Source organism: Camellia sinensis, chromosome 11 (assembly GCF_055761805.1).
Source record: "Camellia sinensis isolate YWXY chromosome 11, ASM5576180v1, whole genome shotgun sequence".
NCBI lineage: Eukaryota > Viridiplantae > Streptophyta > Magnoliopsida > Ericales > Theaceae > Camellia > Camellia sinensis.
Window position 1 is genome coordinate 139,980,385 of NC_138971.1, and position 70,766 is coordinate 140,051,150.

General features: G+C 38.8%; 5 protein-coding genes and 1 long non-coding RNA gene across 9 annotated transcripts; 2 read left to right on the top strand and 4 right to left on the bottom strand.

The window, feature by feature from the left end:
* Positions 1-8,950: 8,950 nt before the first annotated feature.
* On the bottom strand, positions 8,951-12,329 carry LOC114323826 (uncharacterized). Its single transcript, XM_028271503.2, has 3 exons — positions 12,210-12,329; positions 10,103-10,466; positions 8,951-9,360 (listed from the first exon to the last, which is right to left on the bottom strand). The coding sequence occupies exons 2-3, from the start codon at positions 10,425-10,427 to the stop codon at positions 9,140-9,142; spliced, it is 546 nt and encodes a 181-aa protein (XP_028127304.2). The 5' UTR covers positions 10,428-10,466; positions 12,210-12,329; the 3' UTR covers positions 8,951-9,139.
* A 3,103-nt stretch (positions 12,330-15,432) lies between these two features.
* LOC114323828 (F-box protein SKIP31) lies at positions 15,433-24,979 on the bottom strand. Of its 2 annotated transcripts, none has more exons than XM_028271504.2 (9): positions 24,637-24,979; positions 24,412-24,546; positions 24,196-24,269; positions 23,125-23,200; positions 22,554-22,664; positions 21,880-22,054; positions 21,654-21,772; positions 15,869-15,929; positions 15,433-15,779 (listed from the first exon to the last, which is right to left on the bottom strand). In XM_028271504.2, the coding sequence occupies exons 1-9, from the start codon at positions 24,895-24,897 to the stop codon at positions 15,709-15,711; spliced, it is 1,083 nt and encodes a 360-aa protein (XP_028127305.2). In that variant the 5' UTR covers positions 24,898-24,979; the 3' UTR covers positions 15,433-15,708. The 2 variants fall into 2 exon arrangements, with proteins under 2 accessions (XP_028127305.2, XP_028127306.2); XM_028271505.2 differs by having other exon boundaries at positions 24,649-24,875.
* LOC145802910 (uncharacterized) lies at positions 15,926-21,055 on the top strand. Its single transcript, XR_014344685.1, has 2 exons — positions 15,926-16,167; positions 20,796-21,055. It is a non-coding gene; the product is annotated as an uncharacterized LOC145802910 (long non-coding RNA).
* LOC145802909 (uncharacterized) lies at positions 16,164-20,582 on the top strand. Of its 2 annotated transcripts, XM_082895742.1 has the most exons (5): positions 16,164-16,658; positions 17,708-18,691; positions 18,802-19,614; positions 19,712-19,830; positions 19,923-20,582. In XM_082895742.1, exons 2-5 carry the CDS (start codon positions 17,725-17,727, stop codon positions 20,385-20,387), a joined length of 2,364 nt encoding a protein of 787 aa, XP_082751868.1. In that variant the 5' UTR covers positions 16,164-16,658; positions 17,708-17,724; the 3' UTR covers positions 20,388-20,582. The 2 variants fall into 2 exon arrangements, with proteins under 2 accessions (XP_082751868.1, XP_082751867.1); XM_082895741.1 differs by having other exon boundaries at positions 16,170-18,691.
* Positions 24,980-26,117: 1,138 nt separating the features above from the next.
* LOC145802911 (uncharacterized) lies at positions 26,118-30,606 on the bottom strand. The gene is made up of 9 exons (XM_082895743.1): positions 29,886-30,606; positions 29,759-29,788; positions 29,419-29,669; positions 29,136-29,342; positions 28,967-29,056; positions 28,783-28,869; positions 28,346-28,687; positions 28,162-28,245; positions 26,118-26,582 (listed from the first exon to the last, which is right to left on the bottom strand). Exons 1-9 carry the CDS (start codon positions 30,187-30,189, stop codon positions 26,568-26,570), a joined length of 1,410 nt encoding a protein of 469 aa, XP_082751869.1. The 5' UTR covers positions 30,190-30,606; the 3' UTR covers positions 26,118-26,567.
* Positions 30,607-50,177: 19,571 nt separating this feature from the next.
* On the bottom strand, positions 50,178-56,090 carry LOC145802912 (uncharacterized). Of its 2 annotated transcripts, XR_014344686.1 has the most exons (7): positions 55,927-56,090; positions 55,696-55,813; positions 53,432-54,248; positions 52,710-52,843; positions 51,996-52,091; positions 50,447-50,538; positions 50,178-50,367 (listed from the first exon to the last, which is right to left on the bottom strand). XR_014344686.1 is itself a non-coding variant. In XM_082895744.1 (3 exons), exons 1-3 carry the CDS (start codon positions 52,770-52,772, stop codon positions 51,087-51,089), a joined length of 351 nt encoding a protein of 116 aa, XP_082751870.1. In that variant the 5' UTR covers positions 52,773-52,810; the 3' UTR covers positions 51,048-51,086. The 2 variants fall into 2 exon arrangements, 1 of the variants encoding a protein (XP_082751870.1); XM_082895744.1 differs by lacking the exons at positions 50,178-50,367; positions 50,447-50,538; positions 53,432-54,248; positions 55,696-55,813; positions 55,927-56,090 and adding an exon at positions 51,048-51,278 and having other exon boundaries at positions 52,710-52,810.
* Positions 56,091-70,766: the final 14,676 nt, after the last annotated feature.

Below are 70,766 nucleotides of genomic sequence, written 5' to 3' on the forward strand. Positions count from 1 at the left end.
AAGCAAATGGCCGAGCTACAAACTGAGAATGGCCGACTGGCCGGACTGGTTAGCTCGGCCGAAGCAGAAAAGCAGAAGGCAGTTATTGTTTTAAAGGATAAGTATCTGCGGGAGCTGGTGAAGCTCGAAAGGAAGAAAGATGCTGAAATATCCCAACTGAAGGAGAGCGCGAAAGGAGCCGAAAAGCAAGGCTACAAGAAGGCAGAGGATGCTTATGTCAAGCAGTGCGAAGCTGCCAAGGAGCTATTCTTCAAGTGCGGCTGGAGGGCAACTGTTGAGAAGCTCGGTCACGATCCACAGACCGAGGTTTTCAACCCTCCAGCCTACTTCATACCAAGCTCCCTTGTGGAGTATGCTAATGCCATGCAACAGCAGTTTCTTGAAGGCTCAGACTCTGATGAAGACTTAGCCTCTGAGGATACTCCGGTTGTCAATGTGGATCAGACAGTTCGGTTGGAGCCCATGGTGGAAGACCTGACTATTGAACGTCCAGGGGAAACCGTGGTTCCGACCGAAACCACCCTTGCGACCGTGAGCGAGCTCCCAGCTGAAATCGGTCTTCGTGATGATGCCGATGCAGCTTTTGATGCCGAAATTAAAGACCTTTTCTCTTGATTTTGTACTTTTTCTCTTTTTTGTTACCTTTTATCTTTGTAACCGGGCTATGCCCCTCTGTAATTGTTTTTCAATGAATGAAAATTTTGCTTGAACTCTTATTCCGGTTTTGATGTGTATGCTTGCACTTGTAATGTCTTCTATTATTCCAACTGCTATTTCGGTTTGATGGTTAAACTAACTATGCTTACCAGCCAACCACTTCTTAGCCGAAATAATTACTTCGGCTGAGGAGTACTCAGAGTTGGTTTAATCCAGCCAACCACTCTTCGGCCATACCCTTACTTCGGCTGAAGAGTACAAAGAGTTGGTTTAATCCGGCCAACCACTCTTCAGCCATACCCATACTTCGGCTGAAGAGTACAAAGAGTTGGTTTAATCCAGCCAACCACTCTTCAGCCATACCCATACTTCGGCTGAAGAGTACAAAGAGTTAGTTTAATCCAGCCAACCACTCTTCAGCCATACCCATATTTCGGCTGAAGAGTTCAAAGAGTTGGTTTAATCCAGCCAACCACTCTTCAGCCATACCCATACTTCGGCTGAAAAGTACAAAGAGTTGGTTTAATCCAGCCAACCACTCTTCAGCCATGCCCATACTTCGGCTGAAGAGTCCAAAGAGTTGGTTTAATCCAGCCAACCTCTAAGTTAGTTTTTCCAGTCAACTTAGAATAATGTTTGGTTATTCCGACCAAACGTCCTGCAGCCTGGATCCTTATCCTAGGCTTAGGAAGGGTGTTGGTTTAATCCAGCCAACCTCTAAGTTAGTTTTTCCAGCCAACTTAGAATAATGTTTGGTTTTTCCGACCAAACGTCCTGCAGCCTGGATCCTTATCCTGGGCTTAGGAAGGGTGTTGGTTTAATCCAGCCAACCTCTAAGTTAGTTTTTCCAGCCAACTTAGAATAATGTTTGGTTATTCCGACCAAACGTCCTACAGCCGGGATCCTTATCCTGGGCTTAGGAAGGGTGTTGGTTTATTCTAGCCAACCTCTAAGTTAGTTTTTCCAGCCAACTTAGAATAATGTTTGGTTATTCCGACCAAACGTCCTACAGCCGGGATCCTTATCCTGGGCTTAGGAAGGGTGTTGGTTTATTCCAGCCAACCTCTAAGTTAGTTTTTTCAGCCAACTTAGAATAATAATGTTTGCAATATTCCTAACTTCACTAAAGCTAACTTTTACAAAGAACAACTCATGCTGAAAAGAATTGATTGTTTTATTGACGAAAAAGAAATTACACATGTTTGAAAGGAAAAAAGCTAAAAATAAAATAACTTGAGATTGGCCGTGTTCCATGGCCTAGGGATTGCTTTGTCGTCCTTGTCTTCTAGGTGGTATGCCCCTTTGCCTGCTGACCCAACCACTTTGTAAGGACCTTCCCAGTTCGGCCCTAACTTGCCATTTCTTGGTATCAAGGTGTTTCCCATTACTTTACGCAGTACCCAATCGCCGATCTTGAATTGTCTTGGATGCACTTTTTTGTTGTATTTTCTAATTAACTCTCATTGGTATGAAGCAATGTGAACCAGTACTCTTTCTCTTCTTTCTTCTGCAAGGTCGAGTTCCAATGTTATGGCTTCTCCATTTAAGTCTGGATCAAAGTTTTCGCTTCGAATTGTGGGGAGGCCAACTTCCAGTGGGATTACTGCTTCCATTCCGTAAGCTAAGGAGAATGGTGTCTCTCCTGTTGATCGTCAAGGTGTGGTGCGATAAGCCCATAAAACATGAGGAAGTTCGTCTGCCCACTTGCCTTTTGCCTTCTCTAACCTTTTCTTTAGTCCATCCAAGACGACTTTATTTGATGCTTCCGCTTGGCCATTTGCTTGAGGATATGCCGGTGTAGAATTGTACAACTCTATCTTGTACTCTTCACAAAAGCTTCTGAAGATTCTGCCGTCGAACTGAGTGCCATTGTCTGAGATTAGGGCTTTTGGTATGCCAAACCGAGTGATGATATTCTGCCAAACGAACTTCTTCACATCTTTTTCTTTGATTGATGCCAATGCTTCTGCTTCCACCCACTTTGTGAAGTAGTCAGTTGCTGCAAGAAAGAACTTCCTGTTGCCGGGTGCTGTTGGAAGTGGTCCTACTATGTCCAAGCCCCACATTGCGAAAGGCCATGGGCTAGTTAATGGTAAAAGTTCTCTTGCTGGTTGATGTATTTGGTGTGCGAATTTTTGGCATTTCTCACACTTCTTCACATATTTTTCTGAGTCTGCCTGCATGTATGGCCACCAGTATCCTTGTGAAATGGCCCTGTAAGCTAGCGATCTTCCTTGATGGCTTCCGCACACCCCTTCGTGTATTTCGAACAAGAATGCTTCCACTTTGCTGGGGTGAACACATTTTAGGTAAGGTCCTGAGAATGACTTCTTGTATAATGCCAAGGATGGGGAGAGCCAAAATCGCTGTGACTTTGCTCTTATTCTGTTGGCTTCTTTTTTCTCTTCTGGTAGGATGCTGTCTTTTAAGAACAGGATGATGGGATCCATCCAAGAGGGGCCTAGTTCTACGCAACATACCTCTTCTGCTTCTGGTTCTTCAATACTTGGTCTAGATAGGTAGTCGATTAGTAGTGGATGAGGTATGGAGGAATCTGCCATTGAGGCGAAGCCTGCTAGTTCGTCTGCTCTGCTGTTTTCCTCTCTGCCAATTTGTTCTATCCTTACTACTTTAAATTTCTTGATCTCTGTTCTGACCAACTCTTGGTACTTGGCCATCCTATCATCCTTCGCTTCATAGTCGTCAGAAATTTGATTTACCACCAGTTGTGAGTCGCTGTAGACCATTAGTTCGGTGGCCTTCATGTAATATGCTGATTTGAGTCCTGCGAGAAGCGCTTCGTACTCCGCTTCATTGTTTGATGCTGGGAAGCCTAGGTTGATTGCTTGCTCTACAACTAGGCCGTCTGGTGAGATGAGGACTATGCCGAGTCCTGCACCATGCCGGTTGGATGCTCCATCCACAAAGGGCTTCCACATCTCACCAACGAATAACTTCCAGCAAGTGGAGGGGTCAGATGATGTCGTGGGGTCAAGAATGGTGTTTTATTCAAGGTCCATGCTTGCTGTCTGCCCCTCGCCGTCTGATTGTACTGTTGGTGAACCTTGGTTTGTTTCTTTCTTGTTATCTTTAGTCTGGTCTGCCTTGGGGTCTGACTGAGTACCTTCTACTAGGGGTTGTGCTATTCCGGCGTCAACTTCCGTCCCTAGTTCGGTTGTGTCAGTTAGGTCGACTGGGCAGATATGATGACTTCCAGGAGTAAATTCTGCGACAAAGTCTGCCAAAGATTGGGCTTTTATTGCGGTCCTGGGTTGGAACTTGATGTTGAATTGTCCCAACTCTACTGCCCACTTCAAGATTCGCCCAGAAAAGTTCGCCCTCTCAAACAAAGCTTGTAGTGGAAAAGCTGTGAGGACAATTATGGTGTGGGCGTGAAAATAGTGTGCCAATTTCCTGGAGGCCATCATCAAGGCTAATGCCAGTTTTTCCAGTGGCAAATACCTTGTTTCGGCTCCCAGCAATGTCTTGTTGACATAATAGATGGGCAAGTGTTGGATTCCTTCTGTACAAACCAATACTGCGCTAACTGCGTGCTGAGAGACTGCCAGGTACAAGAAGAGTTCTTCACCAGGTACTGGGGTAACAAGTAGTGATGGGGAAGACATATATATCTTCAGGCTTTCCAGAGCTTGGTCGCATTCTATATCCCACTCAAACTTAGCTTTTAGAGCTTGAAAGAATGGTCGTAGTCTATCTGACGACCTGCTTATGAACCGGTTGAGTGCAGCTGCCATGCTGGTGAGATGCTGTACTTCTTTTATAAAGTTGGGTCTCTCCAAATCTTGGATTGCTTTGATTTGGGAGGGGTCTGCTTCTATACCACGGTTGGTCACGAGGAAGCCCAGGAATTTGCCTGATCCTACTCCGAATGCACACTTGGACGGATTGAGGCGCAACTTGTGCTTCTTCAGGATCTCAAACACCTCGCCTAGGTCCTTAAGATGGTCATTCTCATCCTTGCTCTTGACCACCATGTCGTCAATGTAAGCTTCCATTGTTCTGCCTAACAATGGTTCAAACATCTTGGTGACCATCCGTTGGAATGTTGCCCCTGCGTTCTTCAGGCCAAAGGGCATGACCTTGTAACAGTATAGTCCTCTTGGAGTTGTAAAAGATGTGACCTCCTGGTCTGGTTCATGCATGGCGATTTGGTGATAGCCTCTGTATGCGTCCAGAAAGCTAGGTCGGTTGTGCCCCGCCGTTAGGTCCACCAGTTGATCTATCCGTGGTAAAGGAAAGCTGTCTTTTGGGCACGCCTTGTTGACTGTTTTGTAGTCGACGTAGACGCGCCACTTGTCATTCTTCTTCGGTACCACAACAGTGTTGGAGATCCATCTTGGGTAGTGCACTTCTCTAATTGTTCCTGCCTCCAGCAGGTTACCTACTTCTTCGGCCACTATTTCGGCATGGTGAAGTGCCGATCTGCGAGTGCACTGAATAACCGGCCTGGCGGATGGGTGGACATTGAGTTGGTGACTGATGAAGTTTGGATCAATGCCTGGCATGTCGTAGGGTGGCTAGGCAAACACTTCGATGTTAGAGGTCAAGAATTCCAAGACCTTTAATCTCTTAGTGCTGGACAACGACGAGCCAAGCAAGAAGAACTTATCCGGGTTCTTCTCATCTATTTTTACCCCCACCAAGTCCTCTACCGCTTTTTGATCAGCCTCTTTGCCGACGTCCGCGAATAGTTCATTGCTTTTAGGTTCCTCCACCGAATGAACGTATCCTTTGGCAGCGCGGCTGCCATTTACCGTGGCGAAACATTGTTTTGACATGATCTGATCTCCATAGACTTCTTCAATTATACCGGTGTCGTTGGGGAACCGCATTACCTGGTGGTAGGATGACGCCACCGAACGCATGGCGTGCAGCCATGTTCGGCCCAAGATGATGTTGTAAGTGGAGGGGACCTTCAATACTCAGAACTCCACTTGTTTTGTTACGCTTCCTGCTCTGACTGGAAGAATTATTTTGCCGACGGGCCATTCTAGCATGGAGTTGAATCCAATTAGGGGAGATACTGCAGGTGCCAAGTCTTTGTCTTGTAGCTTCAGTTGTTTAAATGTTTCGTAGTACATGATCTCATATGAACTACCCTGGTCAATCAGAATCCACTTGACGTCAAAATCCTTGACTCGGAGAGTGATGACCAGAGCATCATTGTGAGGACAGCATATTCGATCCAAGTCCTTATCTGAAAAAGACATGATATTTGTTACCTCTGTCTTTCCCTTCTTGATGGCAGGTTGGGCACTTAACACCTCTCTAAAGTGCTCGGCCTTTTTGATTGATCCCCTGAGCTCGCATACACGCTCAGGTTCAAAGACTCCATGTATTACATTGATAATGCCTTGAGGTGGGGTGTCGATTGGCATTCCGTTGGGGTTATTGTGATCCTGGGGGCTGGCTGCGTCCCTCCTTCAATGTATTTGTCCAAGTGGCCTGCTGCCACCAATTCTTCCAGGTGTTGTCTCAATGGTGTGCAATTCTCCGTGTGGTGTCCCTTTTCTTTGTGGAAGGTGCACCGTGATCTTTCGTCATAGTCCTTCTGAGCTTCTCCTAGTTTGGCTGGCCACTTGACGAAGGGCTCATCTCTTATTTCGCTTAGAATTCGATATATCGGTTTCTTGAACACCGTGGTTATGGCAATGCGGATTCTCAACCATCTTTTATCCGGGTCTTCTCCGTTATCTCGTCTACCACGTCTGTTTCTATTCTGTCGATCTACTGCATTGACCTTCGCTGAGGTTTTCTTTCCTGGTACTGTGGTCGCACTAGATTTTGCTTTGGCACGTGCACCATCCTCTTCTACCCTGATGTGCTGATGCACTCTTTCCATCAGGGCTTGCATAGTGAGGGGTGGCGTCATGGTGATCGAGTCCCTTAGACTGTTTCCAACTGGAAGGCCTCTTTTATACTAGGCAATGGCGAGATTGGTGGGGCAGTCCCCAATCTGATTGAATGTCTCCCAGTAGCGACTGTTGTAGGATCTTAGGGTCTCTTTATCGCCCATGTCGATGGAGAGTAGCTGGTCGATCTCCACCGGGGTTTTAGTGTTCGTTCGGAACCTTGTCACGAAGGCTTCTGCCAATTGTGCCCAAGAGGCTATGCTGTCTTCTGGGAGTTTCTCGAACCAAGTCAAGCCTAGGTCGCCAAGACTTGATGGGAAGAGTATGCACATTAAGGCCTCGTTTCACCTGTATACAGCCATGACTTGGCGAAAGTGGCTCAAGTGTGAGTAGAGATCTGTTTTCCCTTCATATGTGGTGAATTTGGGTTGAAGGAAGCCTGATGGTAGGGGCGCGTTTTCAATTGCCGGAACAAACGGTGAAGTCTGTAGCCTTGCTAATGTCTTGTCCGTTGGTTCGTAGGCAGGGCGCGGTACTAGTATTCCAACCTCGACGCTTCCATGCGTCCGAGGAGCCAACCGCTGTAAGGCAGAAACTCTGTGCGGATCCCGCGCCCTGGCATCCTCCTTGCATCGTGCTTTCTCTTCGAGCACGGTTCGTAAGTCGGATGATCTGGGTAATTCCGTCTGTCTAGATCTGGTTTGGTGCGAATGCGAGGGCCAATACGTGCTTCCTTCAGTGTATGATCTTTCAGATCCCGTCCTCTCAGACCTGGAGTGACGAGTTCTGGAAGACCAGGATTGAGTGTCGCCTGTCCTGAGGCTTCTGCTCTCTCCATGCGAGGGTGTAGTATTCCTACTACGATTTTCGGAGTGGCGAGGGGGCGTCTTGTTTTTGCGCCCCTCTCCTGTCGCCACTTCTTTTTTCTTCATCTGGCATTTCAAGGCCTCCATGTCCGCCGCCATCTTTCTTATCAATTCATCTTGCTCTTTCACGCGATCTTCCAGAGCTTAAGGGTCAATCCTCCGCCTTTGCCTGTCAGGACTTTGAGAACGAGAGTGACGGGGGCTGTTAGTTCGTCTCCCCCTAGTATCCCTCCTGGTGTTATGTCGTTGGGGCTCCAAGTCCGCCATGGGAGGGACAGAGGGTAATCCTTCACGCCTTGCGCCCCCATCTGGAGTTAGCCCGTCGATGGCAGACTGCGGCAATTCTTCAATGTGTGCCATTGATCGTAAAGGGGAGAAGCTTTAATCAAGAGGTTTTGTTCTGTCTGTTATTCCCACAGACGGCGCCAATTGTACGGGAAAGAAATAATTCTCCTCGTATAATCCTGTTGACTAAGTCCACGCTCCTCCATACGACGTCGCTTTGTCACCTGAAAGCACAAACTTGAGCTAGCCGGCGGGTGTGTGCTGGAAACCTCTCCGATGCCTAAGTCAGCAAACTTGACAAATAGACAAAGCTCAATGTATTCAGAAAGCAAAATTGTGTGTTGTGTTACCTCCTCCAAGGTGATGTTTGTGAGCTTTTATAGGTTTCGAATGGCACAATCCTAGTAGGACTTTTATTTCTCCATGCAGAGTCCTCCTAGGATTCGTACTCCTAAAGGATAATGCTTATCCTTTTACACTCCCCCCCACTGCTTAAACCAAGTGGGATGGTTTTTACCATGGCCGGACTACAATTTGACCGAAGTACCCATGGCTATGTATAGTCGCAGAATAAGCCGAACTAGTTCTTCCTTTCATTTCTCTTACATCGGCTTCTCACATACAGCACATGGCATGGTTGGACCGAACTAACAAAACGCGACCGGTATAACCCCAAGACCGGTCTAACTCAAAGGTACCGCTAGATCGACCTATTCAAAATACATCATGACCGGACTGACTCTGAGACCGGCCTAGCTCCAAATTGCCCGGACCGAAATAGCTTTACAATTCTTCAGCCGAAGTAACTTCATCTCTTTCGGCCGGAGTAACTTTATCTCTCTTGGGTCGAAGTAACTTCTCGGCCCTTTCTACCCAGTCCGTACTTTGGGCCATAAAGTCCACTTCATAGCTCGGCCCAATTTTTATCAAAATTACCCTCTCACCCTCTCATCATATATGTATTTTTGAAGCAGCAATGCTAGGTATCATAAAAAACCTTTCATGAAAATAATCATGAAAACTTCGGGACCCTTGAATTGCACTTAGCCCTTGAATTGCACTTAGAATAAAACACCACACACTAATCAGGTAATCAAATAATCATAAATCTTTCATGATTATTTTCATGAAATTTTTTTTATGATTCCTAACTTTTCTCTTTTCGAAGGCAAGACAAATCTTTTTTTTCTTTCCAATTTCATTTTCTCATGTACATGCAATCAAACCTCTAATAATAGAGGCACCAATAATTTATGCAACAACACATCGGAGCCAAGAAAGCGTATACATATATCATTCATTAAGCAAAAATATCCGAACACATCAAGGCAACAACGCCAAAGTAGAAACAGAAAGTGCAAAGGCCTACCAGACATCAAAAGTGTGCATTTTATTCATTAAAAAAAAGGCATCTACAGAACCGAAATTCATCCAAAATTCAGTCCAAGGAACATGGAATCATTTCCACTTCTTGAACTTTCCACGCCCAAACATCCCGTGCTTTCCGCGCTTGCCAAATTTCCCATGCTTGAACTTCCCGTGCTTGAATTTCCCATGACCATGGCCGTGTGGAAAGTAACCACCATGCCCAAGATGGTGACCACCGTGTGTCATATTGTGTGCACCATAAGCAGCTGCAGCCCCAGCAATGAGCCCACCAATGCCAGCAGGTCCAGGAACTGAAAATAGGATGTCCAACAACTTAGTAACATCAGCATCAGTAAAAATTTCTTATTGTGTATGAAAAATATCTGATAAATCACTCCTCACTTAACCTTTGAATTGTAGAACATATTTAGACAAATGAACATATATATATATATATATAGGAATGAGCACACCTACATTTTGATCAGAGTTACTTGTAATGAGAGTTGATGTTTTATAGTTGTTTGGCACCCATGCCTTGCCAACACCACTGATTCCCGTGCTATGTTACCTGGAACGTTGATCATTCTGGTACATAGAACGGGAATAAAAACGTAGTACATACATGTTCTAGAATACTGTATGATAGGAGTTGACTTGTGTAGATTACAATATAAAAATTTAAATTATATGATTTGTCTTATCAAAACTTCACTCATATGAGGTTTTAGTTCAGAATATTTGATTTTCTTGTTCTTCTTAAGAAATCTTTAGGAAATATCTTGAAAAATACTTTTGGAATCATTTTAGATTGTTTAATTTATCATTTTCGATCGAAAGTGTACTATATTTCGGAATGTGTATACTAAAAACATAATCCCTAGGTATTTATGTTTTTTGGTAACATTGTTCCCGTGCAACATGAAATTTTGAGATTAAGTTCTCAATTTTGTTTAAAATTTCCAACAGAAAACAGTGATGACATGTTTGTGGAGGGCTAGAGAGCTTGCTAATCATGAAATGGTTTGTATAACACAATTTGGAAAACCATACCTCCATGATGATGAGGAGCAGATGGACCGGGATAACCAGCTGGAGGGTATCCTCCAGGGGGATATCCAGACGGTGGGTAGCCTTGTTGTGGCGGATATCCTGCTGGTGGGTAGCCTTGAGGCGGATATCCCCCTGGCGGGTGGCCATGTGGTGGATATCCTTGTGTTGGATAGCCTTGTGGAGGGTATCCCCCGGGTGGAGGGTATCCCCCAGGTGAAGGGTAGTGCCCTGGAGGAGGATGATGTCCTGCTGCACCACCAACAGCATGAGCAAGATGTGAGAAAATCCCTTTTTCATCATGGTGTCTCTCGTCCTCCTTCCCCATTGTTTTGAAGACACAAAAAATCACTACTTCCTAAGAGACCTGGAATAACACATTAGATTCAATCCAACAAAGTAAGTACATTAGATTTATTGAATCACAAGTAGCATACAGACCCAAATCACTACTTATTCAACCTAAGAGTAACCATTTTAATCAACAAGTTACTATAAATTGTCACATCACTCTCTCTATTTTTTTGCATATTTTTTCATGAAAAGTTAAAAAATTATTAAAATAATTTATTCTCAAACGAAACCTAAGTCTTAGAATAGACCCTTTGTCAATCAACCCAAAAAATCAAATGCCACTATTTCTGCCCTATTTAAACATTAGAACTTTAAGAAAATGAGCCAAAAAGAAACCTAAATGATTGACAACATTACCCCATAATTCAATGTCAAAAAGAAAAGATGTTCTTCCGCTATAAATGGATTTTTTCTTTTATTTTCTTTCAACCCCAAAAGAGATATGGATAGACTTGAATCTAACCAGTGGACGAAGAACCTCAAAGAAAATAAACAGAATGAAAAAACTACAAAGAACCAAGAAAAATGACAACACCAAGCAGGATGACTCAAAAAAGAAAAAATAATAAAACATCGGTAGTTATTTCCCCAAAGCAGAAAACAAAATTTAACCATATCCAAATAAAAGATTTCTCAATCTGTGCCCAAACATATAGCAATACAGTTGAGGGCAGAGCTATAATTCTTGAATTGGGTTGGGGGCAGAGTGAGTGAATTAAAATAACAAATAAAAAATTAGGGCTTTTTCAATATTTTTTTATTCATTTAAAGGGAGGGCCTCATCCCCCTGCCCATGTATACACTACTACAAACTCAATTTCATCTTTATTTATCCATTTATTTATGTAGTCTAATTCCAATAAATTCATGTGCTTCAATTGAGGGAAGTGGTAGAAGCCACAAAACACACATTACAAAACCAATTCCAAAGAAATGAACATACAATTTGTAGGGTTGAGAGACTTGAGAGACAAGATTTCAAAGGAACAAAAAAATAATAAAAACTACTAGTAAGAACATAATTCAGAAGACAAATCCATTTTTCTACCGATATATATATATATACTAACTAATGGTGGGTGCAAACGTAATATATTTGCAATTTTACATCTAAATTTTTTAACAAATTGATAAGTTCAATAAATAATGAAGATGGTTTGAATTTGTTATTGTTAGTAGTTAATGATTCATCTACACAAATTTTGTTCTTACTTTTACCGATACGAATCTCATTCAGGGGATTCAAGGTGAAAAAATTGTGAATGAATTATTAGTCTTCTATTATAAACATGTGGCATTTATTTGATGGGTATCATTAAATTATTAAAAAAAAAAAAAGCGGTGACAGTTTATGTGCTTCATATTAAAAATTAAAAAACAAATTAAAAGACATTAAATGCTCAGAAATCCGTTTGGGTAGAGAGAAAATGGTAAGATGAGAAAGAAATGGAAGTTGTAGATCTTGAAATTGTAGCAAAGCCAAAACCCAAGACATAACAAACCTATTTGGGAGAGTTGAGTCGAGTTTTTTCGATTGAGAGCATTACATTCAATTTTCTTTTCTTTCCCTCCAAATTCTCGACAACCAAACACAGGTTAATTTTGTTACCACAAAACCCAAAGAAAGACACAAAAGTATTGATCTTTGCTATCCCAAACAAACATACAAAATCGCCATAAAAATCAGACATTCTTATTACAATTCGACGAACAAACAAGAGAGAGAGAGAGAGAGAGAGAGAGAGAGAGGGCTTACGAGGTTTCCTTGGAGGCTATTATTACATGCATGAAGGAAAACGTGTGTGTCTATATATATACTTTCTTCTCTCTCTCTCTCTCTCTCTCTCTCTCTCTGTGCGTTTGTGTTTTCCATTCTAGTCATCAATTTAGACCCGAACACGTATCTAGCGCCTCTGCCGACACGTGTCCATTGATTTTGGATTTTGGAGACTCTTCCATTTTAAGCACCGTTTAACTTTATTCGCTTGTTACTTTTCAAGGAGGAGGCTTCTTTTCTTTTCATTGGGTGTCCGAGAGAGGTTTATATTCAACACGGTTAACTAGCATCTATGTTAATCAATATTATATGGAGTTCGTTACATAATTTTATCAATATTCTGTATTTTTATAATAAATATTATATAATTTTTGTTAAGAGTTATAATAATTTGTGATTCAAAAATAAAATTATTCATAATATGATAGCGTTACGTATTTTTCTAGTAATCTTACATATCTTTTTATTTAAATATTTTTTAACTAAAAAATGTGTAATAATATCATAAAATACATAATATTATCACAAAATATATAATTTTATTTTTAAATCACAAATTATCACAATTTGTTCCAATAAAAGATACAACATTTACTATAAAAATACGTAAATATACTATAAAAATACATAATAAAGGTGAATTTCCCGAGATTGTAATCTATTGTCATACTTTATTATGTATTCTATTGACATTTACGGTAATGCAACCATTAAAAGACAATGCTATAAGCTCGAAGTGCATTATCGCATTATCGGATTTGAAAAGAAAGGGACTTCTACCAATCCATTATCGGATTGGAGGGTCTTGTTTCAATATTATAAGCTCACTATGTTGCTCATAAGAAAATGGGATCAAATTATATGATTATCAATGTTTAATTAATTTAAAAATGAAGATTATCTTTATAACAATTTGAATTATCAAATTAGACTCAGGATAAAATCACATTCCCCCAATTAAACCCTTCATCCAATAATCAAATAATGACCTTGATTTATTGTAAATATGTTGGGATCATACGAAGAAAGAACGAAATCAAAAAACAAACATGCTCGACAAATATTTAAATATGTACTTGTTATTATGGGCATAACAAGCCATCCTTTGAAAATAAATTTTGCGTGCGTAAAAGCTTAGGTGGTGTTTGGCAAGTTTTTTACTTGGGTTTTTTTTTTTTTTCTCACTAAAAGACAAAATTTTTGTAAAATTAAAAAAAAATAAATCCAAACAAAATATCACATTTAACTCCATAATCATTTTAATTTTTCTCTCATAAATATCACATCCAATAACAAAAAAAATCCAACTATCTTATCAAATATCAAAATTTTTTTCTCTAATAATATCTTATAATTAAAAATACTTACATAAAAACCTATTTCCCAAATACCCACGTAGTGAAATCAGTAAAGTCTCATAATGCACAAAAGTCAAATAAGCACGCTTACAGTAAATATTTGAATATTTGCATGTTATTATAGGTCTAACCATTTATTTTTTCAAATACAATTATTGCATGCGTAAAAAAATTAATGAAAACAATAAATTTGCACCATACTGGTTCATCAAAAGTTGATAATGTCCATAAATACCCTTTTATGGGTTTTTAATTTCAAAAATGCTAGAGACTCCAAATATTCTACCAAAAGTTTTACCAAATGTCTCATATGGGTGTGGGACATTTGGTAAAACTTTTGATAGAATATTTAGGGTCTTTAGCATTACTCTTTTAATTTAGGGCTGATTTGGCAACCTTAAAAAAAATTAAAAAGTTAAAAAATTACAAAAAAAATTAAAAAGTTATCACTATTCACAAAAAAATATTAAAAAATTAATATATACAAATCAAAAGGTTGGCCCAAATGATGGTACTGACGTGATGAGTTCAGTTAGTGATAGAGAAAAAAAAATTACAGTAGAATATTCACTAAATCTTAATAGTAAAGTTGGGCCCGTGGGAGCCCACAATGGGTCCTGTTTTGATAATCTGAACCGTTTAATATGTAGAACTCGTCTAGTACTATATGCGTGTAAAAAATTACGTCTATTGAATATCGCTAACTACATTATCAAATCAGTTTTGTATAAAAATGGATGGTGTTATAGTTAACACTTAACAAAAAAAAACTAACACGATCAGATAGCTATCGATATCCAATCAACGTGATTTTTTACAAACATATAGTACTCGACGAGTTTTACATATTGAATAGTTTCGATTAGAAAAACGGGACCCGTGGTGGGCCCCCACAGGCCAAACAACACCATCCAATCAAGACTCGAGGAGGAGACAATATTTCCTCATCTACTCACCCAACCGGCTCCTCTGCCAATCCGTACAGCCTCCCACATCTTCTCCTACACACTTATTTATACAATTTTTTAATACAAAATTTTTCATAAAAAGTCAAAAAGTTAACCCAAACATCAATATTTTTTTCTCAACTTTTTAGTTCAAAAAGACAAAAAGTACACTTATTTAGGACACCCCAAACATTTCAGTAATGATTCAGATCCCCACAAAATATCACCCCTACAACCCACGCTCACTTGTAATTGGTCTAAGTAAGAAAGAGAAAAAAATAATAATAATAAAAACACATCATTAATCTACATCACTGTAAGAGTGGTAAAAACTCCCCAAAAAGAAGTCCCAAACATCTTCTATTAATTTTATCTCCATCATATATATACATAGTTGTTCTTTCAACTAAGCGCACTCTAATTACTATCTAAAAAAAAGAAAAAACTAAGCGCACTCTGACAATATATCAAGTTTGTAGCTCTTTTTTTTTTCTTTTTTTTTCTATGAAATGAAAAGTCTTTTGTGTCTTTTATTTTTATTTTCTTCTTTCATCCAATCTATTGTCTTCCTATTTCCCTTTTTTGTCTCTGTATAATCCATTTGTTCAAAAATTTTGCAACTTCTTACATGTACAACTTCTTACCTCTTCATTTTTGCACTTGTTCCTTTTTTAATGTAGATCTGGACATGTTAGAGTGGGAGAAACATATGTCCAAAATATATTTTGGCTACAATGGGATATGAAAGGTAGTTCCCCATCTGCTTCAATATTTTTTTTTTTATCAAAACTAATTATCAGCTTGGTTGCCGAAAAATCAGCATAAAACATTTATATTATAAGGATCATGAAGTATGCGTGAAAACCTTACAATGGCATACTTTAAAAGCTTTTCATATGTGTCAATCTAAATATTTGTCGCATAGAACAATATAATGCTCCAGCATCATCTTACGTCATACATTTGCGTACCTTTTATCTTACATTACTAGACAAAACTAGACATAAGCAGCGGCTTAAGAGGAATACTTGCAACAAAAAGCAACCTAAAGACTTTTTCATACATACTATTTAGATTAAACGATCTTAAAAACTTTCAAATAGTAAAACAGAAAAGATTAAATGCCATTTCTCAGCATGCCAGAGCAGCCACTCATGAAGAGAGGGGTTTAAATCAGCAAAACTTCAAAGCAGCTTGTAGCTCCTTCTCATCAGCACAATTATATCCCAACAGATAAGCCCGTGCTGCAACACACACACACACACACATACAAGATGAATAAAAAGTTTTGGGAATCAATAAACATGATGCAGCGGCGAAGTAGGAGATTTACCAAAACGGCCAGACCCCATGAATGGTTCTGCTTCATCTGAAACACCACCTTGCTGCTGTTCCTGGATTTTCAGAAAAGAGAGAAGATTTTTGAGTATCAAATCCAAAAACGATACACGAAGCCACCTATCTCCTGCTTAACAAAAAAGCAATCAAATGGGCAGACTTGGTGACATGCTAATACCCCGTTTGTTTTGGCGGAAAATATTTTTTTACGAAAATCTTTGTTTCAGAAGATCTTTTCCAAATATGTTTGGTTGCATCCTGTTGAAACTAATGTACTAATGGTTGTATAAGTCAGTGTTGTCAAAGGCGCGCCTAGGCGCACGCCTAGGCGCAAGGCGAGTCGAGGCTCAGTATCTGCGCCTGTACAGGTACCAGGCGAGGCGGATTGAACCAGGCACTCGCCTTAGACGCGACTTGATCAAGGCGAGAGAGGCGCAAGTCGATCGCCTAGGCGCGACTCAGTGTTCAAGTCGTAGATCTGATCTAACGACTCAGATAACCTTTCGAATGGCTCGTAATCACAGAGGATTACGACCCATGTAGCATATGAGACAAATAGAACCCTAATCGATCGATTACGAACCTGTGTTCCAAAAAAGAAGTCTGCGACTCGACTTCTCGCGACTCGACTTCGATCGACTCGACTTCGATCGACTTCTCGCAGGTTCGACTTCGCAGGTTCGAGACGACTTCGCAGGCTCGAGTTCAACTTCGATCGACAACGTCTGGGCTTCGCAGATCGACTCTCTCCCCTTCTCCTTCTTCTTCGATCGTCTTCTTCGCAGGTCTCTGTTTTTTTTTTTTTTTTTTTTTCTTTTCTTTTCTTTTACCTTCGTTGAAGAAGGTGATCTGTTTTTATTTTTTATTTTTTTTTCTTTTCTTTTCTTTTGATTATGATAAATAAATAAATAAATAAATAAATCCATAAATAACTTAATTAATTGATAAATAAATTCATAAATAACTTAATTAATTGATTATGATAAATTAATTAATTCATAAATAAATTGATTATGATAAATAAATAAATAAATTTTTTTTTTCAATTATTTGACTTTCATAACCCTGATTATTACATAAACAAATAAATAAATTAATTAATTCATACATACATACATAAATAAAAAAATAGATATTTTACATTTATTATGATTATATTATACTGAAATTGATTCATCATTATACTGAAATTAATTAATTCACCATTAATTAAAAAAATTGAAAATTGATTCATAACATTAATTAATTCATACATTACATACATTAAATTACATACATTATACATTAATAGAAAATTGAATGTAACATAATTCACCATTAATTAAAAAAATTGAAAATTGATTCATAACATTAATTAATTCATACATTACATACATTAAATTACATACATTATATTATACATTAATAGAAAATTGAATGTAACATAATTCACCATTAATTAAAAAAATTGAAAATTGATTCATAACATTAATTAATTCATATACATTACATACATTAAATTACATACATTATATTATACATTAATTATTAATAGAAAATTGAATGTAACATAATTCACCATTAATTAAAAAAATTGAAAATTGATTCATAACATTAATTAATTCATACATTACATACATTAAATTACATACATTATACATTAATAGAAAATTGAATGTAACATAGGAATAAATGTAATGGAATGTAATGTACATTAATTAATTAATTCATCATTAATTAAAAAAATAGAAAATTGATTCATACATTACATTCATTAATTAATTCATCACATAACATGCATTACATTCATTATACTGAAATTATTTTTTTGTTATTTATTTTTTGTGTTGTGTAGTAAGTACTAAGTAGAAAATGACATCGGAAAGTAATAGAAAAGATCCGGCGTGGCAATATGCCCATTTGGTGGAGAAGAATAATTTAAACAAGTTTGAGTGTAATTTTTGTGGTAAAGTATCAAATGGAGGTGTTTATCGGGTGAAACAACACCTTGCGGGAGGTTATAGGAATGTCACTGCTTGCCCGAAGTGTCCTTCTCATGTAAGAGAAGAGATTAGAGAGTTCATGTCCAAAAAAAAGACACAAAAAGAAGAAATGAACATGTTGCCTGATTTCGATGACATGGACATGGAAGATGAAGATGAAGATGATGATGTCGTTGAGATCAATGTCAATCAACACCGCAACTTGACAAGTAGTAGCCAAGGTTCATCCAAATCCAAATCCAAATCAAAAACGCCAAAGAGAAAAGGGCCTATGGATGTTTACTTCACACCCAATCCTGAATCAGTGGTGAAAAATCGAAAAGACCAAGCAAAAGGGAAACAAATCAAAATTGATGCAAATGACCCTTACAAAAAAGAAATGAGAGCTCGAGCACTACAAAGATTTGCAAGGTGGATGTATGATGCTGGCATCCCTTTTAATGCAGTAAATTATGAGAGTTTTGGACCAATGATTGAAGCCATTGGCCAATATGGTCCTGGTATGAAGCCACCGACATACCATGAAGTGCGGGTTACCCAACTCAAAAAAGAAGTGAAACATACTGAAGATTTGATGAAGTATCATAAAGAGGATTGTGCAAAATACGGGTGTTCCATAATGGCAGATGGTTGGACTGATAAGAGAGGAAGGACATTGATTAACTTTTTAGTTAATTGTCCAAGAGGAACCATGTTTGTTGAGTCGGTTGATGCTTCTAGCTATTCAAAGGATGGGCAAAAACTATTTGAATTACTAGACAAGTTTGTGGAGAAAGTTGGAAAAGAGAATGTGGTGCAAGTTATCACTGATAGTGCTGCAGCTAATGTGTTGGCGGGTAAGAATATTTCCTCATTCCTTACATCAAAATTGTTTACTCATAGTTTGTTTTGTATTTAAAATTTAAAAACTTGAAAATAATAATTCTTCATTATTGTTACATTATAGGGAGGTTTTTGGAAGCTAAGTATGAACACTTGTATTGGACACCATGTGCTGCTCATTGTTTGGACTTGATGTTAGAAGACATTTTCAAGATACCTAGACTGAAAAAGACATTTGAAAGAGGTATTGCAGTACATGGCTACATTTACAATCGGCCTACGTTGCTAAACATGATGAGGCGCTTTACAAATTTGAAGAATTTGATCAAGCCTGCAAAAACTAGATTTGCAACCGCCTTTTTGACTTTGTCTAGGATGCATCAACAAAAAAACAATTTGAGAAAGATGGTCACCTCCGAAGACTGGACCTCAAGCAAATGGGCAAAGGAGCCACAAGGTAAAAGAATGGCACAAACTTTGTTGATGCCTTCATTTTGGAATACTGTTGTGTTTGCCCTTAAGGTCTCGGGTCCTCTTGTCAAAGTGCTTAGATTGGTTGATACCGAGAAGAAACCTCCCATGGGATACATTTATGAGGCAATGGATAGGGCAAAAGAATGCATTGCAAGTTCATTTGATCATAAAGAAGAGAAGTATAATGAAATTTTCGAAATCATTGACAAAAGATGGGATGTTCAATTGCATCGACCTTTACATGCAGCTGCACATTTTCTTAACCCAGAATTCTTTTACCCAAAAGCGTTAGAGGTGCAAAGAGATCATGAAGTGATGAATGGGTTTTATGAATGCATGCAAAGGTTGGTCCCGGATGTCACTGTTCAAGATTTGATCACTAATGAGATGAGTATTTATATGAAGGCTGAGAGTCTTTTTGGCAAGTCTGTTGCGATTAGGCAAAGAAATACAAGAGCACCAGGTAATATATTATAGACTCATAGAGTTTATTTTTAGTAATACTTTTAGTAAAACTTAATATTTGGTAACAATTATTTCTAACTAGTGGATTATCACAGCTGATTGGTGGGCATCATATGGTTCTTATACTCCAAACTTGCAAACTTTTGCCATAAAAGTCCTTAGCCTAACATGTAGTTCATCGGGTTGTGAACGAAATTGGAGTGTATTCGAACATGTGAGTATTTAACATTCTAACTAATTTTTTGTTCAATTCAAATATTTTTTATTCTAATTATATAGAATTTAATATCTTTTTAATAATTGCAGCTTCATAGCAAGAAAAGAAATAGATTGGAACAACAACGTCTCAATGATTTAGTGTATGTCAAATACAATAGAACATTGAGATTTAGGTATGACATGCGCAACACTCTTGATCCCATATCTTTGCAAAATATTGATGAAAGCAATGAGTGGTTGCTTGGGAGGATGGATGGAGAATCAGATGAAGATAATGAGCTTGTGTTTGATGATGATGATGGCTTGACGTGGGCCACTGTTGCTAGAGCTTCTGGAGTAGAAGAAAGTAGCCATGCAAGTAGAGCAACAAGTTCACGCTCAAAGGCACAACCGAGGATATCTAAATCATCAACATTGACTCCACTTCAATTAATAGATGAAGAGGAAGCGGGCTCAGATGACACAGAGGAGGAAGATGTTGAGGGATACAAATCAACTGATGGAGAAGAAGATGATAGTTTGCTTGCCATTGATGTTGAGAATGATGATTGACTGACACCGACCTAACCTACTCTTTCTTTTGATATTGATGTTTTTAAGTGTTAAGACATATATTAGTATTTGTTGGATATTTATGTTTTAGATGTTTAGTGTTTATGTTTTTATTTTATTGAATGTGGATTATTTGATCTTTAAAAATTGAAATGTTATGTAATATGCACTTTCATGGCTTTGAGAATTATTCTATATTTTGTCTTGAATCTTGATTACTTTTTATTTTTTAAAAAATTGTCTTAGTACTATGAATGATTAGTCTATATTAATTTTTCTATTTTTTACGAATACTGTGCGCCTTACTTCAATAAAGCCCGCGCCTCGCCTTGCGCCTTGCGCCTAGGCTCCAAGAGACCTTCGGCGCCTTAGTGCGCCTTGAGCCTTTAAAAACACTGGTATAAGTAGTGGCGGTGGCGGTGGCAGTGGTGAAGGTGATGGTAGTATTAGTAAGACTTTAATCCGGAAAATATTTTTCACATTTTAGAAGTGGACAACATTTTCCACCCAAACAAACGGAGCATAAATAAGAAAGTACAGTCCCCGCTATGATGATGAACAATAATAACAGCCAGCTAAAATGCTCGATAGAGTAACTAGCAGTCAATTTATCATTTTATCAAACAAAATACCCCAAAGAAGCATAAAATTACAGCAACAGAAGAGCTTCTTATCCTCTTTCTGAACATGTCTCCAGAACTTCGTTCACAGAACATTCAGATAGTATCTACTCACAAGTCTTCCAACGTTCTCCTAAATTCAGATCTATGTCAAATGAAAGCTTCAAAAAATATGGAATACTCCCAGGAGACGCAACAAAACATGGGTAGGCATGGAATATGCACATGATGTATCTATGTCGAGACATATTCACTATTTCAGAGATTAACTTTAAATTTTACATCTCAAGTAACAATGAGTAAGTCACTAGAATATGGCACTAGTTTCAATATTAACATATTTTTGGCTACTCTAAATATACATTCGTCAGATATATAACATGCACTTAATACATATATCAGTTTGAAACACATGCATATATGATTAACCAAATGAAAAGGATTACACTATGAAGAGATGATGGTCCAACAATCATAAGTTAATATATGTATTGTGAAGTATACGAGCCAACAGCATCACATGATAGCCATAGACATGCACAGTGAAGGTCTAGCTCTTCTTTTTTCATTTTTCATATTTTTAACAGGTCTAAGTGTGTTTTATGACAAAAAGCCAAAAGTGTAAGCTAGAGGAGATCTCTCTTACAGTGTCTGGTTCCATTTCAGCTGGTGACAGCAATCTATCAAAACAATGTCCAGATATTGTACAAACCAAAAGCTCATTTGTAGGGTCCAAAACAGCTTCTCTACATGTATCATCACAAACTGCATGAACAAAGAACATAAACCATTAATAAAAATCTATGTAATTGTACCTATTAAACAAACAAACAAGGTTGCCACATTCAATAACCACAACTAGTGTTTCATACCATGAACCTGGCCAGTCTTCTCACAAACAAATACATCTCCAATTTGATAGTAAGTACATGTTTCTCCAGAGCAATCATGGTCCAAGACCACCTTATCAGTCAGGCCTCTGCTGCTTTTCCATATAGACACTTGATCAGTAAGAGTCTTGTCAAGAATAATCCGGTCATCATTCACCTTCAGATATATAAAGAGAGAGGGGGAAAAAAAGGAATAAATAGTAATTAAGGAAATGCATTTGCTAATTTTCATTGAGACTCATTTGAAGAAGTCAATCCCTATGCATGGTTCATCCACTATGGCAAGTACAAAGAAAAAATAATGTAAGCAAACCTCCAATAAGCTTTCAACATAATTCATCTGAGAGAGAGAGAGAGAATTGGAGAGTTGTTTGGGGAGGTGGGGGATAAGAAAGAATGCGACATGTCTGCGGTTATCAAACTATCATTAATAAATATTTTCAAGGAGTCCAATATCCAAAATCCTATACGCCCACCCTCCCACCACCAAACAGGGGAAAAAGGGGGATTCATGCATTAGCAAGTTATGGATTAGATTCCATGGCCTATTGATTTGTACAAAGTTTACAAGAAAGAATGAAAGACAGTGATTCCCCAAATACCCTATTTAAATCTTAGAAGGCAAAAGTTTCAGCCCAATGGCTACCCCTGTTTACCTGAGAAGGAAGAGGTGTTTGGCTTCTCTTTGCTGCCTGCATTTGGACATAATACTCTTTGAACTCAGAGGGGCAATTCCTAACAAATTCAGCCATGTCCTCTTCATCACGCTGCAAGAAGAAAGTAATTCTTCTAAACCAAATTTTAAACTTAATCTAGCTTTATCAATAGGGGCAATTGCAATAAAATGATATAAACTCAAAATAATAGCAAAGAGGTGGAAACACAAGATTTAGTTGCATAATCTAACGCATGAATTGTTTGTACTTATGTGACATTGCAATTATTTTGAGTTGATACCATTTTCTTGCAATTCCCCCTCATCAATAAGCATCCAATGTGTCAATTACAAGAGGATAAAATCATCCAAGGAATATCATAGAAGAGATGCAATACAGGAGCTCTGAGTAAGCTCAAAGAGACAAGTTTCTTTAAAGTCAATAACTAATCTTCCTCTCACTTGATAAATTAGAAGAAAAAGAATGAAGAAGGGCCTGGGTATAAAAAATCAATGTCTTATATGGATTTTGATATGCTCACCAAAAAGTTGTAAGTCGAACCTAAATATACCTGGATGTAAAGCTTTTTCCAAGCACATTCCCGCAATTTTTTTGTAGGGGGTAGCAGACCCCAACGCATACAGTACCTACAAAAAATTTACGAACGCATTATAGATACGAATGCAAGTCTCTGTTAAATTAATTAGCAACAATAGCTCTATCACCAATTTCAACATTGTTTAATACCCTCAAATGTGGAAATTTACTAAAGGCAACATTTTCTCCTCCAACCTCAAAAAAGGATGGTACTAAGCATTGACAATAGCACAGCTAAGCTAATATGAAAGAATAGATCACCTACTGCAATATGAAACAATATTTACTTTACAAACTAGGTGATATCAACTAGATAACCATGTAAAAAACACATGCAACTTCTTTTTACGGCAAGTCAAATACAAATGCAACTCCACTAGGAACAAAACTAACATTGAGATTCCAATTGGTTCAACTAAGTCATTCAAGATGACCCCGCAGGAAGTTTCCCCAAAGAAATTAATAAAATAAGAAAGAAAGAAAAATATTCCTGCAGAAAATTCAGCCGTGTCCCACCTATAGCAATATACCAACCACAAGGGGATCAACCCAAACCACATACATGGAGCTCTTAAACCTAATTTTTTTTTTTTTTTTTATTTTCTAAATCCAACATTAAACAACTGGTGTACAAATAAACTTTATATACCAAACTACGTTCAAGCGTAACCCGCTTTTGTTAAAAAAATTAAAAAAAAAAAAAAATGATTCATATAATTTTCTATGTTAATTAAAAAACGTAACTAGCAATCACGCTTTTACAAGACGTAATTAAAAATGACATTTTTTTAACGTGGTTTGAAAAAATAAGTTCATTCCTTGATGTTTAAAATTAAATATATATATATATATATATATATATGATTATGTCAAAACGTACAAGTTATTACAAATTGACTAAAGAAATTCACAAGCATGACCACCAAAAAAAAAAAAAAAAAAAACCCAAAACCAACAAGAACAGAAAAGAAAAAATCATACACACACACACATGTATATATATATATACATATAAATAAATAAGACATTAAAAGACATTACTCACAGGCGACGCCATAAGCACTCATCTGAAGCTACAAAATTGAGTAATCTACAAACCAGTGAGCAAGAAATAAGATCCTGCAAAATATCAACAATTCTTGAGAAATTTCGATGCTTCCACCCAAATTACAGAGAGATTAACAGAAAAAGTTCAATCCTGCGTACATACATAATCACAGAGATACACACATAAGTATGCTTATACAGAGAGAGAGAATACCTCGGAGGAGAGAAATTTGAGGATGTGATGGAAGAGTTCAAGAGGGATCTTGCTGAAGAACTCCGTCTCTACTCGCAACCTCTTTGGTTCTCGCTCCTCCTCCGTCTCCACCGCCTCCACTGCCTTCGTCTCTTCCTGCAACCAAGTCTCACAAACCAGTAAACAAATCAAAATTGACCTAATAATCAAAATTGAACTCGAAGATTAGAGGACAAATTGGTAAACCTGATCAGAGACCTCGGAGAGGACTTCGGATTCGAGGTAATAGGCGAGACTTTCGTCTTCGTCTTCCGAAACAGTCATTGTAGGCACAGATCTCAGACAACAAAGCTCGATAAATCGAGATTGTGATGAGGGTTTTGATCGGGCTGGAATTGATGCCGGTGATCGGAATTGTACGCCGGCCGGTTTTGCAATCGAGAGTCGAAGAGACAGGAGGGATGGGTGATAAAGCGGAGAGAGATTGGGTTGGCCCGGATGAAGCATGTGTCGGGTCGGGTGGGTCCATCGCTTTCGGGAATTGGGTCCACCTGTTGTGCGATTCTTAAGAAAAGTGAACAATATCGATCTGAATGAATAGCATCACGAGGGGCTTTTTCCCAAAATAACTCAAAAAAATTTATTTACAAATCAACTTAAAATTATTTTTTGAATTTATTTAAAAAAATTAATTGAAAAAAAAATTTATTAGTAAATTTTTTTGAATTTTTGTTTAAAAATCAACGTAAATTTATTTTTTGAATTTACGTTTTTTCCTTAAATTTATACATTGAGATAACCATTTATAAACTAAAAAAATTATCAAACAAGTTTTTATGATAGTTTTTAAAATTTTTGTAAATATAAATTGATAACTGAAAATGAAATGTGACAATTTTTAGAATTTTTATGGCTTATCAAATAACACTGAAAACAAGTTTTTATGACTTATCAAAAGATTTTTAGGCTATGTACGGTTTGATTTTTAGAATTTTTTTTTAAAAAAATTAAAAATTAATTTAGTTAGTTAAGAAATAAAAAATAATTATCATTTAAGGGTAAAAAATAATTATCATTTTAACTTTTGGGCATGTTATATGCATACGTATAGTTGTTTCAATTTAATTTATAAAAAATTATTTCTAACCACTCGAAAGATAAAAATTATATAAAAATGATTTATATTTACAAAAATTATGAAAATTATATAGTTGATTATTATTTCCTATTATAAATTATTATTATATATATTTAATATTGGTCTCAATTTTATAAAATAAAATTTATATATATTAAAAATTATATATGTGTAATGTTAGTGTGTGAGTGTGGTGGGTGCACTACAAAAAAACTTGTTTTTTGCGACGGTAAACGGCCGTCGCAAATGCCCCGAAAGCCGTCGCTAATGTCTTTTGCGACGGTAATGTGGCTTTTTGCGACGGTAAGGGGGGGTCGCGACAGACGGGGTTGCAAAAGACCTTTGGCGACGGTATGTACCGTCGCCATTAGTTTCTGCGACGGTATGCCAAGTTTTTTGCGACGGCATTTTTCCCGTCGCAAATAATGGTGGAAAAATCACTTTTCGCGACGGCACGTAATTCCCGTCGCTAAAAGTGATTTTTTGAGACGGGAAAATTACCGTCGTTAAAGGCTCTGGCATCATATAAGTATTGGCGACGGCACGGTTTACCGTCGCTAAAGGTGTCCTGTACATTCAATAAGGCAGCTTTTGCGACTGTGTTGGTACCGTCGCAAAAGCCTATTACTGGTTTTTGCGACGGGTTCTTCTCCCGTCTCAAAAAATAAAAAAAAAATAAAAAACCTGCTGATAAATTAATAAAAAAATTAAAATAACCTGTATTAGATAAAAAATAAGTATAAAAAATTGAAAAATTACAGAATAATATAAATACGTACATAAACAAAAATTGACAAATAATGAAAATTAATAATATTGTTCAATTCATAGCAATACAGAAATAAAAATTCAGAACAATAAAAATTATGCCACTACATAACGTCGCATAATACATACATAATGTTGCTCCCAAATTTAAATAACATAAATCAAAATCAAAATCAAAATCAAAAGTTTTCGTCTTCATTCGTTCGTGGGTTACAAAAACAAAAATTAGTCATAATCTTGATACGCCCGCATTCCAGAAAAAAGCCAACTGCTACTCAGGAAATATCTGAAAAAAACAAGATAAAAATAATTAAAAACCATATAATGTGTTAATATTTTAATTATAGAAAAATATAAAAAAAAATTGATTACTATATAATTAGAAAGATAGTTTAGTAAATAATTTTGACAAACCGAAATCCGGCTCTAACTCCCAAACCGGGAACCCGATTCGAGCCCCGTCTTCTCCCACAAGTCTCTCGTGCCTAGGCGGTCGGGTGTGCCAAGTTTCGTGCTAAACCGACGTCGTTTGGTGATTTTGGGGCGTTAACGCCTCGAATTCAAGTTTCTTAAGGAAGTTGTTTGCCTAAAGTGAAATCCGGCTCTAACTCCCAAACCGGGAACCCGATTCGAGCCCCGTCTTCTCCCACAAGTCTTTCGTGCCTAGGCGGTCGTGTGTGCCAAGTTTCGTGCTAAACCGACGCCGTTTGGTGATTTTGGGGCATTAACGCCTCGAATTCAAGTTTCTTAAGGAAGTTGTTTGCCTAAAGTGAAATCCGGCTCTAACTCCCAAACCGGGAACCCGATTCGAGCCCCGTCTTCTCCCACAAGTCTCTCGTGCCTAGGCGGTCGTGTGTGCCAAGTTTCGTGCTAAACCGACGCCGTTTGGTGATTTTGGGGCGTTAACGCCTCGAATTCAAGTTTCTTAAGGAAGTTGTTTGCCTAAAGTGAAATCCGGCTCTAACTCCCAAACCGGGAACCCGATTCGAGCCCCGTCTTCTCCCACAAGTCTCTCGTGCCTAGGCGGTCGTGTGTGCCAAGTTTCGTGCTAAACCGACGCCGTTTGGTGATTTTGGGGCGTTAACGCCTCGAATTCAAGTTTCTTAAGGAAGTTGTTTGCCTAAAGTGAAATCCGGCTCTAACTCCCAAACCGGGAACCCGATTCGAGCCCCGTCTTCTCCCACAAGTCTCTCGTGCCTAGGCGGTCGTGTGTGCCAAGTTTCGTGCTAAACCGACGCCGTTTGGTGATTTTGGGGCGTTAACGCCTCGAATTCAAGTTTCTTAAGGAAGTTGTTTGCCTAAAGTGAAATCCGGCTCTAACTCCCAAACCGGGAACCCGATTCGAGCCCCGTCTTCTCCCACAAGTCTCTCGTGCCTAGGCGGTCGTGTGTGCCAAGTTTCGTGCTAAACCGACGCCGTTTGGTGATTTTGGGGCGTTAACGCCTCGAATTCAAGTTTCTTAAGGAAGTTGTTTGCCTAAAGTGAAATCCGGCTCTAACTCCCAAACCGGGAACCCGATTCGAGCCCCGTCTTCTCCCACAAGTCTCTCGTGCCTAGGCGGTCGTGTGTGCCAAGTTTCGTGCTAAACCGACGCCGTTTGGTGATTTTGGGGCGTTAACGCCTCGAATTCAAGTTTCTTAAGGAAGTTGTTTGCCTAAAGTGAAATCCGGCTCTAACTCCCAAACCGGGAACCCGATTCGAGCCCCGTCTTCTCCCACAAGTCTCTCGTGCCTAGGCGGTCGTGTGTGCCAAGTTTCGTGCTAAACCGACGCCGTTTGGTGATTTTGGGGCGTTAACGCCTCGAATTCAAGTTTCTGAAACACAAAGATGTATTTTAGCTTAGAATGCAAAGATAAATTTTATACCTGATCTTCTGGTGGTGGTGTATATGGATTCTCGTCTTCTGCAGATTCCCTAAATGCCCGGTGGCCACTCGATGCATCAGGAACCTATGTTAGTCAGTGCATAATGTGTTAATCATATTCGAATTTCATACATAATCTTGAGTGAAAATTGAACTATCAAACAATTGTGATGTTTATATGGAACCTGTCTGTTGGGATCCACACTCGCCCCCTGTGACACAAGGGCCATCATCTCAGCTCTCATCTGCTGCAAATGTGTAGAGAACTCTGCTCGCAGCTCCTCCCTCAACTCATCCCTTAGCTCAGCACGAACCTGCTGCGTGATCTGATCAATAGTCGATGGATGGGGTGTTGACTGTGATGGCCCAGCACCATCCTTATACACCACTCTGCGAGGCACGATTCTCCCGTATGTGCGACAATATCCATGTCTGTCATGACCTATCAACTCATGGAAAATGGCATTCCTAGCCTCCAAAGTCCGACCATCCTCAGGTAGCATAGAGAGTTGACGATTAAACTCATCCTGTATTGAATAAGACACACAAGTATACGCGAAATTAAGATGGTTGACACACAAAAAATAAACTTTAAATACAATCAAAGGTGTTTGGAAACTACCAAGGTCTGGATAACCTCTGGGTCATCTACTCTACGTGTCATAAGCCAAACATTCATCTTATCAGTAGACTCCCCCTTACTGGTCATCTAAATTTTTTTTTAGAAATATGAAAATTAGAATCCAAATAATTTGCAAATATACAATGTTTATTTATATAGAAAAATAAAACAATAAAATGTAAACCTCATGCCGTATCTGAGAGAAAGTAGTACGCCCTGTGGTATGAGCTATGCCGTGAGCTCGCCGATTTTTAGCGTTCCTACTTGCAATTTTCTATAACAAGTTCAACAAATGTAAGTATGTAAATATGATTTGTATGTTTACATATCATAAATATAACGTAATTGTATACCTCAGCATCGGAAGTACGCCAATACTCTACAAGTTGTTCCCATTGGCTTGGCACAACGTTCATAGGAACATCATCCTTCAGATTAGGATCAGAGCTTCTAGGCTTGAAATACTTAGCCTTAAACTTGTTCTTGTGATCCTTCCATATGCTGTTGCAGTTTTTCATGCAGATTGGCTTGTACTCCTCTGGACATATATTCAAATTGTCCTATAAAACACAAAGTTTAAGGCTAAGTATAACACAAATTTGGAATTCGAATTTGTGGACAAAAATATACTTTTACCTTCACATCCTTCCAGATAGCATCAACAATATCATCAGGCACACTGTTCCAGTCAACAAAAGTAAGAGGAACAATGTTACCATTCCGGACAATAATGCCAAGTTGAGTAGTTAACTTGGCCACGTTATCTCCTATTGGGCAGTAATTTCCATCAAATTGTATGTGCAGCTTTTTACCAGTACCCCACTCTTTAATGCCCTTGGCACATCCTCTACCACGCCTAGTCGAGGTCGATGAAGAACTAACATGACCTGCGATATACAATAATAATAAACAATATGCAATGGTAACAACCAAATGCAAATTTAAATAATGTGAATACAAATCATATCAAATAAACCTGATGTGGGCTGTGAAGAAGTCGAAGGGTCTGCAAAATACAATGAGAATAAACAAGTTATATATAATGAGCATAAATAAATGTATGTGTAAATAATTTTCATGCAACTCAAAGCAAATTTAAATACCTGCGGATGGCTCATAAGCTGATGATGATAGCTGCTGTGGTGCCATTGATGGTGGACGCACCGATGGTAGGCGTGGAGGCCGAGTACATGGTAGCTGCTGTGGTGCCACTGATGGTGGTCGATACGGTGGTAATGGCCCCTCAGATGCTGGTGGCACTAATGGCCCCTCCGATGCTGGCCGATGTGATGCCTCCTCTAATGGTGGTGCTACTGATGTCCTGTTATGTAGCACATCAGACATCATGCGCCGAGGATAATCAGGCTTCCTCTTCCTTCCCATAATAATCTTCAAGCAATATAACATTAATTGACATTAGAAACATAGACAATGGTTTGTCATCAACTATAATATGACATGATTTGAACTAATACAATTACAAAGACAAAGTAAATTAAGAAATTGATGATTAACTACAACCTTGGCCTTAATTGAATTACTAATGTTGATTACATATCAGCCTATTTGAACATCAACTGTTTCCCCTTCTGCGGCTTCCCTCACCCAACCAACTTCTTCATCACGAAGCATTATATTTTCTTCCAATTGTTGGCTCATGTATGGCTCGATTTGTGGATCAGTTGAACTCATATCAAATAAACCTCTTTGAGACATCTTCACCACGACTTGCCAGTCTGGTTGTAACGGGTCTGCAACATACCAAACTTGCTCTGCTTGGGACGCCAAGATGAAAGGTTCATTGGTAATTCGATCATCTCGGTACAACAAATGATTGAAGTTCACCAACGTGAAATTGAAGACATCTTCTTTCTTTCCGTGAATGTTGTCAATCCAATCACACTTAAACAATACATGTTTCTTCTCATTGGAATATCGAATCTCAACAATATCTGTCAATTGTCCATAATAGTACACAGACCCCAGACGAGGATTCTTGTCTTTTCGACTAGCATAACTTATGGTATCTGCCTTCAAAGCTACACCACAATTTTGTGTGGCTCGACGATCATCCATGGCCTTTACTCGATACCGAAACCCATTCAGTATATACCCGTTGAACCTCTTTGCCAGGTTATGAGGACCATTTGCCAATAGAATAAGCTCTTCAGAAAGTATGACATCAGTAGTCCTTCGCAAAGTTTGGACCTATTTAACACGAAATGTAAAATTTAAAATGTAGATCGACTTAAGTAACTAGAATCTATAGAGTTAAATACATACATGTTCCTTGAACCAAATGTGAAAAGTTTCAAAATGTTCACGCCGAAGTTGATGATCGTCGACACGAGGCATTTTGAGCTTAAGTACTTCAAGGTGTTTGCTGTGTAGATTGAAATTTTAGCCATACAAAAATTTTAGTTGAAAATTCAATAAACATAATAAAATATTGAGTGAGTGACTTAACCTACTTTATGAATGGTTGAACCGCGCTTGTATTGCATAAGATGTACCGATGAGCTTGTACCCAAGAAGTATTATCAAGATAAAAGCTTGTGTTTTCACCAGTAGCATGACCCAAATTATCAGCACCACTATAGTTCCTCACGGGTCGACTAGATTTGGTTTCCACATCACTGAGATATTGTGCACAAAAATTCATGCATTCTTCCATAAGATATCCTTTAGCAATTGATCCTTCAGGACGAGCTCTATTACGCACGTATTGCTTCAAAGTAAGAAGATACCTCTCAATTGGATACATCCATCGAAACTGAATCGCTCCACCCAATAACGCTTCATCAGCTAGATGTATAGGCAAGTGCTCCATTATATCAAAAAAACTCGGAGGAAATATTTTCTCTAGATGACAAAGTGTTACAGCGATACGATCTTTAATATATTGCAAATCCGTCGCACGATTCACTTTCGAACACAATTGTCTAAAGAAATTGCTCAATTCAATCAAGGGTTCAATTACATTCTTCGGTAACGATCTGCAAATAGCCAATGGAATAAGTTGTTGCATCAGAATATGACTATCGTGGCTCTTAAGACCCCCAATGCTTCTATCATGTAAGCGCACACGACGTGATATATTGGATGAATACCCGTCGGGAACTCTTACTTCCTTCAACACTTTCAAGAACAAATCTTTCTCATCCTTGGTCATCGTGAATTGTGCTGGTGGTAAATAGGCTTTATTCGACCCTCTTAACTGCAAATGTAGGGGTTTTCTAATATTCATATCTTGTAAATCACGCCGAGCATTAACACCATCCTTCGATTTTCCTGCAACCCCTAATATTGTCTACAACACATTGTCACAAACATTCTTCTCTATATGCATCACATCGAGGTTGTGTCTTATTAGATTGTGCTCCCAATATGGCAATTCATAAAAGATACTCTTTTTCTTCCAACTATGGGTGCGATGTCCAGCTTTCTCCTTCTCTACCTGTCTCCTATGCCTCTCCTTAAGGTCATCCCTATTGTATTGGGTTAAAATACCCTCAGATTCTAATTGTAGCAACATCTCAGTTCCAGACAACAATTTTGGTTTGAGTCTGACTTCCCGACTACCATCAAATGATACTTTATCCTTCCGGAATTTATGGCCAGTAGGTAAAAATCTGCGATGACCCAAGTATGATTGTTTCCTACTATGCTTCAACCAACACGATGTAGTTTCCTTATTGCAACAAGGACATGCATATTCTCCTTTAGTGCTCCATCCTGACAAGTTTGCGTATGCAGGAAAATCACTAATTGTCCACAGTAAAGCTGCATGCATTTGAAACATTTGATTTGTTGATGCATCAAATGTTGACACACCCTCATTCCATAGTTCTTTCAACTCCTCAATCAACGGTTGCATATAAACATCAATCTTGTCACCAGGTCCTTTCGGGCCGTCAATAAGCACAGATAAAATTAGAAATGGTTGCTTCATGCACATCCATGGCGGCAAGTTGTATGGAATGAGCACAACAGGCCAAGTGCTATGAACTATGTTCATCGTCCTGAATGGGTTAAAACCATCAGATGCTAAGCCAAGCCTTACACTTCGGCAATCATTACTAAAGTCAATATTCCGACGGTCAAAATCTTTCCATGCAAGGGAGTCAGCAGGATGCCTGAAGACACCATCATCAGTTCGTTCCTCTGCATGCCATCTCATTAACTTGGCCGTCTTGGATGACATAAACAACCTCTGCAACCTTGACTTTAAAGGAAAATACCTCATCTGTTTTGCAGCTACTTGTTTGCCACCTGTGTTAGGACCATTTGAACCACCATCACCATTTGATTTCCATCTAGAACTGTTGCATATGACACATTTATCAAGATTGGCGTCCTCGTTTCGAAACAACATGCAACTGTTGGGACATGCATCCCACGTCTCATACGTGAAGCCCAAATCTGTTGTGACCTTTTGAGCTTTATAATATGAGTCCGGGAGTTTCACACCCAACGAAAACGCCTCATTCAATAACTCAAGCAACATGTCAACAGACTTGTCCGTCCACTGATTAAGCACCTTCAAATGTAGAAGTCGAACAATGAATGACAAAGATGTGAACTTCTGACAACCCGGATACAATTCACTTTGTGCATCTTGAAGAAGTTTGAAATACTTTGCAGTCTCTGCATTTGGACCGAGCTGGGGTTCAGATGCACGGGGATCAGGCCCCTGTGGTTCATCACCCTCAACACTTGTACCGACATGTGGATTTCCCATAGCTCCTTGTATCATTCCAATCATATCATCTCCAATGTCTAAATTAGCTAATGTTTCATTCTCTCGATTACTATGCAGAGATATGTAAGATTCCCCATGATTAATCCAATGTTTGTATTTTTTAAAAAAACCATTCAAAATCAGATGCTCCCGTACACCATCTCGTACAAAATAGTATCGATTCTCACACTTCCTACACGGACAACTGATCATCGAACCTTCAACCCTATTGGTGTAGGCAAACACAAGGAATTCATCAATCCCATTAATGTATTCACTCGACATCCTATTTGGCAAATCAATCCAACTCTTATCCATTATCTGTACACATCCACAAGAATATCTCACCAAAGTAACTCTAAATATAATACCTACACATAAATATTCACTCGACATCCTATTTGGCAAATTAACGAAATGTCTAAAATTCCTATTTAAGAGCATATGATTTGGAAAAAATAAAAAAATAAAAAACTTGAAGGATTGAATGGTAAAATTGATAATTTATGGATGAAATAGAAAAAAAAAATTGATAATTTAAACTTAAAGGATTAGAGCATATGATTAGAGCATATGATTTTGACAAACTATTTCTAATTAGAGCATATGATTTTGACAAACTATTTCTAATTAGACAAACTATATATATATGCATATAATTTTTACTGATTTTGACAAACTATTTCTAATTAGAGCATATGATTTGGAAAAAATAAAAAATAAAAAACTTGAAGGATTGAATGGTAAAATTGATAATTTATGGATGAAATAGAAAAAAAAAATTGATAATTTAAACTTAAAGGATTAGAGCATATGATTAGAGCATATGATTTTGACAAACTATTTCTAATTAGAGCATATGATTTTGACAAACTATTTCTAATTAGACAAACTATATATATATATGCATATAATTTTTACTGATTTTGACAAACTATTTCTAATTAGAGCATATGATTTGGAAAAAATAAAAAAATAAAAAACTTGAACGATTGAATGGTAAAATTGATAATTTATGGATGAAATAGAAAAAAAAAATGATAATAGTTGAAGAGATATAAATGAAAACAACCATAAAAATAATTAAAAAAACTTAAAAACACTAATTGATAATAATTGATAAATGTTGATAATAATTAAAAAATAAACAGTTTTATATATATATATATATATATAGACAGATTTATTAATAACCATGAGACAAATCTGTTATATATAGACAGATTTCAGATTTATATACATATATATAGACAGATTTATTAATTAAAGTATGTTCTTAATTAAAGTATGTTATTAATAAACAGATTTATATACATATATATAGACAGATTTATATATATATATATATAACAGATTTATATATATAGATTTCAGATAAACAGATTTATATATATATATAGACAGATTTCAGATTTATATATATATATATAGATTTATATACATTTCAGATTTATATACATTTCAGATTTATATATATATATATATATAGATTTATATACATTGCATATATATATATAGACAGATTCATATATATATACACAGACCGAGAGAGAGAGAGAGAGAGAGAGAGAGAGAGAGAGAGAGAGAGCATACGCAGAGGGAGAGAGAGTCGTCGCCGGAGCACCACTCTTGTCGCCGGAGCCGTCGCCGCCGCACCACCGCTGTCTTCCTCGTAGGCCGTTTGGGAAATTTGGGGGTGAAGTTAGGGATTTGGTGAGGAGGATCGAGCGGGAGGCAGAAGGAAAAAGGAGGGTTTTTTTTTTGGACTTTTTGCGACGGTATGATGTACACCGTCGCAAATAGAACGAAAAACGGTGCCGTTTGCATTAATCCTTTTTTGCGACGGAAATTTGCCGTCGCAAATGATATATGCCGTCTAAAAAAAAAGGTTTTTTGCGACGGTTTTATTTACCGTCGCTAATACTTCCGCATTTCCGACGCCTCCGCTTAGTTTCATTACCGACGGGTCAGTACCGTCGCTAAAGGCTATTATTTGCGACAGGTGAAGTTACCGTCGCAAAAAACGGTTTTTTGCGACGGGGGGCGCGGCGTCGCTAAAAACCCCGTCTTTTTTGCTATATTTTCCTGTAGTGGGTGTGAAAGAGAGAGAGAGGATGAGAGAGAGAGAGAGAGAGAGAGTGTGTGTGTGTGTGAGTGAGTGTGTGTGTGAGAGTATGAAGACTCAGTATTGAAAACGTGTTTTGAAAACACGTTTTAACATTTTGATTAGAAGTATGGAGATCATTCACGCTTTCTTTGGTCAACAGTAAAAGCGTGGTTCGTAACCACGTTTTCTGAAAAAAAAAAATTTACTTAAAAACGTGATTCTTAACAACGCTTTATGTATAAATCAAATTTCCTTAAATGCGTGGTTTGTAACCACGCTTTCTTAATTAAAAGTGTGATTTGTAACCACGCTTTACGATTTTACAAATTTTTTACGGGAGGACGACAAAAAGGGTAAAAGCGTGGTTTGTAATCACGTTTTACCTTATTTTGGAAAATTCGTCCGAACTAGACCTAGTTTAGGAAATAGCTTGGTATTTTGGCTTATTTTGGAAAAAAACCCCGCATCACGATGGTTGCACGCAGGGACGTGCACCGTGTACTTGAGGTAGTTTAACAATAGAATTATAAATTAAATAGTGAATAGTAGATTGAAAAATTACAATTTGGATAATTTTTGACAAATTAAAAAATATTTTAATTAATTATTATATATTTACATAATATATTATTAATTTGTATAATATTTTTTAGATATATAACACAAAGTAATTTTACATAATATGTTTTATATATATAACCACTAATTTGTAATAAATTTCATATATTAAATCTCTCTCACACTCATTTTTATATTGATATTTTATTGGAAATTAAAAAATATGTATGTATTGTAGAGGGTCAGAAATTAAACTCCAAATTAAGTATGGTCCCAAGTGCTGAGGTCGCCCTTCTGAGACGACTGGAAATGAAAAAAGAGCATGGGCCAAAGCCCAAGGGAAGTGGGCCAACAGTAGGTTGAAGCAGGTACGACCCGCCAAGGGTCCAAAAGGACTCCACGAAGAAAAATGCCTAAGTCAAGTTGCAGAAGCAACACATGCGACAGTAAAGTTGCAGAAGGAACACTTGCGGTAGTCAAATTGGTGAGGCACTTTGCCTTAGTGCCGTCATTCCCCAATAATGTCGATTCAGCCGCCATCTAAAGTTACTGAGAGAAAGAGAAAGCTGAAGCAACTAAGTTGCGGAGGCACATTATCTCAGCGCCTCCATTCCAAGTATTGTCGGTGCCACTGCTATTCCAAGTATTGTTGGTTCCGCCACCACTTGGAGTTGCTGAGGGAATGAGATAACCGAAGCAATTAAGTTGCAGAGGCATTACTTGCAGCGGTCAAGTTACAGAGGCACTTTGTCGGTGCCGCCATCTCCAATATTGGCGGTTTTGCCATTTGAACTTGCCACGGGAAATGATTGCTGCAACAACTACAGCCGCCGCAACCAACTTGCGGAGGGAACATCCCGCCAAGGTGATTGCAGCCTTTGGGAAAAGCTTCCCCTCTGCAAGTAGAGGCTAATGCTTGGTGCTGATAGTAGGCCCCAAGATTTACTAGTTGGAGTTGATAGTAGGCCCAGAAATACCAGTTTGCCGCAGCAACCCCGCGAAGATGGGAGCAGGGCAGCCCGAGCGCAAGGGACTCCCTTTTCATTTACCCAGGTCATGAACCTACGAGCCCAGGTCACGAACCTGCCTTAGTCGCACAGGTAGGACTAAGGAAGCCTCTTTGGGCTTGGTACTAAGGCATAGCATGACTGATAGCAGGCTTGGTTATGGCTGTCGTCCTGGAAAACTGGGGAGTTTGTGGTTAAGCGACTAAGGGTGAAAGCTTCACTAAGGTAAGCACGAACATAATCGATAGCAGACTAATGGAGTCCTGAGAATGCATGTACTGGCCAAGTAAAATTGAGAATGCAAGTGCAGCAGCAAGGTTTATCGCTGCAAGTGTACTTGCTGAGGTTCGAGCTAAGAAAGCAAGTGCAGCGACAAACACTCCCATCGCAACTGCACTTGCTAAGACTCAAAAAGTTGTAGCGCCAAACACTCCCGTCGCAACTACACTTGCTGAGGCTCAAAAAAGGTAGTTGCAGAGGCAAACAGATAGTACACAATACATGTAGAAGGACACGTGACACCTTCAGCTTGGTGGCTCAAGACAGAATATTTCATGTGGTCCTCTGGGACACATGTCCTCTCTCGATTTGGCCACTTGGTATCCTCTTGGTACCAAGAAAAAGTCTATAAATAGGACCCATTTCCCAAGGTTCAAGAAGAAGAATTTTAAGGATTTTGGGGAGATCCTGCCCATTTTGGCACTGCTATACATTTCTTCTTGAGTTACTTGCTTCACCCTCACCCAGCTACTCACTCTCCAACCCCCCAGACAATTGTTGCTGCTCATCCTCCAGTCATTTCACCATTGTTAGATCATTATCATAGTTTTGCCTCTCTAATCACCTTCCTAACCTTGAACCCCTTACATTTCTGGCGACTCTGCTGGAAAGGCTACTTTGTTGATGGTTCATACCCGCAATAACTTACACACTTCGCTGGAAAAAATGGTAGATGATGAAGTTCAGCACCCCTCATGACAACAAGATTCTTCCAATGGCATAGCAGCACCTGTTGAAGACCATGACCACAGTGTTGTGGTTGAGGCGGTCCAGTCACTCCAGGATACGCAGAAGGAGATCCTAGCAGCTTTGCAAACTCTCACTGAGGCTATTATGGCCATGGTGCCATGACCTGATCCCGCCCCAAAGGATTAAGGTCATAACCGGCCAATAATCATAAGATTATCTACGGCCTCAAACAATTTCAGAAATATTAAAGGGGCCAAAATGGAAGCAGATTTAAAAACTCTGTCTAATGAGCTGTGCTTACATGGTATGGCATAAATTATTCCAAAGGTATTTCATAATAACTCACACATATAAATAGAGTTAACATCTTATAAACATCCAGGAACTTTCAGCTATGTAGTCAGCCAAACAAAAACTCATATACATAAGTGATCCAACGTGTTCACTAAAATAGCAAAAGAATAACAAAAGAACAAAAGGGACAAAAACAAAGTCTCGTGCGTGAGACATTCAGGCTGACTCCTCAAAAACTTGACTTCCTCTCATAGTCTTCACCAAGGCTGGGTTTAGATGTTTCTTTGCTCACCTACATACACATGAATGAAAATGAGCGAAAGCCCAGTGGATAATATCAAATAAGGAAGTTACATGAATAAAAACTTGTTAACAAACATATCAAACGACCTTAGGCCTATTCATGTTTCTATCTAATACATCAAACGGCTTTAGGCCCAAATGTATCAAACGGCCTTGAGCCTAATTCATTCTTATCAAATGGCCTTAGGCCCAATTCACTCGTGTCAAACGGCCTTAGCCTAATCATTCATGTCAAATGGCATTTGGCCCAATTATTCATATCAAACGGCCTTTGGTCCAATCATTTCTAGCAAACGACCTTTGGCCCAATCATTTCTAGCAAATGGCCTTTGGCCCAATCATTCATGTCAAACGGCCTTTGGCCCAATTATTCATGTCAAACGGCTTTTGGCCCAATCATTTCTAGCAAACAGCCTTTGGCTCAATCATTCATGTCAAACGACCTTTGGCCTAATGTAGACACCCTATTTTTGACCGACCTCAAGACTTGGATGTCATCGTTTGCGCACTCGATGATTGTGCTTGTTTTGAGCGCCCGAAGTTCACGGTGAAATGCCTTGTCTTTGAGCCTCTAAACCCATTTTGTTTTGTGCTTGTTTTTGTGCCAAAACTTGTTGCCTCTTGCCTGGAAGGGGGAGGGGCCTTCTCGGCCACTTTTTGTTTTTGTCGGCCACTTGAAGTGGCCGGTCGGCAACTTAGAGTGGCCGACGACCACTTAAAGTAGCCAACGATCATTTGTCTCTTTTTTCAGATATTTATTTGCCAACTGTTGTTCATTGAAGTGCATCTCATACACGTGCATGGAGGGATGAATACAAGCTCTAAGCTTGTTTTTCTATATATAGGGGATGCTCTCCCCCATTTGGGGACGTTGGGCATCTTGGATCAAAATTTCCTTTCTCTCTCTAGAATTCTCTCTCTCTCTCTTCTTATTTTGTGCCTTATAGTTAGATTTCTCTACACTTTTGTACAAGGACCCTTAACCAAACATTCTCACCTTGGAGCTGAGGTTCTTTGAGGTTTAGGTTGAGCTCTTGAGGGACGTTTGAGCTGGAATTTGTGCCTGTTTTGTGCTGTGCTTCAAGAGGTATAAGACTTACCTTATAGGCATTGTTTTGATTACTTGCTTTGCCATCTTTTTGTACTGTTTTTGGTCTGGTTTTCAACTACAAAAAACTCTGATTTTTTAGCCTCAACATGATGGTTTGAGGTCATTTTGTGTAAAGGGGTAGTCTACCCTTCTTGTTGCCTAATTGTGAATCTTTTTGTGCCATCTTTCAAGGCTTTCAAATCAAACTTTTTGGGCCTTTAAACCATTAAAATTCAGAGTTATTTCAGTGGTAGAAAACATGTTCTGAAGTCCAAAAATAGAGGGGTTGGCCTCCCCTCCTTATGTCTCACTTGCATGCTTAGTTAGCATCACATGGTAGCATGTTTTTGTAGTCTAACTTGGCTTATTTCCAACGTATGTTTGCCTCTGATTTGGAATGGTTTAGCTCTGTTTTGGGCTACTTTGGTCATATGAGTCTTGTTTTGCATAGTTGTAATGCAAATGGCTTCACTAGTTTGGTGTTTTACGTCTTTAAAGATGATTTTCTTGAGTTGGTTGCATGTTGTAGTGTCTTGTTACATGTAATTTCAGCATATATAGCTCTGTCACATGCTCATTTGTTTCACTCTTTGTTTTCTTTTTTAGAGTTGCTCTTGAGTCTTGTTTGCAAGCTAACATGTGAGCATGTTTTTCTAGCACTTTGTACCATAATCTCAGCATGATTTAGTTACTGTTTTGATTGATTTTAGCTCTATTTTGAGCTAGTTTGGCCTTTTGAAGCTTGTATTGTGTGGTTGTAGTGCAATCTCCTTCATTAGCTTAATGTTTTAAGCTTTTAAACATGAATTGTATGAGTTGCTTGCATGATTTAGTGTCATTTTGCACTCCATTTCAGCACTGAAATCTCTGCAATCTCCTTCTATTCTTCACTCCTTCATTTATTTTTGAAAGTGACTTTGAACCCCTTGTTGGCTTAAGTGTGAAATTGAGACACTTATGCTTAATGGTTTTAATCCTCTTTTGAGGGTTTCTACTAACCAATGGCATGAGGACTCTTTCATGCTCAAGGCACTTGTGGTTTAAGCCTACTTTCAATTAGAGGACACTCACTTTTGGACTAATCAATTACAAGAATGGATTGGTAATCTAAAATGAGTAAACAAAAGGAACAAAGTAAAAGAGGCAAGATAAAGCAACTTTGTATTGTATTGCATGCGTTCGGATCGGACGTTAATCCGAACACGAGAAAAATGGGACGTTTCATACTCAAAGTGATGAATCGTGCCACTTTTCTTGGTCACCGTCACCCTTGATCATGCATGATAGGGTAGTGGTTATTTTGGTCTTGTTTGTGCACTCATTAAGCTTATACAAACTTGGCTCTCTAGCCATCATGCGTTGAAAATGCTTGATTGATGGTTTGAAGGCCAAAAGTCACCCTCCTTTGAGTTTGTGCGACGATAAGGAGGGTAGCTATACATACATTCCTTGAAAATACATTGCTTTGGCTCTGTTTGCTCTCTGTTGCAGCAAAAGGAGAAGTCCAGGGAAGGGGTAGTTGACTGGCTAGTTTTAGTGGCCGACGACCACTTGGAGTGGTCGACCGGCCAGTTGTAGTAGCCAACAGCCACTTTTTGTAGCCGGCCGGCCACCAGTGAATTTTTGCACAAATGTGCTCTTGAGTTGGAGCAGAGTCATTCTGGGAGTTGGTACAATTTTCAGTGATCAAACAGGTGCAAATAGAGGCATTCGATGGCAAGGCAATGGCATTTTCGGGTGGGTCAACCGAGCATGCATGCATCTCTCGCCCTCGAGACCATTTAGCCGCTTTTGTTAACTTAAACTAAGTTAGCTATTTCATTCATACAAGTGTTGTAATTAATTAGCTTAATTCGTTTTGTAATATTTTAGCTAGCTTAGAATACTTAGTTAATTTATTTCAATTGTGCTGTAATAATTAGCTAGAATAGTTAATTAGTTTTGGTTTGTAATAGTTAGCTTAATTAGCGTAGCTAGCTTAGCTTATTCATTCGGACCCTCCTTCGCAAGGGCACAATGTTATAATAAGCATGCGTGCATGCGTGTGTGCATGTTTTCCAACCCCACGTCTTTTTCCTCCTTATTTAATGGCTTTCGATGATTAGATTAGGGACATTTTCAACTAGCATACCTTATGCTTGCATATTTGCATCATTCATTTGTCTTGCATGCACCGAGGCTCGGCGCATCATTCAAACTGCATTGTCAATTCAATACTTCTCTAAATACGTGTTTCAAAGCAAGCTATCAAAGTGTTGCAAATACCATGATTAGGTAGTCGAGCCTATCTTATTGCATTATTGCATGTGGTGCATTAGGCATTTTGTATAGTTAGGATCATGCATATTTCTAACTAGTTTTTGTTTTGGCTTGGAGTATTCGATGAGTTTTATGTTTTAGCATACTTGCATGAGTGTGATTGTCATATTAACATGTTTCACATGCTTTCCATAAAGCTATGTGCTTAAATGCTAAACTGCATGAATGCCTGTGGATCAAGGCTTTGTTGCTTGAATTGGAACAGTTCAACGAATATGAGTTTTAAGCCCGCTTTGTGAAGTGGCAAATCATGTTTAAGCCCATCATGTTTGGTGGCAAATCCACATTTTAGCCCACTTGAGGATGGCAAATTCAAACCATTTTCAAAAGCAAACATGAGTTGAAATGTTCTAATTCTTGCGATTTTAGTCTATACTTGCTTGTGTGTGCCACATAGTAAAGTTAGCTAATAACCAGAACTAGAAAACATAATGTTTACAAAAGAACATATCATGATAGTAGAGGCCGATCTTTGATCGGGCGAGCGGGGGTGCTCATTTCAGGACCTTTCTCTCTTGTACCCAAGTTCTTAAGCCGAGGCAACTTTGGTAATGATGGACACGTGGCCTTTGGCACGAGTCAGGATTTCCTAAATTTTTCCAAAACGAAATATTTATGTGGTAATTCTGTAATCTGACAAAGCAGTCCAATTTTGGCATTATTTGATTTAAAATTAATTTTTCAAAAAGATTTGTCGGATTGGACTCTTTGGTGTTTATCAGTTTCACATTGCACTTTGTGAGATTAGATTCAGAACCGTGACAGGAGTCCGAACTATAGGACCAATTCGAGCTCTCCGAAAGGGGGCGCGAAAAAGTCGAGCTACAGTTTCTGGCAACTCCACTGGGGATTTAGAGAGCTTGACTCGAACTCATGATATGTTGTTTTATCTACACTTATGTGTTTCTTTGCATTTGCATTTGCATTGGTGCGCCTAAGTCACAGTGTTTACCATCTACTATTCCTGAGCGGTTTGCCGGAGGCTTGCTTGGAAAATCTCGCCATAAGGCTGACCGGTTGCGGGCTCTGCCACGATGGGAACACAACCCTTGGATCTGGACTACCGCTGTACTATTTGATCCTCCTTTCACTTCTTGGTATTAGGTGCGAGAGGTATATTAAGTGGTCTTGCTGAGGTACCCTTTTTGACCAATCAACCTAGTTGCATATCGGAAGCCATAGAGACTGTTCCAAACTAGGACAGGTTGCTCACTCGAATGCAGGATTGTATGAAACCGCTTGTTTGCGTAGCGAATCCCTAGCTCCTGACAAAAATAGGACAGGGTAACCCTACCCTATCATAGGGGTGTTTTGGCTCTCGCTTGCTTAATACGTGATTTTAGAGCGTAACTCCACAGGAATGTATGTATCAGTTGCAAGTCTAAGTATCAGTTTGAGGGTATCAGTTTTGAGGCAGAAAATTTGGGGTAGAAATCAGTGTTTGAGTACAGATTGTCCAGCTTATGATTACGACTGCGTGTTGTTTCTGTTTGAGCCGAGGTGCTGTGCGTTTTCTGATTTTTGTTTCTTTTGTTTTATTTTTTTTTGCAAGGTAGTATTTCATAATTGCTTCCGACGAGGTAGTTACCCCCCAAGCACTCTAGACTAGAGTAAGGCGGCTTTATCGATCTGGCGATCTTGTAAGAGGACAACCAGTGTTTGCTTCGCTACCCCCGGTTACGAGACGAAGGAGAGTTAGGTATAATTCACCGGTTCGGCAGTTACCTTCCTTCAGCGAAGTCCAGTTTTCTGCTTCCACATCAGAAAGAGATTACACACCGGTTCTGATAGATCAGCACCCCGTAGACAACATGGAGGATATGTTGCATCAACTTCAACAGACCATTGAGGCAATGCAGCTAGACACTGCTCGCCAAGCGGAAGTCACCACCCGCCAAGCAGAAATTGCAGCCTAGCGGGCTAAGTTGATCGCTAGGCTTCAACAACAACAATAACCACAACACGCAGCAGCTTCTGCTTCACATCCACCCCCAGTCAAGGTTCCAATACCCGGGGTTACTACTAATGTCCAGGAAAATGCGGACATTCCGATAGAGCCAGTTCCACCCCAGACTTCCAAAGCACTGATTTACCCAACGGAGGCATCGTTTGAGTTTGAGGTCGACCCTAGTGCTCTGAAAGTGAGCAAGCTTGAAAAGCTTTTCAAACAAGCTCAAGGAGTCAATTCGATCCCAGATATAGAGGACGGCTATACAGATTCAGCGGTAACATTGCCGGATAGATTTAAAATGCCACATATAGACCACTTTGATGGCTCGGGTGATCCCATGGTCCACTTGCGGCTATTCTCAGACATTTCGCGGCTGATGGGCCTAACTAGACTGCAAAAGCTATCCCTCTTCGGCCGGACCTTGTCAGGTATCGCGGCCATTTGGTATGCAAAACTTGAGGATTCCTTGAAGAGGAGCTGGGAAGAGATGGCTGAGGCCTTTTTTGCTCAATACTCCTATAACACTCAAATCGAGATCACAACTCGTGATCTTAAAGCAACTCGTCAAGTGCCGAAGGAGGGCTTCTCTGATTTTGTCACTCGGTGGAGGGCTAAGGCCTCTATGATGACCACCTGGCCAGCTGAAAAGGACCAGATAAGAATGGTCGTAGTAATCTGCAACCGAGGCTGCTACAGAAGATGATAGTCCTACCTCTACCTACATTTGCTGACCTTCATGAGATAGGGGTGCAGATAGAGGATGCAATGAAACAGGGTCTGATAGACATTGAGAAAGAGCAGCCCAAGAGGGTGTTTGCCTGCGGTTCCAATGCGGCTACAAGTAGTAATGCAGCTGTAAGAACCTCTGATGTTGGTATGGTCATCACTACACCGAAAACAGCCATCCCCTTTGCTAGTACATCCGAAACTACCTCACAACCTGCAAAGCACCAACCCCGAGGCCAGAGGGTTTTCACCCCACTCTACATGTCTCTATCTGCGACCTTGAGGGTCCTGATCAAAAAAGGGCATCTGAAGCCCTTAGAGCCGCGTCCATTGCCTAATCCCCTCCCTCCTACACACAATCCGGCCAAGTATTGCGCCTTCCACCAGCAGCATGGTCATGATACCGACCTATGCTTTAGATTGAGTCATGAGATTCAGGATCTCATTGACAACAAAGTAATAGTGCCTCCTCAAAAGCCTAACATCACTACAAACCCTCTCCTACCATATAACCAACCCCCTCTACCCAAGCAAATAAACCTAATCCAAACACTGGGCAAAAAGTTCTATTTTAAACCATTATTCCTAAGTTTGTTTATTTGTGAAGTGAAGGAAATGGGCTTTTGTTAGTGTTAGCTAGTGAAGATTGTGAATCCATTGTGAGCTCTCGAGTCTTGACTTTACTGATTAAGCTTGGTAGAGTCTGTTTGAGGCAATCTGTCTAGGTATTGTTTGAATTGATAAATGAATAGACTTATGTATATATGTATTAACAAAATTCAGAACCATTAACAAGAAGAGCAATTATGAAGAGCCCTACTTTGTTAATCCTCAATCATGTACCATTTTAACTTTGTTTCCTCTAACCATGGAGAAATTACAGCCATGAAAGCATGCTATTACCTAGTAATGATTCAGGCTGTATATATGTATATATGTATTTTTTTTTTGGATTTATTTCTTTCACTTGTTTGATAGATGTCAAGTATGGGAGACACAAATGATGTAATTGACCTCTCTCAGTCTCAATTTGATAAAGAACATGATCCTCAGCCTGAAACTCCTTAAGGTTCAAAGGTATGCCCCCCTCCTCCTAAGCCAAAAGTTAGACAATATTCTGAAGTTTGGGAGCATTTTACCAAAATTTTTAAAGAAGGGAGTAAGACTGCTGCATGTGTTAAATGTAACCATTGTAAAGCTTGTTATGCTTGGATTAGTGCAAATGGAACTAGCACTTTGAGAAAACATATTGCAAATTGTCCTAAGTCTCGTTAGAATAAAGAAAATAAAAAACAAAAGACTTTGGCATTTCAATCTGTAACCAAAGGTGAAAAAACTCTTGGAGTTTGGAAATTTGATCAACAAGCATGTAGGGATTCACTTGTTAAAATGGTAATCACTGATGAGTTGCCATTTAGGTTTGTAGAGCGTGAAGGATTCCTTCAATTTTGTAGTGTGATGCAACCTAATTTCAAAAAGTTTTCACGCTTTACAGTGGCAAGGGATATTGTGGATTTATATTGTAGTGAGAAGAAAAAATTGAAAAATGTGTTAAAGAATGCAAACTATAGACTTTGTCTCACTACGGATTCATGGACATCTCTACAAAATGTTTCATACATGTGCCTAACAGCCCACTTTATTGATAAAGACTGGAATTTGCAAAAAAGAATTCTCAACTTTAGTGTGATTTCTAGTCACAAGGGGGAGGCAATTGGTAAGGCAGTGGAATCATGTTTAGTTGATTGGGGTATAGAGAAGATTAGTACAATCACTATGGATAATGCAAGTGCAAATGATGTAGCTATTGCATATGTGAAAAGGAAGTTTTCAAAAAATAGTGACTCTTTGATTTTAAGAGGTGAGTACTTACATATGAGGTGTTGTGCCCATATAATTAATTTAATTGTCAATGATGCGTTAAGTGAAATAAAAGATTCAATAACTCAAATTCGTGATGCGGTGAAGTATGTAAGGAGTTCTCCACAATGAGAGCAATATTTCAGGACATGTGCTGAAACAGAGAGGGTAACATGTAAAAGCTTGTTGTGTCTAGATGTTCAAACTAGGTGGAACTCCACATATCTAATGCTAGATATTGCAACAAAGTTTCAAAAAGTATTTGAGAGATTAGAGGATGAAGATCCACATTTCAAACTAGAACTTATTCTACTACTCAAGATTGGGAAGATACTCATGTTTTTACACAATTTTTACAAAAGTTTTATGATGCAACTGTTCGTTTGTCTAGTTCTTTGTATGTCACTTCCAACTTGTACTTCACTAAAGTTTGTGCTATAGAAAGTGCCTTAACTGAATGGGGAAAGAGTTTAGATCTTTCTTTAAAAGCCATGGCAATAAAAATGAAGACTAAATTTGACAAGTATTGAGGAAAAATTGAAAAAATAAATATGATGTTATTGATTGCTGTTGTGTTAGATCCTTGTTATAAGTTGAAGTATGTGAGGTTTTGTTATTTTGAAGTTTATCAACCTGCCATGGTGAGTGAGCTCACTCAAAAAGTAACAGAGACTTTGAATAACATTTTTGATAAGTATAAATAGTTTGAGACAGTTGCTTCATCTTCCAATGAAATGGTTCATGAGGTAGACATTGTTGATCAAGTAAACATTGGTGTAAGTGAGCACCAAGTGTCTCTTATGACAAAATTTCAAAAGCTTTTGGAGGAAAAAAAAGGTGATGGAGGAAAGTCAGCAGTAGATAGGTATTTGGAAGAATCTTGTGAAAAGGAAGTTGCTAACTTTGACATCTTAAGTTGGTGGAAGACAAATTCTTCAAGATATAAAGTTCTTTCTCAAGTTGCAAGGGACATTTTGGCCATTCTTGTCTCTATTGTTGCTTCCAAGTCTACTTTCAGCACAGGAGGTCGTATCTTTGACCAATTTCGTAGTTCTCTTACTCCAAAACTTGTTGAAAGTTTAATTTGTACACAAGATTGGTTGCGTGCTTCGCCATTGCCACTTCAGATGGAAGAAAACTTTGCAGATTTGGAGGACATAGAAAGAGGTAATAGAATTCTAATATTCAATTTATCATTTAAATTCCATTCATGTATTGTGTTATTTTTTATTTTAAACTGAAATTAATTTTTTTGCAGCTCTGACCAATGTTAACATAGCTGCTGGAAAATGATTTGGTTTGTTGTGATGTGGAATTTGCTATTACTGCTGTTGTTGCGCTGCTGCGCTATTGTGGTGCTTTTGTTTGTCATCATTAAGCTGTGCTACTGTCAACATGCTTTTGTTTGTTTATTTGTTTTTGTCTAAAACTATTTTATATCTGTTTGCTTAGAATTTGTGGAAAAAGAAATGTAATGTCTACTACTATTGAATTTGGTGGTTATTAGCCACTATTGTTGATGTGTGTTTGCTTGGAAGGGATGTTGTTTGCTTAGAATGGATGTTTTGAGATATGTAGAAGGTTTATACTGGGTTTGCTGGTATTACTACCAAGGTGTCTGCTCATGGAAATGGTCAGTTTCTGATTTATAGGAGACATCATCATAATTTGTTTTACCAATAATGTTCGAGACACTAACAATCATATTAACTACATTGGTAAATGTGAACCTTATGTCAACATGCAATTCTTGTATCTTAGTTGGTTTGTTTGTTGGTACATTTGTGAGTGTTCTAGCATTATTGTTTGTTCTACTTGTTCAATCATGAAGATAATCAATCATCTGTGTATGTGTATAGATATTAGATATTAGTACATATGTTGATAATAAGCTTTTGTAACGACATATGGCAAAATAAGAGGCTGTCCACCCATATTGTGCTGTATATTTTTTTTGTTATTTAATTATTTAAATCCGTGGTCCTAAACTGATCCAATCCGTGTTTTAATGGATTGGTTCAACAATTTAAACGGATTGGATTGGTTTTAATTTTTCAAGAATCGTAGATAACAGATTGGTCCTAGTTTTCTCCCAATCCGAACTATGCTCACCCCTAGGAAATTGTGAATGAGAATGGTACCACTGTTGTTTCTGAGTACTTTTATGTGCCACTTGTATATTGCATTGATCATGACTTTCAAAATTTTGATAAAAACGACGAGGAAGGAATTTCTATGGTTTTAAAACATTTGATTGATCGAGAAGATGAGAGGTTTGTAAAATCTCTGGTTGATGAAATCATTTCAATTAATGTGGGCACTGAGAAGGATCCGCGTCTGGTCCGGATTGGATCTACGTTGTCTTCAGAGGAACGCGAGCGCTTAGTCGCTTTATTAAAAGATTTCAAAGATGTTTTTGCGTGGTCCTACGAAGACATGCCTGGAATCGATCCTGAGATTGTACAACACCGGATCCCTCTTGACCCTGAGGCCCGACCCGTCAAGTAGAAGCTTCAGAGAATACGCCCGGATTGGGCTTTGAGAATCAAGGAAGAGGTCACCAAGCAGATAGATGCAGGGTTCTTGCTAGTATCTGAGTATCTTACTTGGTCAACATTGTTTCGGTGCTGAAGAAAGATGGCAGAATTCGGGTGTGTGTGGATTTCAGAGATCTGAACAAAGCTAGTCCGAAGGACGACTTTCCTCTACCGCACATCGACGAATTGGTGGATTTCACTGCAGGCCATGCGTTGCTCTCCTTTATGGATGGGTATTTCAGGTACAACCAGATCTTGATGGCACCTGAGGATAGGGAGAATATTGCTTTCACCACACTACTACAAATATAGATAAAGATCACACTTTTTTGGTGTGATGTATGTTTTTTAATCACACCTTTTAAGTTTTATTAAAGTGTGGTCTTTAGGAGTGATTAAAAATGGTCATTTTTAATCACACTTTTTAAGTGTCATTAAAAAATGCTTTCATCACATCTTTTAAGTGTGATTAATAATATTTAGATCACACCTTTTAAGTGTGATTAAAAACATTTAGATCACACCTTTTAAGTGTGGTTAAAAACATTTAGATCACACCTTTTAAGTGTGATTAAAAATATTTAGATCACACCTTTTAAGTGTGATTAAAAACTTTAGTTCACACCTTTTAAGTGTGATTAAAAACTTTAGATCACACCTTTTAAGTGTGATTAAAAACATTTAGATCACACCTTTTAAGTGTGGTTAAAAACATTTAGATCACACCTTTTAAGTGTGATTAAAGACTTTAGTTCACACCTTTTAAGTGTGATTAAAAACATTTAGATCACATCTTTTAAGTGTGATTAATAACTAATAAAACCTGTGATAAAAAAAAAATTGACATATTTAAAGAATAATCAATATTATTTTTGCACGCGCATTTGAATAATGTAATACACACTATATACTATATTTCGAATCACAACCATATATTGAATGAAATAATATCATATATTTCATAAATGAAAGTTTAATGTTTAAAAGTATATACAAAGAAATTAATAAAAAAAAAAAATTAACTTTGATTACATACATTAAAAAATAAAAAATAAAAAACTTGAAAAAAATAAGTTCTTGAATTCTTTGACCATATTTTGCATCTCTCCAAGAAATTTTTGACCTGAAAAATAAAAAAACAAATTAATTTAAAAACCGCCAGAAGCATATGAATAAACTTACTAATTAATTTATAAACTTACATTTAGATCACACCAAAAATAATGTAATTTATCCAGTTGTTAAACTGCCCCCAATAGGATTGATACCTGGTGGCCTTCTTTTACAAGAAGTCCTGACAAAAACACACCAATAAACTGAGTCCCTTCCATTATCAGGATTTTCATAAGATAATCATTAGATATTGAAATGCTAGAAACAACATATTCTGAATAATAATCATCATCCATCTAGAAAAATACAATAAAGTCAATTAAAAAATAAGATGAAAGTTGTGATATCCAACGCTGATGAAAATTCTCGAACAAGATTAAGGTCTATACTCGATAAAACGAGCCCATAATTTATTCATCATTCTGAACAAATAGGATTTTGGAGTTAGTTAACTAAATCTCACATACTTACTTGGGGAAGGTAACAAATAAAAAAATGGGAATAAGCATCACAGAGTAGAACTAGACAAAACCCCTTATGCATAACAACAAATGTTAACAGAGCCATGAATGATATGTATAATTCTAAAATTATTAAAAATTATAGGATGGCTAAAGAAGAACTTGACATAAACAAGGGGATTTATATTACGAATTGCTGAAGGTCACTAGAAACATTGGCTACAAACTTGAGAGTGACTAGAAACATTAGCTCGCTCACCCTTTTCTTCTATAGCTTCATCTTTAAAAAGCTTCTCAATCTAAACAATGGCCCAAGTAAGAACATAAGCAAAAGGAAAAGAAAGAAAGAAAGGAGCAGATTTCTCATCATTCCATTCGATGTGTCATTGTCTAACATACCGCCATTAGAAACAAATAAAACAGACAAACTTTGAAACCCAAGTGCTACCACAATCAATATCTGAAACAAAGAGAAGGAAACACAAGATATTAAATCAAAAGGCAACAAGAGAACTTCACAGGATATTAAGTTTGTGGAAGTTAGGAATTTAGAGATTTACTAGTTTAATTTGCTATAAGTTGCTGGTAAATGTGAAGATTGCAAGTTTATTCAAGAAGTTGTTTCTATCAGATAAAGCATTAAAAAATAAATAAATAAATTTAACTCCTTTTACTTTAGTCTCGTTTCCTATCTTTTTTTATTTCATTTTGCTTTCCCTCAATAAATCTAAGATCCAAACATGGCCTAAAGTCACTTTAAGGATTCTATAAACTATGATGGTGTTTGGGAAGTGAGTTTTTATGTAGATTTTAGTAGATGTAGGTTTTTATGAGATAAAAAATTTTTAGTGTTTGGGAAGATAGTTGGGTTTTTATGTGGTTGGATGTGATGTTTGTGAGAGAAAAAGTGAAATGATTATGGGGTTGGATGTGATATTTTGTTTGGATGTGTTTTTTTTGGTTTTGCAAAACTTCTGTCTTTTAGTGGAAAAAATGAGAAAAAAATTTGGGAACCAACTTCCCAAACACCACCATAAAAAGGCAAAGCACAATAAAAAAAATTCACAACCTTGAAATATCAGTCAAAGCACAGCAGAACATTTGCAAACTTAAATTATATAAATATTTGAACAATGAAAAAAGATGCAAATTCAAGATGAACCTTAGGTAGAAGTACCTGTTTCTGAAGATTCAATAAAGTCAATATTTCTTTTCTCAACTCAAGATACTCTGCACATACAGCTTTGGTTGGAACCTTTGGTTTTAAATTAACCTATGAAAAACAAGGGCATGATTGCTTATTAAGAAGCATTTTAATGGAAGACAATGTGTAAGAAGTGACACCATAAGATAGCAAATTCTGAAACATCGTCCTTTCATGTTTAGAAACATCTAATGAAGAACAATATGTAGTAAACATTAACATGAACATAGTTTGCAACTCTATACAGCATTTAAACAAAGTCTCTTACATGCCAAATAACATATCACCAGTCTGGAAAGCATTTAATTGCCTTGTAAAAGCATATGTAAAGCACTGTAATAATGATTAGATAGTAGTTACATTCACATTCTTGGTATCTGTAGAGTCACACCACCAGAGCAATCATTTTCATCATCTTACTGCTATCTTCCAAATTAAAAGCAACAAATTCCAAGACCCTAGTAAAAATCAGGAATATTATAAACTGTAAATGCAAACTGCATCAGTTTCACTCAATTTTTCATTCAACAGCATGATTCAGAACATTTTGGTGGGAAATCACATCAAACAGTAAGAATCGAATCGTGAATCACACGATTCTAACCACCACACAAACAACTACATGCACTATAGAACCAGAAGCAGAGCACTTCCCTATAGAAAGGCAAGAAAAGTAGATAGACATACTTGCTGGGGTTGTCGAAGGGGCGCCTGCTGCTGTGACTCTATCTGTGACTGGATAACCTGCATTTGTTGATGAGTTTTGTTGCACAGAATTCCTCATACTACCCTTCACGAGCTCTGCTAAAGCCCCAAGATTACTAATGATGGAAGGGGAAAATACGTAATGATAGAAGGGGAAAATAGGTTAGATAATTGTGATGAGAGGGAGAGAGAGAGAGAGAGAGAAAGAGAGAGAGAGAGAGAAGCCAGATATATAACAACTTTCAAGAAATGACAGTTCATGAATCAAAACTTAACGAGAGAGACTAATGAAGTAAACGTAGAAAGAGTCACAAAACAAATGATACATGTGAGCACATTATCATGCACATAAAGATCCCAAACATGCATAACATACCTAAAATAGCACAACATTGATTCCAATTTTCCATGGACAAAAATCATATATACCTAAATAAAGTAACATAGTTCACTATTTGATACCAGATTTGATAAAATTTAAACCAGACCAAGCCTGCCTAGAACAGAATTCAAGGTCAACCCAAGAGGAATTCAAACAAATTGCTTCCCATATATACTGCATAAATAATTTTTTTCCACCAATATCCTACTTCAGAGTTCATTTCTACTTTATCAGAAATTCAAAGCCAATAGTCTACTAAACAAACGTAAATAAAAAAAACCAATCAAATTCAAGCTTATAACATAAAAACAGCTTCACTCACCTATACCCCGCTGTTTGAAGGAACATCTTGAGTAGTTCGATGGCTGAGCACTGTTTCTGTAACTATCAGAAAGGACTTTCAAGATACAGCCTAGCTTACCAATATGACAACTCAGCAACTGAGACAAGACTTCCATTGGGACTTCTGAAGAAGCTTCAAACCCCACATTTGTTAGCACACGAGCTATCACTTTTCTAGACATCTCTGATGCTTGCTCTTGACTGAGAAGTTTCCTGTTTCCATGAGATCCATTTTTTCCACGACATTGATTCCCTCATTGTTCCATGCTCAGGTATTCTGGTCTAATACCAAGCCTCTCAATCATAATAGGGCTCCTTGTCATAATTTGGGGCAGCATATCAAGAACACCATTAAAATCCACTTTGTGGTTTTCTTCCACTCGGTTTATGTGAGGAAGAGCACTATCAGGGACACAATTAAATGGACACATCGTTTCAGGGAAAAAATATGTATCATCATCAATTGCATCATTGTCATTTAAAACCGAATTTCGGAGCATGTTTGATCCATTTTCTAACATGGGATTGCCAAAACCATTAGTTTCATCTTCCTTAAATGCTACTCGTCTTCTCTTATGCTTCTTGAGGGTTTTAAGATAAGTAGACATCAGCTCAGGTGTACGCTTGTCTGTTTCCCAATCCCCAAATGATAACCTATATGGTTTAGTAGCTTTATACCTCTCAAAAAACTGAGTATACCATGTTTCTAGCAATTCTTCATGCCTGAATATCTGGGCCATGTTGTCCATATCTTTTTCACGATATCTTGGTCCAATACCAATGGCTTTAGATTGGAGCTGCAAAATTTGTTAACAATATGAGTAAAATGACTCAACTATAACAGAAGTGTGAAATTGAAAACATATCATTTTAATATGCACTACTTGTGGTTCCAGTACATAATAGTAATAATTACATTGCATAATGGCCAGATAATAGTTTTCGAAAGAAGTCATCATATACATCTTTCCAAAGCTATTATCCGACAAATTGCTGTACTCTCTATCCAATGCAATTAGTACCATTATGGGCTGGACCCACAACAATCACCCACAACAAGTTGAAATGATTTTTCATTATCTCAGTTAAAGTATCAGCCACCCATTGTTAGAGGCTTGCTACTTCAATTAGGCACTATGTTCTTCAAATGGATCTCTTAGCAATTAGCATTATGCATTAAGATGAATGAGGAAAGCATTGATCATCTGTTTTTACATTGCCCTATAGCTGTGGCAGTATGGCAGGTTGGCAGAGGATAGCTTGATATTAGCTTCATATGCTTGGCTCCTTTTCATTGATCAACAGAAGCAAACAAAAACATGAATATCAATCGAAACTATATTAGGAAAAAAAATGTTTAAATTTTAGATTTGATATATTAGATTGGGACAATTTGTGTTTCAATCTCACACTATGTCAAAGCACTGGACATAAATTTTACCCTGTTATTACTAACCAAGACCCTCACTATCAATTATCTCATAAAAGCCTAATAAACCATTTTTTCTTTTATTGCCAATATATATAGATATATATAATATGCATACATCATAGCACCATTGATATAGCTTTCTCCATAATTCAAACCTTTGTCATCACAAATTGTCAAATAACTGAAAATAATTTTTTTAAGAGGCATTACAACAAACACCAATCATCCACCACAACAGATACCCATTTCATCATTACTTATAAAAATAAAAAATAATAAAAAGAAGAAGAAACAGTAGCAGCTAATTTCAACAAAGATGATTAATAAAATAATAAGATTAAAAAAATAATACGCAATTGCGTAGTGATGGCAAGAATAAAGCAACAATTACAATCAGAACAGATTACAATCAGTTATAAAAACTTTATTGTTTTCGATGTTTTCATGAAACGAGTTTTTTGAAACTCAGACAAGTGTTTAAAATAGTCCATTAAAATGCTCTGTTTCTAAGAAATTCGCTCGAAAATATAGAACAAAAAAAAAAGATAAAAATTATTTCAGAAAATATAGAAGAAAAAAAAAGGATTCAAAATTTGGTTTTTACTGATTCCTCATTTTGCTATTTGCTCATATTTAGGTCATTTGGAAAGAATGAAGTAAAATCTCACTGGTACTGCCTAATGCGAACAACTAATTGGCTTCGATTGGTGAAATTTAACAGTCCAGAAACCTGTTAGGGCTGTCAGGGTGAAATTTAATAGAGAAGAAGAAGAAGAAGAAGAAGAAGAAGAAGAAGAAACGTCGAAACTAACCTGTTAGGGCTGCAAGTCGAAGCTATGTTGAAGAAGAAGAAGAATCGAAGCTCTGTTCAAAAATAAGAGTCGCAACTTTCGTTTACCCTAAACCGATTGATGTTGAACAACTTTAGGGCTATGCGAGAAAAACATAGATAGATATTAGATAGCTTCAAAGATTCGGAAAATAGTTTTAGATTCAGAAGAGAGAGAGAGTGAGAGGGAGAGAGTGGAGGAGAAGAAGCAAACCTAGTAGTCGATTGGTTCAGTAACCCTAGCAACCAAAGAGAAGAGATGAGATGATCACCCTAGCAATTGATTTGGCCTTCATCATCATCAGATAGAGAGAGAGAGATTGAAACCTTGTGATGTTCCATCAAAATAGTAATTTTGGGGAAAAAATATTGGCGCCCAAAATTTCATTTTAGCGCTTTTTTCTTATTTATTTATTTATTTACTTCCATTAGAATGTGTGATTAAAGATATATATATATATATATATAATCACATTTTAATTAGAAAAAAAAAATATATAATCACACTTTTTAAATAAGTGTGATTAAAAAGTAGTAGGGTATATATAATCACACTTTAATTAGAATGTGTGATTAAAAAAATATAAATAATCACACTTTAATTAGAATGTGTGATTAAAAAATATATATATAATCACACTCATTTAAAAAGTGTGATTAAAAAGTAGTAGTGTATATATAATCATACTTTAATTAGAAGGTGTGATTAAAAAATATATAAATAATCACACTTTAATTAGAATGTGTGATTAAAAATATATATATAATCACACTTATTTAAAAAGTGTGATTAAAAAGTAATAGTATATATGTAATCACACTTTAATTAGAAGGTGTGATTAAAAAAATGTATATATAATCACACTTAATTGAAAAGTGACATAAAAAACAAATATTATCACACTTAATCAAATTAAGTGTGATTAAAATATCAATCTAATTTTTTTTATCACACTTTCAATAAAAGTGAGATATTTTTTTTTGTCAAAGTGTGATCTTTAACTATTTTTGTAGTAGTGCCATGCCGTGGGGAACCTATTGGTACAGGGTGATGCCATTCGGTCTGAAAAATGCTGGGACTACTTATCAACGGGTTGCAACCATGATCTTGCATGATATGATCCACAAAAAGGTTGAGGTGTATGTGGACAACATGATTGTCAAGTCCAAGGAAAGACAGGGCCACTACACCGCCTTGAAGAAATTTTTCCAACGGATTAGAGAATATCGGTTGAGGCTGAATCCACAGAAATGCACTTTTGGTGTCACAACAAGGAAGATGCTAGGGTTCTTGATTACGTAGAGGGACATTGAGGTTAATCCTTCCAAAATCAAGGCCATACTAGAAATGCCACCACCAAAGACTGAAAAGGAGGTGCGAGGCTTTCTGGGAAAAGTGCAATTCATAAGACGGTTTATTGCAAAATTAACCTTGACTTGTGAACCACTATTTGGTCTCTTGAAGAAAGGAAAGAAATTCCAATAGAATGACCGATGCCAGGTTGCTTTTGAACCGATCAAGCAGTACCTTCAGAACCCGCTCGTGTTGTCGCCGCCAGAGCCGGGAAAGCCATTGATTTTGTATCTATCAGTAACTGACACGACTATGGGTTGCATGCTTGCGCAGGAATCTGAGGATAGAGTGGAGAAAGCCATCTATTACCCGAGCAAGAAGATATTGGAATATGAGATCCGCTACACCCCGCTCGAGAAGGCTTGCTTGGCCTTGGTACGGGCTATCAGGAAATTGAGGTACTACCTGTTAGCTCACTCTGTAATTCTAGTGTCGAGATTAAATCCCATCAAATATCTCTTCGAGAAACCAGCACTTACGGGTAGGCTAGCCCGTTAGTTGCTTCTTCTCTCCGAATTTGATTTGAAGTATATGACTCGCAAATCTGTGAAGGGAAAAGCAGTAGCAGAATTCCTAGCCGACCACCCAGTGAAAGGAGATGAAGCAGTAGAGTACTTATTCCCAGATGAGGCCATTTTGCAGGTCGAGAAAAAGGTTTGGACTATGTACTTTGACGGAGCGTCTAATCAATACGGTTATGGGATAGGGGTGTTGCTGATAGCACCCGACAATTCCCATATACCTTTACCTTTCAAACTCCAGTTCAAGGTATCAAACAACGAAGTAGAATACGAGGCATGTATCGCTAGCTTGGAAGCTGCCCTAGAACTAGGGGCAAAATGGTTGGACGTCATTGGGGACTCGAACCTAGTTGGGTCTCAAGCAAAAGGAGACTGGAAGGTTAAGGAAGAAATGATGAAAATCTATCATCAAACCCTGGACGTGCTGATTCCCAGGTTTGAGAAGTTAACTTTCACGCATTTGCTAAGAGAGAGCAACAAGTTCGCTAACGCTTTATCAACTTAATCTTCCATGATAGACATCCCTTCAGAAGTCTGGATGCGTCCAATCATTATTGAACAGAGGTATGTGTTGGCCTACGAGTTGATTGTCACGTTAGATGAAGTACAAGATCAGAACCCCTGGTATCATGACATCTGGAACTTCTTGGAAAATGAGGCTTATCTACTAGGGGCAAATGCCAAAGATAAAAGGGCAATACAACAAATGGTTGCTCAGTTTATCATCTGCGAGGATAAATTGTATAAACGAGGCCATCTGGGAATGCACAAGCTGTGTGTTGATGCAGAAGATTCGAAGCGCTTAATGGAGGCCATCCACGGAGGAGAGTGCGGTTCGCACATGAGCGGGGTAATACTAGCTCAGAAAATTCTCAGGCAGGATTACTACTGGTCAACCATGGAGGAGAATTGTATCTGCTTTGTTCGGCGATGCCACAAATGCCAAATTCATGCAAATCGCATGAACATCCCGCCGTTGATGCTGTAACATGACTTCACTATGGCCATTTTCAGTCTGGGAAATTGATGTTATTGGGGCAGTTACTCCGAAGAGGTCAAATGGGCATGAGTATATCCTGGTGGCAATAGACTATTTTACAAAGTGGATCGAGGCCCAATCCTACGTAGTGCTGAAAGCGTCACACGTAGCCAAGTTCATCAGGAATAACATCATCTGTCGTTTTGCGGTCCTGAATGAGATCATCTCGGATAATGGTTCCCACTTTAAGAAAGAAGTGATCGACTTGTTGGAAAAATACAACGTGTCTTTTCATAAGTCATCCACATATCGACTGCAAACAAACGGAGCTGTTGAGGCCGCTAACAAGAACATCAAACACATTTTATAGAAGATGGTATAAACCTACAGGGACTGGCCAGATAAGTTACCATTTGCTCTTTGGGGGTACAGGACATCAATTCGGACATTTATTGGGGTAACTCCGTACTCTCTGGTTTATGGGATGGAAACTATTTTGCCTATTGAAGTTGAGGTTCCGTCGCTGCGAGTTATGGCTGAGTGCCAGATAGCAGAAGCGGATTGGCAGCAAAGCAAATTTGATGAACTAATGTTGTTCGACGAGAGAATGTTGAAAGCCCTATACCATGTCCAAGCTTATCAACGTAGAATCGCCAGGGCTTTCAACAAGAAAGTTAAGTCCAGAATCTGAAAGAAGGGGATTTGGTTCTCAAAGACAACCGAACTCCCATCCATGACCCTAGGGGCAAGTTTAGACCCAATTGGACTGGTCCTTACATCATCAAATCAATTTGGTCGGGTGGAGCTGTCATTCTTATGGACCTAGATGGCCTCGAATTCTCCCAACCAATCAACATGGACAAGTTAAAGAAATATTACCCTTGAGAGGCTCGCTAGGCCGAAAACCTGAAAGGGCGACCTGGGCAAAAGTTAGAGCACAAAAAATTAGAAAAAAAAAGAAAAACTGAGCTTACAAGGTTGAAAACCCAAAAAGGGCGGCCTTGGCAAAAGTTAGAGCGCAAAAGGAGAGTGTTAATACCTGAGTGAACCAGAACCAAACTACATAAGGCTTGGTTCCCATCTTTGGGATACGTAGGCAACTTCATTCTGAAGTCCAGCCATAAACACTTCCAAATCAACTATGTCCATGAGATTGTTTTGGCCATCTTTGTCTTTTCTGCATCCAAGAGTTTGGTTGTGGTCTTCACTATGAGATCTGGTTATAGTGCAGTGCAGTGCTATTCAGACAAGGGGCAACTTTCCGTTTGCTAGATTTGTGGTTGTACATCTCAAGGATAGATTTCGGGTGTGTCCAGTTATGATCCTTATCGAAGATGGTTTTGAAAAGTTTTAATAAAAGTTGATTTTGTTCAAATTAATCTTTTTACAACTTAGACCATTTTTGGACCAAACGAAAAATTTTCAGTGCCCACAACTTCAATTTCATTGATTTCAATACAAAGTTCTCTAACTCTTGATGCAAATCAAATTTACTTTATTACATTCGAAAGGAAAACTTGAAAGTATAGATTAAAGCAATAAACTTGGGGCATTGATGAGTCAGGTGTTCTTGTGTCCCCTCCCAGAGCTTGTGGAAGCTTCAGATGCTAAAGTAGGCCCGGTTTGCGCTTCATCCTCGAGCCAAGCTATGTATTTTTCAGAAAAGGCGCAACTAAAATTGGGAGCGGGTGCCAGAAGTTCTCTTGTCCTCCATGTAGTGGGATATCGATCTAGTTATGAACCTCGGATTAGAAATGGAGTCGGGTACTCTATCCCCTCTTCTGTGCAGGTCTGGTCGTGCCCGAACTGATGCCTGAACTAGAATGAAAAGTAGAAGACACAGTGTGTCAAGCTAATCAACTGAATGCCAGGTTTCCGGGCCATGCTGTAGCTCATCTTAGGCAGATCAAACTAGGGGCAACGCTAAGCAAATGTCAACGGCAGACCTGTTGCACATCCAATGGCACCACCACCCCTCATTTGGGAAATCAACTAGCTGTTGGTGAAAGAAATAGCCTCGTGCCGAATATGCAAGGCGAGAGTCCACTACCTTCAACTTGTCCATGAGCCATATCTGGGGAGTGATGAAAAATAAGAGAGATTAAAGAATATAGAGGTGTATGTGGAGAGAAAAAGTGAGAAAGGGTTTTAGAGAGAAAAACAGAACTTGAGGGCCGAGTGATGTAAGAAACACATGTGAGCAGGGTGGGAAACATTACCTGCAAGAGTAGTGGACTTCCTGCGAACTTGGTTGTCTCCCGACGATGAAAAGCATTCAAGCCCATCAAAGTCTTAGCTAGTGTCAAGCCAATACAACTCTTGCCCTCTTTCAAGCCTTGGGCAACTTCGACCAAGCAAATGCTAGACCCTCCGAAGAAAGGGGCAAGTAGGAAATGGGCCAACATACACAAGCAAAGGGCATGCTGCCAAAAACTTTGCCAAAGACGGTCTCCGCAGTCGCCGATATCAGAAAATCGGTGAATGAGACTGGGAATGTCTAGTTCTCCGTTGTGAACCAAGGATCGAGCATATTGTAGAGTGAGCCCACACATCTGTCCTAAAGGTTGGATGTGGCCAAAACGGGACTGGGATAGGATTTCCTCGTTACACCGGGATTCCATCAAAACTTGGAATTCTTCGATTATGGGGCATATCTCTTGTCCTCCAAAGTTGAAAACATGTGTAACCAGGTTCCAACATCTAGCCGCGGCATGAAAGAACGGAAAACACAGCGGGGTACGACTTAGCGAGAATAGTGCATTTATCCTGAAACCCCGGAAATTCACTTTTTTTGAGCCATCTAAAGTTGCAATCCAAGTTGAGAGTTTTTTGGTGAAGAATGGCTCCATTTGTGGCAAAAACAGAGCTAGAATGAAGAAACTACGAAGTCCCAACTTTTGTAGAAGATAAGGTGCTGAGTGGAAGACAGGTGGTAGCAATCTGGAGACTCCTTGCATCAATGGCCGACTAGCCAGTTAAGGTGGCCGACCGGCCACCTTTAGTAGTCGACCGGCCACTTTTGGTGGCCGACAGTCACCACTAAGTGGCTGACAGCCCTTATTTGTGCCCAACAAAATTCCTTTGGTCTTTCTGTGTGTTGAGACTGCTAAGAACTTGTGTTTTTGTTCTACTCTTGATGCATTCTGCTGGTTTGTGTTAGTAGTTTTGTTGAGTCACTCTCAAGTTTGTTTCAATTTGTTTATCAATTTGTATTTGTTGCGTTTATCGAGTTGTCGCATTAGTTGTTCTTTGAGTGGTTTTACTCTGTTTGTTATGTGTTGGTCGGTTCATTACCTGACTAAGCAATTGTCAAGACAATGTACAATATTCAATTTCCATCAATCCCGTTTTTGTGTAAAATGGTGTAATGCAATGCTCAGAGTATAAAATGCAACACGTTTTCGTCAAAAAGCTGTTTTCATTCCAATCATGGTTTCTTTTTACAAAGAGTACAAGTTTTTAAGAAAATAAAATTGTCTAAAGCTGTACAATGTGCTAACATTACTAGCAAAAATAAATAAAGCAAAAACACATGAATTAGCACCGGCTATCTCAAGCTCTAGAGGCCCTCTTTGTCCTCTTCCTCGGTGGCGTGGACTCTGCAGAGCTATCCCCATCCGCACCGCTGTCTGAACCCGATGCAGAACCGGAACCGAAGTCGTCATCTTCTGCATCAGAACCTGGCTCAACCTCATCTCCACTAGCGGAATCTGAGTCAGCATCATCATCTTCGCTCTCGGATGACTCGTCATACTGATCTCCAGCCTCCTCAGTCTCGCTGGTCTCATCGTCATCGCACATGATAGGATCTCGACGTCTCCCTCGACCGCGCGCCAGAGCGTGTCTCTCTCTCCCTACTGTTGGAGGGGGCGCTGATGGTCTTGCTCCTGCTGTCATTGGTCCTGTCGGTAAAGGTGTGACCTGAAAAGGCAGTTTGAATATGTCAGCCACAGTATGTGTATCAGATGCAAGTATCGTGTGCGAAATGAGTACATGCAGAAGTCAGATATGGTGGGTGAATGCAATGTGCCAGATATGATCGATACATGTAGTGTATCAGTGCAGTGTGGGGAAATGTTCAGTTGAGATGTCAGTTTCAGTATATCAGCAGAAATATGATGACCGAAATGCAAGAAAACTGAAAAATTACCTGAATATCGTGGGAGCCGAGTATCACCTCCCTCCTCAAGATCATGCCCTCGAATGAGGCCAACATCTCGAGTAACCCCTCGACGTACCCTACGAAGGGATGCAAATGCAAGTTGAAATGATCAGTGTCTGGAATAAATGAATGTCTGAGTATCTGAGCAAGAATGGAAAAAATAAAAGCTGTAGTACATACCGGAGGTGAATCAGGTGTCCTGATATATCGGTGACCAAGCACCGGAGGCTCAATCAAGATCTAATAAGGCTCTCCAGAGTGCCGCCAACCTGTCAGCTCGGTCGGAAGCTCTGGCCATCCAAAACTCTGCCTAGCGGGAGGCATCCCTCTAGCCCTACCCCTCGGTGCTCGGGCCCTGCTCGTCGAAGGGGCATCAGCCACCCTTCCTGTATGAGCACAAATACCTGTCACGGGAGGCATGAGGTGCGTCTAGATGTAAGTCGTATAGTCCCCCTCCTCAAGGAAAAAGTCTACATCTACACCTCGCGTAAAGTCAATGATCTCCTGGGATGAGAGACTCTCTGTAGCCCGCATGGATAGCGGAGGTGGGATGGGAACCGTCTGTAATGGCACACCTAGTGCCTGGCTCAGGAAGCGCTCACCTAGGAACCAAGCTCGGCCTACTGGTCCCTCAAGCACGAGCAGATAAAGGGAAGCACCCCAAGCACCGGCGAATTGATATCTGACACCCTCTAGCATCGTCGCCCAGGGCTTCCACGTGATCTGCAGACAGCAAATGCATAGGTTGTTAGTTACCATTAGATATGCAATATGAATTGGAGCTGAAAGCAGAAAGAACTGTGAGTTTTGAGTTACCTCTGCTACGCTCACTGTATCGAAATACTGGCAAAAAAATAAAAGGGTCTCTCGGATCCTCGACTGACATCTCCCGTCATACCGGTGAGAGTATGGCACCCCAAGAGGCATCTCGACCTCCGGCTTTAGGGCAAGTGTCGGAAAATAGGCATACACCCATAGCTGTAAAAAGCAAGAGGGCGACAGTAAGTATACAACAGAATACAGAGAAAATGCGGAAAGCAGAGTACGTGTGCAATGTCCAGAAAATGTAGAATGCAGAGAATACAAAATACAAAGAATGTAACGACCCCAAAATCCGTATTAGAGATTACCTTTACGGCCTTATGGGTTAATGCATTTTAATTTAATGATATGTGTTCAAATTGAGGAATCAACTGTTGAGCCATGGCTTTAGAATTGAAATTACCGACCTTTACGGGTTCAGAAATCACAATTGAGGACTTAGATGTGTTAATCGAAATTTTTAGAACTATTTGAGAAACTTAATTGGAAATCTAATTTGTCTGATTCGTTAATGTACGTTTGGGTGGTTAACTTGGTATTGCAAATTGAAGGCCTTAGAGGCTTCAGAAACCAGAACAGGGGACATATTTATGATCATCATAATTGTTAGAGTTATCTGGAAAGTTTAATTAAATTTAATTTTGTGCGATTCATAAGGGCGTGTTTGGCCCTCCTTATTGGTGATAAAGCTTATATAATTAAATATATAGGTGTATATGAGTTATATGAGTAGGACTCATCTTTTGGAGCCCAAAATATCTAAGAAGAGAGGAAGACCCGTGAGAAAGAGAGGCCAAGAGAGAGTGAGACAGAGAGTTCACCATTGTTGGGAGCTTGAAGATGACTTGAAGAAATTGAAGAGAGAAGAAGGAGATCAACCATGGAAGCATCGAAAAATTAAAGAGAACTATGAGAAAGTCAAAGAGTGAACTAAGGTAAGATAAATTATCTTGAATCCTTATGTTTGAGGCATCAATTTCATGAAATCATGATAATAAGGGAAGCTTTGAACCCATTTGAGTTAGGGTTCTATGTATATATTTGATTGAACCTTTATTTTCTAAGAATTTCTTGATTGAAGAATTAAAGTCATTATATTTGTTTATTTTGAGGTTATGATGTTTGATGGAGATTAATTATGTGAAATTGGTCATGTATTAAAGGGTTTTGGGCTTTGATTTACATATAATTAAGGTTTGATTTTGAAAATGAGAAGTCCCAAATTTTCAGCCATTTTCGGACTGTAAACTGTCCAGGGCCGCATGTGCGGCACTATTTCCCGCATATGCGGAGACAGCTCTGTCCAGCCAACTTTGAACAAGCATATCTTTTGCATCCGGACTCCGTTTTGAGTGATTCTTAAGCCTAAAATCAAGCCCCGGAAGTCTAGTTTCCAATGGTTATGGTCTCACTCCCAAATTCTAAATACAGAAATAGTTATGCCCAAAATAGTGACAACTGTTCACTTTATGTCAACCAGTTTTGTACCATTTCTTCACCTAAACCATTTCCCATCGATTGCTCCTATTTTCTGAGACATGGGTTATAAATTATTAAGGAATAATGAGCTTGGTACCACCATGGCTAATTGATTGAACAATCAAAGAGAATAAGTAAAGGATCGAGTATAATCTCATTTTATGTGTTGTGCACTGTACTTGTAGGTTGAGACGAGGACATCGTCCCATTACTACCGGGAGCTGATCATTGTGAGTAGTAGTACTATCGTAGTATGCTTTACTTACAGTTAAAAATTACCATTAGCACTCTGTTAATTGCAGGTTAACTATTTTAACGTATATGAAAGATTAAACAAATGTGTATACCTCTGTATGGTTCTGATTAATAGTTAATATTAACATTATATTCTCCATAAGTAAATTACTTTGTTTCTTAATGAATAAAGGAAATTTATGTTCATTCTTGAATAACGGTTTCAGTGTAAGTATGAAAGCATACCGTTTTGCTACTAATGGGCCTGAGGCCGTTCAGTTATAAGTCATCGAGTGTGGATATCTCCGAAGAATCAGAATAATTAAAAAAGCTATGTGTATCCGTATGAATCTGAAATAATTCTGTTGTGTTACATATGGACCCGAGGTCGTTCAGAACCTACAATATGAATACAAAGGTTTAACATTATTATGTGCTCTCTGTAATAGTTACTATTTTTATTCTGTTATACGCGAGACAACTATGTTAATCTGTAACTAAACCATGAGAAACTTATGTGCACTATTGTATAATGGTATTCTTAGGAAACTAAGATTATTCTGTTTCTGTTTATTCATTCCGGTTATGCTATGTTATGACATGATATAGATTGTTCGGTCTTTAAGACCTAATGATTTCTGGTATGGAACAAAGTGCTGTAGGGAACTAAGTGCTGTAATGCGAGTCACCTCTAAAATCCGTGCGAGACACCTCTTGAGTCCATACATACATGAATTGGGCTTAAAGCCAATCTGGGCCTATGGCCATTCTGTATGATCTGTTAGGCCTGAGGCCAATCTGTATTTTCTGGTATGAAACAAAGTGTTGTACGGAACTAAGTGCTACAATATGAGTCACGTTTAGAATCCGTATGAGACACCTCTTGGGTTCATACATGCATGAACAGGGCTGAGGCCGTTCTGCATTCTGGGCTTAATATCACTCTGTTTAAGGGCTTAATGCCACTATGTTTAAGGGCTCAATGCCACTCTGTTCAAGGGCTTAAAGCCATTCTATTTAAAGACTGGGCCTATGGTCGTTCTGTATATTACTGGGCTTAAAGTCGTTTTGTATCATATATGGGCCCGAGGCCGTTCTGTATTATATATGGGCCCGAGGCCATTCTGTATTATATGTGAACCTGAGACCGTATTGAAATATAGTTATGGATAAGACCTGTATATGGTTGGTATCTGTCTATTTATTTTATCCAAGGTTTTGCTTATTCAATTAACCTTCTTAAGTTACTATTATTCACTGAGCCTTGCTTATTCTGTTTTATGTATATTTCTGTAGGTGAGCCATCGGGGATTGACACTAGAGTTGTACTGAGGTTCGCTTGTCTGCCAAGTCACCTGGGGTATGTCTCCACGTGGAGGCCTTAATTTATTGTTGGGAGTCTTATAAATTATTAAGTCTTATGTAAGAGTGTGTGAGATCTATATAAAATCTGTGATTGTATAGGTATATTTGGAATGTATTTAAATGCTTAAATCCAATTAAACCATCATGTATGCACAAGCTCAATGGATGTTATCTTTTATTGATATTGCTTCCGCTTAAGGCCCCATATATGGTTAAATATTATTTTAAAATTCTGTTTTGAGGCCTATGTACAGGCCGGTCATGGACCAAACTTTTAGGGGCGGGTTTGGGTCATGACAGAGAAAATGCGGAAAGCTAGGTGTGTAGTACAGTGTATAGAAAGTACAAATGCAGAGTAGAAATTAGACTATGTGTGTGCAGTGTGCGGTGCGTACAGTGCACAGAAAGTGCAAAGTAGAAAGCACGGCAGAGAATGTAAAGCAGAAAAGTAAAACATATCTCCCAAGCTCTCTAATAGTCGCCAACTTTGTTCTCGCTCCTGCTGGAGGTCGAGCTCATATAGCAGTACAGGGTAGCGAGGCTAGCACCGCCCCAGTCGTAATGCCGGACCTGAGATAAGTCCACCAAGGCGCTCAAAAGGTATAGCTCGACTGTGTTCGCCCTGTCGGCGAATAAGGTAGTGCTAAAGAGGAACATCAAGAAGCCTTGGGTATACTGCTCGATCTCTTCTACAGTCTCCGGAGCTGTCCCTCTGAACTGGTCTGCGAACCAGCTGTATCGGACCATCCCTAATCGAAAGATAAGTGGGCGTGCCCCCAACAAATAGATCCAGGCGGCCTCCCACTCGCCTATGTCAGTATCATATGGGATTGGCCGGCCTCCTACCTCGATGCCCATCAGCATAGCAAAATCATACGGGGTCATCATTATATCTCTCGCGGTAGAGAAATGGAAAGAGTTGGTGGTATCCCATCATCTCTCTACCAGCACGCCCAGGAGGGATCTGCTCGCCATGAGGTACGACAGCCCCATGCAGAACAAACCAAACCCTGCCTCGTCGACATTCTGGCGGACACTGACGGGGAGGTCCATGTGCCACTCTATCGTCAATGTGGATCCATATCCTCAGGTAAAAGGAGAGTCTACCTGTGTTGAGAATGAGCAGAAGAAATATAACGTGTACATGTGTTCAGAATGAGCAGATGAAATATAGTGCAAAGGTGAGAGCTATGCAGGAAATGTAAAGTACATCATGGAAAATGTAAGAATACAGTGTATACCTCAGAGGCGCCATGAGATAAGTGAGACTCTGGCTTTCGCAGCAAGAGATCATCTGGTGCGCCTTGCGCAAATCCACTAAAGTGACGGACTGTATCGGGGCGTAGTATGTGCGCCTCGGGGTGGTATCTCTCTGGGTTGAAGGGTCGAACTTTGGGTGGTAATGGTATGTGTTCGGGATCTCCCTCTATCCCTGGAGAACCTCCATTGTGAGGAATGTCGTCTGACATCTAGAAAGAAGGTGAGAAAGTAAACAAAAATGAGCAAAATAGGTGGAAAATGCCAAAAGTCAACAAAAGTCAACTCTCGAAGAGAGAAAATGGGAGAAAAAGTCAAAGCTCGGGAAAAGGCGCCAAACTCAAGACAAACTTAAGGGAAACAAACCTCAAGTGGAGAAAATGGAGAAAAAAGCTCCGAAAATGAATTTTAATTGGTTTAAAACGAACGAAATCAAGGGGTTTTAGCGAATCAACTTCGCGTGGGGCGTTAGAAAACGCGTGTAAAGCACGGATCTAGGAGGAAAAAGTTCCTAGGGAGGAAGATGAGGTATTTTCGGCAATGTAGGTGTGAGCCAATGTGATTTGGAAAGGTGTACTTAAAGATCTCCATGCAAAAAGACCAAAATGGCCCGGAGTTGCTACAAGTGGCCGACGGCCACCTCAAGTGGTCGACAAAATCCTCAAGTGGCCGACACTGCTTCAGGGTGGCCGATAGGCTTCCAGTGCTCTCCCTGTGTGTTTTTATGCTGTTTTGTGTCCTTGGCTCTCGAGAAAGTGCAAGAAAAGTTCACTTTTCAGCTCAAAGTGTCTCTGCGGAAGTTTCGAACCATGTCTTCGATGCATGACTCATTGTCAACCGGCATGAACGAGGTGTGTCCTTTTGAAATATATTGTAACTCCTCCGAGAGGTAAATCGGAGGTTGAAACTGAATCGGTTCTATTAAGGCACGTTTTGTTTATTGTTACATAGAACGTGTATTTCTTTATTCGGTGTTTTGCATCGAACATGCTATTGATGTTGCATTGAATATGTGTCGTTACTGTTGTGCATAGAATATGTATGTTGCGTTGCATTGCATTACACATGCTCTCATGTTTGCATAGAATATGCATGTCACGTTGTACTGCATTGTACATGCCTGTACATTCACATGGAGAATGATTGTACCTATTGTATCGACCATACATTTGCTATTGTTGCATAGAACATGCTCTATTTTTTTTTTCGATGCATAGAATATGCTTCTGTTTTGTTCCTTGCATGTTGTGCATGAAACATGCCCCTAGCATTGTGTCACTGTTATTCGTCTTGCATAGAACATGCATTCTTATTGTATTGTACTTGTCAAGTTTCTTTTTAATGCAGGCACGATATTCTATGTACAGTTCATTCAAAGCTGGTGCAGCCAGACGATATTCAGAGGAACTCCAGGTAAGATCATTCCTATTCCTTGAACCTCCTTGTTAGTTAGAAACACTTTGGTATGCCCGGTGTTTACACTACACCTTGCTTTGGTTAGAAACATTGGGACGTGTTTTCGATGTTTATACCACCCCCCCAGGTTAGAAGCATTTGGAACGTGTTCCGATGCTTATTCCACCTTGTTTTGGTTAGAAATATTGGGACGTGATTCGATGTTTATACCACCCTCCGCTGTTTGCACCGCTCTCTTTTCCCTCTCGCGCGTGACGCATTAGGACGCTTTGGTAAAAAGCATCCAGACGGATTCCAATGCTTATACCGCTCTTTGTTTTGATTACATAATATTTGGATGTGTTTCAATTGTTATCACTATTCTCTGTGGTTCGGAACCTTAGGGTGTGTCCCCAGGTTCACACCATCTCTCTCCTCGTGTGTGCCACGCATTAGGATTTTGTTTCACGCCTCGGGTGCGCCCGAGGGTTGTGTTGTTCTTTACCTTTCCTAAGTGATGCGCAGTTAAATGTAAACACCCCATTTTTGACCGACCTTAAGACTCAGACATCATCGATTGAGCGCTCGGTGATGGTGCATGTTGTGCTCGTTTTGAGGTTTCGGAGTTTCGGCTGAGAGCCTTACCCCTGGACCTCGGGACCCTTTTGTGCTTTGCCTCGGTTTGCGAATCAGGTCTTGTTTTCTCTTCTCGAAGGGAGGGAGAGGTCTCGTAGACCATCTCTCAGCGACCGTAGGCTACTTTTCGTGGTCATAGGCCACTTTTCCCGTTTGGAGACCAGTTTTCGATTTTCGGAGCCGTCGGCCGCGCGCCTCGGTTCGGGACCGCTTAACCTTCTCCGTTTGGCACGATTTTTGGCACACACCTTGTTTCCTCTGTCTAGAGGGACACTGTCGCCCGGGAGACCACCTTTGTGGTCGCACGCCACTTTCAATGCTTAACAACCTGTTTTCGAGGCACTCGGCTGCGCGTTTTGACCCCCGAACCCTCGTTTTGCATCCGTCTTGGTTCATTTTTGGCATGGACCTTATTTTCATTGTTTAGGAGGTGGTACAAGGGTGGGAGACCACCTTTTATCCTTAGAGACCACTTTTCTCCTACTAACCGATTTTCTTGTTAGGAAGTTGGTCTCCTTGGTTTTTGAGCCACATTTGCTGGTCTCCTACCATACCACTAGCTTGTATTCAGTTGGGAGACCACCAAATGGGCTGGCCGACCACCTTTCTTTGACTTGACCCTTTTGAACTAGTCGGCCAACCACCTAAAGTGGCTGGCCGACCACCTGAACTGGTTGGCCTACTCCCTCCAGTTCTGTCTCTGTGAGTTGTTACCAACTGTGCCAGCTGGAAGGCACAGAATGGATCCTCCATATGGAGGATCTTCAACCTTGGTTTTTAGCTTCTTTGAGAAGCTTGGGTCCCTTTTGGCTATAAAGGAGAGCCTCCCTCTCATTTGTAAAGGTTCAGA

Excerpts from the sequence above, each read along its gene's own strand:
- LOC145802909 (XM_082895742.1), top strand. The coding sequence starts at position 17,725 with ATGACATCGGAAAGTAATAGAAAAGATCCGGCGTGGCAATATGCCCAT. Across the intron at positions 19,615-19,711 it reads AAGAAATACAAGAGCACCAG|CTGATTGGTGGGCATCATAT; the intron begins GTAATATATTAT and ends GGATTATCACAG. Across the intron at positions 19,831-19,922 it reads ATTGGAGTGTATTCGAACAT|CTTCATAGCAAGAAAAGAAA; the intron begins GTGAGTATTTAA and ends TAATAATTGCAG.
- LOC145802912 (XM_082895744.1), bottom strand. The coding sequence starts at position 52,772 with ATGCAGGTTATCCAGTCACAGATAGAGTCACAGCAGCAGGCGCCCCTT. Across the intron at positions 52,092-52,709 it reads CCCTTCGACAACCCCAGCAA|GTTAATTTAAAACCAAAGGT; the intron begins GTATGTCTATCT and ends TGTTTTTCATAG. Across the intron at positions 51,279-51,995 it reads TATTGAATCTTCAGAAACAG|ATATTGATTGTGGTAGCACT; the intron begins GTACTTCTACCT and ends TCTTTGTTTCAG.
- LOC145802911 (XM_082895743.1), bottom strand. The coding sequence starts at position 30,189 with ATGTTATATTGCTTGAAGATTATTATGGGAAGGAAGAGGAAGCCTGAT. Across the intron at positions 29,057-29,135 it reads GGCGTACTTCCGATGCTGAG|AAAATTGCAAGTAGGAACGC; the intron begins GTATACAATTAC and ends AACTTGTTATAG. Across the intron at positions 28,870-28,966 it reads TCTCTCAGATACGGCATGAG|ATGACCAGTAAGGGGGAGTC; the intron begins GTTTACATTTTA and ends AAAAAAATTTAG.
- LOC114323826 (XM_028271503.2), bottom strand. The coding sequence starts at position 10,427 with ATGGGGAAGGAGGACGAGAGACACCATGATGAAAAAGGGATTTTCTCA. Across the intron at positions 9,361-10,102 it reads TGCTCCTCATCATCATGGAG|TTCCTGGACCTGCTGGCATT; the intron begins GTATGGTTTTCC and ends TCCTATTTTCAG.
- LOC114323828 (XM_028271504.2), bottom strand. The coding sequence starts at position 24,897 with ATGCTTCATCCGGGCCAACCCAATCTCTCTCCGCTTTATCACCCATCC. Across the intron at positions 21,773-21,879 it reads GAAGACTGGCCAGGTTCATG|TTTGTGATGATACATGTAGA; the intron begins GTATGAAACACT and ends TTGTTCATGCAG. Across the intron at positions 15,930-21,653 it reads CTGAAATGGAACCAGACACT|GAACAGCAGCAAGGTGGTGT; the intron begins GTAAGAGAGATC and ends CTGAAAATCCAG.